Here is a 69,567-nt window from a genome sequence, read left to right as displayed (position 1 = left end):
CATTTTAATAATTTATGTGTGGAGAGCCAAGATCAAACATGTATTAATTCAAAAACGTTCAGAAATTAAATAAAAAAAACTAATTTTTTTAACTGAAAGTAAGGAGTGACATTAAAACTTAAAACGAACAGAAATTAATCCGTATATGAAATGGGCTGTCTCCTCCGCAATCCCTCGCTCTTTACGATAAAGTTTGACTTTTTTCCACAATCCTACTTTTTAAAACAATTAAAAACTTTAGCGTAAAGAGCGAGGGATTGCGGACGGGACAACCCATGGACACAAGAAAAAAAAAAAATAATAATAAATAAACACGCATCCGTGATTTGTCTTCTGGCAAAAAATGTGAAATTCCACATTTTTGTAGATAAGGGCTTTAAACTTCTATAATAGGGTTCACTGATACACTAAATCTAATGGTGTGATTTTCATTAAGATCGTATGACTTTTAGGGGGTGTTTCCCCCTATTTTCTAAAATGAGGCAAATTTTCTCAGGCTCGTAACTTTTGAAGTGTATGACTAATCTTGATGAAACTTATATGTTTAAAATCAGCATTAAAATGCGATTCTTTGATAAAACTATTGGTTTCAAAATTCCATTTTTTAGAGTTTCGGTTACTATTGAGCCGGGTCGCTCCTTACTACAGTTCGTTACCACGAACTGTTTGATATTTCAAAATTTTTGCTCGATGGCTGTTAGGCCTTACGAAGTTCACTCTTGTTTTTACGCCCCAACACAATACGAAGCGGATAATTGATGCGCATCTGTTCTGTAAGAGATGAGCGGCGATCTCATCTTTTACAGGAACTCCAAACTTATTGGACAGAAAATCAGCTAGAACCTTTGAAGGGAAGGAAAATCGAATTAAAAAGTACCATATTTGTCAGAGGCCCAAAAGTAGCCGAATAAAATTCAAAAATCTGAACGTGTGCAATAAACTGTTATTTCCAAACATTTCTGGTATATGACCCTTACCTCCCCCCCCTATCAATTGAGTCTGAGCCCTATCCCTTTTACTGCTCCTTTTCTCTATCTGTTATGAAGGAACATGGCTCAGTAATTCCCCTTAGCGGTTCAAAATACAGAAATGGATTTTAAAGGCGAATTTCACAAAAACGATGTTGGTTAGGCCCTTGGTTTTTGAAAAAAAAATTATGTGAAATAAACCTTCACATATCTCCACAACAGAATATTCAGTAAAGATGCCTAACTCATGGAAGTAGTACAAAATTTGACTCACAAAATCATTATTATGATACAAGTTATTCAAAATACTTGCATTCTTATAAGTAAAAATATCATTGTACGAAGAATGTTTATTAGATTTGTTCCGAGGGGCTCTCCATTTATTTCAAACCTGGTGTATATACCAGAGTGCCGTGCGGTCCCACCACTCATGGCATACTTCCGCCTCCCTTGAAACAATCCTCGCAACGCTTGGCACAGTTTTGCTTTGATTTATTCTGCTTATCTAATACAATTTTTCGATCCCCTTCCGAAAATGATCATTTTTACCCGTATTACATTTTTTTCTAAAACAAAGCATATATTCTTGTGCCTATAATGGAGTTACGAGACTAACAATTTTATCAAATTTTTACAAAGAAAATTTTTCACACAAAACGACATGTTTTTATATTAATGATTATTGTTCTGATGGCAAAGTTATATCGGATTCCGCTGACTAATTTTGTTCATTATACAAGAAATTTAGGAATATTTGTACTGCTTCTGGACGAGGGGGAGCGGCGGTGTAATTTTGTCAAAATCCTGGGGGGGGGGGGTTAAAGCCAATTTTCCCAAGTCAAGTGAAAATGACAGTAAAAACTGAAAAATGAGCCGTTTGGTACCATGAAAGTACTATAAAGATACTTTATAGTGCTATAAAGGTAACATTAAAGAAAACTGATCCCTTTCTGTTGATGCTTAAATTATGCATGCTTTTCCTATTTGGACAAGATTTTTGAAGGAAATAAATGTCAGCTGGGAGGGCAAACTTGGTCAGGGGGAGGGGCAAACCGAGGTCTTGAGGGGCAGCTTCCTCTCTGCCCCATAGCAAATTACGCCTGTAAGGGAGGGGGGAGTCCCAAACAGATTATTCTATACTTTTCGGTATTTCAGTATTAACTGTTCAATTAATTTTGGCAATTTAAAATTAAATTTAATGAAATATAATAAAATCCAAATTGATTTCAAAATCGTTTACAACCTAAAATTTCAGCCTTCACCCAATTCTGGAAAAAAAATTTTTAAGAAAAATCTAAGCCGTTCTTGAATGATTAATTCTACTTTTCTATTACAATTTTGAACCCGTTTCCGAGCTGACATTTTTCATCCGGTTTACTTCTTGGCCTAAAACTAAGCATTTATTCTTTGGTATGTTCCAAAATCAAAAATAAAATCGAATTCCACTTACCACAAGAGATTTTTAAGTATTTGTACTGCTTCTGCAGATGGGAATGGGTGAATCCCAAAGAAATGACTCAGTATTTTCTGTCTGTCCATGGCAGGCCTATATAAAATTAAATTTATTTTGTGAAAAGCATACTTTTTGGTAGCCATGGGGGGGGGGTTGACGAAATAAAAAAAAGGCCACCGACGGGAGTCAAATCATATGAAAAATAGGAAATTAAAGAGGTATTCGTAAAAAAACGATATTTTAAGGGAAGAGGCTCAAATCAGATATATGAGAGTGTGAATATTTTTCATAAATGAAATCGGTTCTCGATCAACCCTTTTTAAGCTAATGAGCAATTGACTTCCGTCTCAGTAAGCCTCCCTGAGCACTACCTCTGTTTGTGACCCGTAAGGTGACCACTGTGATATAAAGGGGTGATAGAAAGGTGATCTGGGTGAAGAATTGCGCAGCAAAAGCTAGCTCATTAAATTTTTTTAGATTCTGTTTTTTTTTAGTTTAAGCAGAATGTTTCTTAATCAGTCCATTTGGGTGGAGGGGTATATGCTTCAGGTGTCAACGTTGGGGGTAGGGGTCTTCATACCCTCTACAAAAAATCGTGTCGTCCTTCTTATTACTTCAATATAAATTATATCATAATTTGTGTTCTACCCCCTCTTGAAGAAAACTCCTGTATATGAGTAGTTGTTGTTTGTTTCCAAATTTGATAAATAGGATGAATTTTCATCTACCCTTATTATTTTATTTGTTTTGTTTAATTGGTTAAGATTTTGAATATCGTATACGACTTTTTTATTTAAGGCGAAGACGGTAAAATTGCATTTTCACTATAAATGTTTTTGTTTGTGTTTATATTAGTAACCAATCAACATACCCTTATAAGGTCAGCAATTTTTCCTTCGGATCGTTATTCTCATTTTCTATGGTCTATTTCATAAATTAAACTTTGATTTATTATCGAAAAAAATTTCAATTCCTTCATAATTAACATCCTTTAACAAACTTCGTCTTGTTATGCACAACATTAGCATAATTTCCGAAGTCTTAAAACCTTCAAATGAATTTGACGTGTTAATAACCATTAGTTCTGATAAAGGAATTAAGTATGAACAAGGGGTATTAGCAAGGCAAAGTAATTTGTAGGAGAGGCAAAGCTATTAAATCTCTGAATAATGGCTCCGGCTTCTAGATGTCAGCGAAGTATTCTTTGAACACTATTGGTTAATAAGTCGACACTTGGCTGCTATTTAGAATCTTACTAAATTTTAGTTTTCTACGGCATCTTGGGAGTCATGGAAATTTTGGATCGAACAAAGCGATCAAAACCATCACAAAGATGACAGGGCTGTATCCAGAATTTTGGTTTGGATAGGAGAAAGGGATTCAATTATAAAGTATTTGCGGTCTGCCGTTGCATAATAGAGAGTGTGTGTTTTCTCATTAAATTATTTTGCCATAAAAAAAAATGATAAAAGTACGTGAGGGTCAAATGGGCCTCAAAATTTGAACTTGGGAGAGGGTAGAAGTAAACTGAAAGACACTTTGCTTAGCCAGATCGCCTAAATAGCACATCTGCGATGCCTCGCAACCAGCTTAGGTGATGTTTTAGTTTCTGGTACTGTCGGAGGAAGGAGGGAAAGGGGACTTCAAGCCACTTTGTATTTTTGTTCATCTCCTATTTGTTTCATGTTCTATTATGTCATCATGGCATAGTTTGTCTATATCATTTTCTTCCTTTTTTGCTGGGAGTAGTCACTGGCGTCAATTCACGGACATTAGGGTGGAAAATATATCAATCAAAATTTATGGAGAAAATTTGCCAGCTTTATAAGTTTTTTCAACGAGAATCCCAAGAATAGGCATTTTTTACTGAAAGTAACTCTCCCTTCCCCTCAAAAATACAAAAAAAGGCATTTTTAAACCCTGGGGGCAAGTCTAGTCGGCAAATGCACTCTGTCCTCTCCCCCAACTTAGTACCACTGAGTGTAGTAACGTATGATTCCTTCGTATAATTAGGAATAAAAATTTGAATCAATATGATCGTTCAATGCCTTTAATAAATAATGAGATAGGCAGTAGTAACCTTACTTGAGAATAAACCTCAGAGATGATATAAAAATGATGACAAAACTTATTTTGGGGTATGGTACATACCACGTATTTCGTAAGGTCTTACGTTACATAGTATAAACTCTAAACGAGAATAAAAAAAAATATATATTTCCGGGCCTTCTAATGCTTTTAACGAGCTTAACCAGATAGAATTCGTTAGGCAGCCGAAAAAATGACTTGAATAATTTTGACACTAAAAGCTCAAATTTCCAACCATCCTTATGAATGAGAAAATGAATTACGACGCATAAATTAATAGTTTTATCCAAGTTTTCTAGAAATAGAAAACAAGAGATAATAAAAGGATATTTGTATGATGCATCGACCATGCTCAAGAAGTTTGATCTGTGCAAAACCGGTTTGTCTGTCTGTATTCAGAGAAAAATAGTTTAGGCATAATGAGATGAACTACTATGCAGGTATATTATTATTAAATATTAAATATATAGAGATGATATTTTGGTTAGGTTAAGTTTGGTATTTAATGTAATGTGTTCTGGGCGGCCTGCTCTCCATAATTCTTCGTTTTAGTTTCCGTAATTTTGTAAGTAAAGTATTATATTTTCATCAGATTTTAGTTTATTTTATTATGGTTTATAGTACTTGCATACTGGCGGGTCCAGGAGCCGCGGGGGCCCCCTCCAAGATTTTTATGACACCCTCTTATCCTATTTTTTTCTACTCTTTTTTTAAATAAATTTGTCAATTTGGTCAATTATTAGCACCTTTTCACATTACCCTCTGCCAAGATTTCTCTTATTGGCGCCCTTGTCACATTGGGCCTTCCCTAAGATTTTGTTCTACATCCACCCCTGTACTTGTATGATGTACTTGTGTGATATTTCGACTGTGAGTGCGGTCGAAATATCATACAAGTACTAATAAAAGACATCTCAAACACTTCGTAGTAATGAACTGTAAGTGAGGAGTGACTCGGCTCAAAAGTAACCCAAACTCAAAAAACGGAATTTTGATACCAACAGATACATCAAAAGAATTGGAGTTTTATGCTGATCTTAAATATATAAGTTTAATTAAGTTTAGTCTTACCCATGAAAGGTTACAAGCCTGAGAGAATTTGCCTGATTTTTGAAAAAAGGGGAAAACACCTAAAAGTCATAGAATCCTTATGAAAATCACACCATCAGATTCAGTGTATCAGAGAACCTTACTGCAGAGGTTTCAAGCGCCTATCTGAAAAAATGTGGAATTCTGTATTTTTTGCCAGAAGAAAGATTACGGAGGCGTGTTTATGTGATTTTTTTTTTAAATATCCCTTTGGAGACGTGGAAACCCCCCACAGCCCCTGGGAAAATGTCTTTAAATTACAAAATGTGCCTGTTGATTACGCATATTATTTGTTTTTTTTAGGGAAATTTGGATACCTTTCTTGGGGGGGGGGGTGAATTTTCTGCTTGTGCGTTTTTCCACGGGATAATTTTTAACGGAGAGGAAAGTTCTTAGGGAAAATATTACACTAGGGGAACTTGCCCGAAATTCTTCTAATGTCTTGCTTTCTCATTACCTACTCAATTTTACGCATGGAGGTGTTAAGGGAAATTGTCCAGGGTAAATTTTCACCACGATTGAATTATCTAGAGAATAAATCCTTGGGGAGGAAGCATTTTTCAGTGGATGAGTAGCCAGATTTCCTAGCATTATTTAAAAGAAAACTTAAGATAAAAATTAAATGATAGATAAAATTAAATAAGAAATTAAATTAGATAAAATTAAATAAGAAAACTCTTTGTCACATCTTGATTGATTGCCTCTTTGTCACAACTCTACTTTTTGAAGTAAAAAAAAGCTTCAGCATAAAAAGCAGGGCATTGATGAAGGGACAGCCCCTTTCATATAAGGAATAATTTCTATCTGTTTAGTTTTAATGTTTTAATGTTTAAAAATTTAATGTTTTAATTTGATGTTTTAAAGTTTTGATGTTGCTCCTTACTTTCAGTTGAAAAAAATGCTTTTTTTTATATTTAATAGCAAGGATTAATCGCTTGGATTAATGTCGTTTAAGAAGACGTCAATTTCAGAAACCGATTATCTTGTAGAGCCTAGTATACTGACATTATGACAAAGCAATTGATCATAAGTTTTATTGCAATCGAAACGCTTTAAAAATGGAGCTTCGACCAACACTGTGATTCCAGTTTCTTTCGTCAGGGGCAAAAAACTAAACATTTTTGTCTTTGTTGAATGCAGTAGCGTCACTTCACAAAGAAGTGGGGAGGGGGGCAAAGTATACTTTCAAAATATAGGATGGTGGTTATTGTTTTCAATAATTTTGTCAATCAACATGCCTAAAAGAGCATTTTTTTTTTTTAATGAAAACCTCCCAAAAAGGGTATCTTCCGAAATCTCAGGGGTCCAAAAAAGTTATCCTTCCCAATTAAGGTCTCTGGCTCAATGAAATAAAGAAAGTTGTCTGTGACAAATATATTTCCAAAATATATCTGTTCATGTACAGCCTAGGTACGCGCATAGGGAAAGGTGTTTTTTGGTCAGAGGCCCCTGAACATCTGATGTTTTTCGTTTTTTGCAAAGTTCTTACAAAAATAACTTTACAAAACCTACTAACAATTGGTTTATGGACATTGTTGCTACTTTTTTTTTAGTCGAACAGAAATTTCAAGGGGAGAGAAATTACGGACGATTCAAGTTCTCATACAGTAAAGAAAAAGTAAAAAATACATTAAATATTACCGTAATGTATGTTGCTTTTTAAGTAACATAGACTAATACTAAATTAAAAATGACATTTCGTACTTTTTTATTCTGTTTTTAACAAATTCATTACACAATAAATAATCAATTCAACTTCAGTAAATTATGGCAGAACGGCTATTTACACGCTCTTTAGATGCTTATACTTCCTCTGAAAAATAGCTTCATCCCCATTCTTCCTCTCGTCCCTATTTTAAATTAAAATTAATTACCAAAATTAATCAGTATCAATGGAGTCAAAAGTCTTAAAGTGAAAGTCAAACAGTTCGTGGTAACGAACTGTAGTAAGGAGCGACCCGGCTCAGTAGTAAACGAAATTCTAAAAAAACGTAATTTTGATACTAATAGATACATCAAAAGAATTGGAGTTTTATGCTGATTTTAAATATATAAGTTTCATCAAATTTAGTCTTACTCATCAAAGGTTACGAGCCTGAGAATATTTGCCTTGTTTTAGAAAATAGGAGGAAACAACCTCTAAAATTCATACAATCTTAACGAAAATCACACCATACTGTAAACCTACTGAACCCTACTGTAAAAGGTTCAAAATCTTATCTGCAAAAACATGGAACTTAGTGTTTTTTGCCAGGAGACCAACCACGGGTGCGTGTTTATTTGTTTGTTGTTTGTTTGTTTTTTCCAGGGGTGATCGTATCGACCAAGTGGTCCTAGACAAACAAATACAAAATAGAAACAATAGGAAAAATCTTTTCAAGACAGTGGAAATTAGTTCTTTGAATATTTCGACTCTTGCCCAAGGGCTGCGCATAGGGAAGGGCGTTTTTTGGTCAGAGGCCCCTGAACATCTGATGTTTTTCGTTTTTTGCAAACTTAAAAAAAAAAAACTTTAAAAAAACCTACTAACAATTGGTTTATGGACATTGTTGCTACTTTTTTTTTTAGTCGAACAGAAATTTCAAGGGGGGAGAGATTACGGACGATTCAAGTTCTCATACAGTAAAGAAAAAGTAAAAAATACATTAAATATTACCGTAATGTATGTTGCTTTTTAAGTAACATAGACTAATACTAAATTAAAAATGACATTTCGTACAGGGGTGATCGTATCGACCAAGTAGTCCTAGACAAAAAAAATACAAAATAGAAACAATAGGAAAAATCTTTTCAAGACAGTGGAAATTAGTTCTTTGAATATTTTGAGAATGTGGAATTTTGTGTTTTTTACCAGAAGGCAGATCACGCACGGATGCGTGTTTATTTGTTTGTTTTTTTGTTTTTTTTTCCTCAGGGGTGATCGTACCGACCCAGTGGTCCTAGAATCTTGTGAGAGGGCTCATTCTAAAGGAAATGAAAAGTTCTAGTACCCTTTTTAAGTGACGAAAAAAATTGGAGGGCACCTAGGCCCCCTCCCACGCTAATTATTTTCCCAAAGTCACCAAATCAAAATTCTGAGATAGCTATTTTATTCAACATAGTCAAGAAACATAATAACTATGTCTTTGGGGCTGACTTACTCCCCCACAGTCCCCGGGGGAGGGGATGCAAGTTACAAACTTTGACCAAGCGTTTACACACAGTAATGGTTATTTGGAAGTGGGCAGACCTTTTCAGGGGGATTTTTTGGTAGGGGGAGGGGAGGGCATACGTTGGAGCGTCATCCCTTGGAAATTTTTCATAGGAGAAGAGAAATTCCATGAAGGGGGCAGGATTTTCTAGCATTATTCTTAAAAAACAAATGAAAAAATAAATATGAAAAAGTTTTTTCCACTGAAAGTAAGGACCAGCATTAAAACTTAAAACGAACAGAGATTATTACGCATATGGGGGGGGGGCTCATCTCTTTCTAAATACCCCACTCTTTATGCTAAAGTATTTTTATTAATTTCAACTATTTATTCTACAGCTTTTGAGATTCAGGGGTGAATCTTAAAGAATTAGGACAAAATTAAAGTTTTAGTGTAAAGAGCGAGGTATTAACGAGGGGGCAAACCCCCTCACATAGATAATAAAAATATACGAATATAGAAGTTCGTTACGTAAGTTGATTTGTAAGCTATGTATATTTTTTAACTAATAAAAACGTTCGTTAAAAACTAAAAATTCTAGTTGCCTTTTTAACTAACCGAAAAATTGGAGGGCATCTAGGCGTCCTCTCCCATTCTTTTTCTCAAAATCGTCTGATCAAAACTAAGAGAAAGCCATTTAGCAAAAAAAAAATTAATACGCAAATTTCGTTTTAATTATTCATTTGCGGAGAGCCAAAATCAAACATGCATTAATTCAAAAACGTTCAGAGATTGAATAAAAAAAAAAAAAATTTACTGAAAGTAAGAAGTGACATTAAAACTTAAAACGAACAGAAATTACTCCGTGTATGAAAGGGGCTGTTCCTTCCTCAACGTCCCGCTCTTTACGCTAAAGTTATATACTGTTTTATAAAGTTAAATTGGGAGAAAGATTCAAACTTTAGCGTAAAGAGTGGGACGTCGAGGAAGGAACAGCCCCTTTCATACACGGATAATTTCTGTTCGTTTAAGTTTTAATGTCGCTCCTTACTTTCAGTTAAAAAACTTCTTTTTTTTATTTAATATTAAAAAGGAATAAATTTTACTTTGAAATAAATAACAAGGTTTTCAATTTTAACCAAGGAGCAAAATAAAAGGGAACATAAATTATTCCGATTATAAGGAGGCTACCTCTACCTCTACCCTCGCTATTTACGTTGAAGTAATAAAGTTCTTTAAAAATACTTCTCGTTCAAATTCTAAGGCACTTTATTAGTTTTTCTTAAAGAATTGTGACAAAAAGTCAAACTTTAGCATAAAGATCCAGGGTTGAGAGAGGGTAGGCCCACCTCAAATATCGAATAATGTTTATTCATTTATGTGTTAATGCTGTTCCTTAATACCACCTAAAAAAATTGTTTTTCATCTAATTTCTGGCCGTTTTTAAAATAAATCTAAGAAATCCTCTCCCCCTGTCAAAATTTCTCCTGAAAATATTCCCCCGGAAGCTTTCTCTCCTCGGAAAATTCTCCCCGTGAAAAATCCCACGTAGGAATCCCTCTCCAAAAAAACTATATTTTTTCAACAACAAATGCCATAAATTTCATAACTCACCACCGTTTTCTAAAGGACTCTTTTGGGTCATGTCATACCCAAGGGATAAATATTAGACCCTTCAATTATGCTGAATCAAGGGCTACCTCAAAATTTTGATCAGGCGTTTTAGGGGGAAAAGGAGCGTAAGGGAGTGGCTATTTCCCCTTCAATCGTTTTGACTACTTGCAAAGGACACTAGAACAATTCGAAATATCTCCTCTGGGGAAAAAAACTAACAAAAAACAAGCAAATGTTTATCCTGGATCTTCCTTCTGGCAAAAAAATGACAATTTCTGGAGCCCAATTTTTTTGCTGTATCTATTGTTATCAAAATTCTGTGCTTACTGTTTCGGTTACTATTGGGCTGAGCCACTTCCTTCTTACAGTTCATTACTACAAACTGTTTCGTATTCGCAAACATAGTCACACTCTGACACCATTCATTCATTCCATCTCTGGAATGCTGGTTAAAACACTCATAAGGCCCTATTATCACTTGAAGCCCTCTCCGGTTATCTGGGTTAATACGTCTCATAGAAATCATGGACCTTATAGTAACTATATTTTAAACAACAGTTTTTTTTTTAAATGAAAGGGAAGGGCGAGATTCGAACTCAAACGAACGAAATTATTCTGTATAGGAGGGAATGACAACCGCTAAACTCTTTCTTTGTATGCCGAAGTCTAATTAATGCTTATTTAAAAGCTTTTTAAAGTGCAAAAATGCATCGAGTTGGTGATTGCAAGTGCTTTAGTTACTGATAGTTATTTTGAAAACAATAACTGAAAATTGTATAATCGACACAAAGTACGAATCATAAGCTCTTTTTATATAGAATTTGTCTTTGAAACATCGGTAGAAAAAAGTCAACCTTTAGCGTAAAGAGTGGAATTGTTAAAGGGTCGCAGCACCCTAGGCACGTACGCAGGATTTTTTTGTCGGAGGGGGGGGGTCAAAACCTTCGAAACAGCAGATATAAATTATCACTTTTTTATTTAGTAATTAAATAAATGCAAAAAGGACGTATATCAGAAAATACAGATTAACTTTAATCTGTAGTATTGTAGCGGATGGGGGGGGGGGGGGAGAAGGCTGAAGCCTCCTCGAGTTGACCTTAATGTGGACTTTTGTCCGATGACCACGCCAATCAACGAAAAAATTGCGAATAATACACTATCATACTCTTCATCGGCTTGTCAACCATACGGCCACAAGATACATGATCCCATAAAAAGACTGTATTGGGTGCAATTTCTGAAGCTTGCATGCATGGAAACACTACACTTGCAAAACATTATTTTCGGTAAAAATTGCCAATTATGTGAAACTATTTCCGTACTTAAATGCACTAAGTGAAACTTTGTGTTAACCTATGCTGTTTTGAAACGTGTAAGTGGCTTCGTTTCTTGAAAATTTAGAAGGGCGCAAAATGTATTTTTCTACATCTAGGGGTCAAATTTGTCGTTTTTCAATGAAAATACCAAAAATAAGATTTCCAATTATTTATTTTTCAAAATCTAAGAGATGAGCGCTAAATATAGAGGATTCAGGATTTTTGACCCCCCCCCCCCCAATTCAACCAACTGAACCCCGTGTCACATATAAAGTAAACAATCCTGATTGTACTAGGCTGTTTATAAAACAGGCTTCTGTTTAGTAACTTGCTGAGCTCTAAAATGGAAAGATCAAAAACATTTAGCCAATCATCATGCAGGGGCGGAGTCAGCTCTTCAATTTTATGGCAAAATGCTTCACTTGAGGAAGATGATTTTATTACAATTCAGCCATGGCTTGAAGTTGAAATAGCACAAGAAGATCAGTGATTTCTCTGAAGTTAATAGAAATAGAGTGAAAAAGTGGATTGATTTTGTAAATATGGAACAACATTTTCAACAAAGTGTACAAGACAATTATGCAGTAATGCTAGCAAAGCAACAGGATATGCTTAAATCATTCCATGAAGACAGACTTACCTTACCGCCTTTCCACCAGGCGCTTCGCCTGCCATTTCAGGCGTTTCCTTTTGCAAACTTACCTCAGTTACAAAATCCCCTATTCCATCAACAAAAGTTACTTCATACTTCGGCTATTGTCAATTCCCCTGCCAGTATTTGGGCATTAAACTTTTATCGTACACAGCAAGCAGCACTTAGTGAGATCAAAGCCCGTATGCCGACGGCACCTTTACCAGTGTTTCCAGGTTTTGGATTTCAGAAATATTGTGATACACCGGGACTATCGACTAGTCCGCCTCCATCTCCTTCCAGAACCGGTCATGATGGAGATGGCTCAGGTAAATTAATATGAACTTTATAGTATATATTATCTTTGACCTGAAACAGAAAGGGTACTTTTATGACATGATTTAAATGGATTCAGATTTTTCGTTAAATATGGTTATATGGTATAAAAAAAAATATTGTGGCCAAATTCTTCTTCTTTCAGAACATATAATCCATGTGTTCGGATATTCACTTGTACAAAATGGGTGAAAACCAACTATTCTTTTCTAATCAAATGAAGGGGAAACTGGGGAAAATTCTGCATTTTATAGGGGAATGTAACAAACCGGCAGAATATAAAAATAATAATCTCTAGGGTAGGTTTTATTTATAGAAATAATCAGATAAGAATAACGACCAAAATGGTTATTGGGAAAATTCAATAGGTGGGGAAACTCCTGATAATATTACTAAACAGGATTGCCAATTGGTGGGTGGGGGGTGGGGCATCTTACGCCTCAAAATTTTGGAAAATATCATTTTCGGGGTATTTGTACTGAAAAATGCGGTTTTTTGTGTTCTTGTTGAAAAAGGTGGAAAAAACAATTAATTGACCTTTCATCTAGGTTCGTAAAGATAAATTTTGCCCTTCCCCATCGCCTGAATTTTTGATGTCCCTGGGACTGAACCATAGGGCCCATTTTGTGTAGTTGGAGTATGGATGTCATTTATATGCTTGATATGCCGCTTGTTGATTAGATTTTTGTTCGTATTGTCACGGCTCTTGATGGCAGTTTTGCATAGCAATGAACTATTATAGAGTCAAATAAATTTCAAAGAAGTTGGAAGTTGATAAATTAGCTGTCCTAAGAGTCATTTTAATGATATGAAGTACCTTGTTTTGTTTTACAGTATAGTCAATGTAATTTAAGGAAATAATAAAGAAATGAAATTTTCATTCTGTCTAAATCATTGCGCTGGAACTCTACGTCTCGTTGGCTGTAATTCACAGTTTTTTCTCCGACGGAAACTTTTCTAAGTTAGGGGGTAGATCTGAAAGGGGTTGGTTTAGCTAGTTCATGCACAAACACATCTATATATTATTCTAATATGCTTGACGACTCGTTCGTGGTGGGTCCTGTATGAAAAAACATTCTTTGCCAAAAGAAAGGCTTTTGTCTTGTATACCATATATGATTATAATAATTGTATTAGAAACCTAAGCCCTGCCATAAAATTGTACAGTAACAAAATACGTGTTAAATAAAAATCACTCAACAGATAAGAAAAAAAATATTGAGACCTCGTGAAATGAGATCATTGTAGGAAGTTGAATTAAATAATAAGAACAAATCTCGTTAAATTAAAGTAAAGACCATATTAAAACTTAAAATTGAATATAAAGTTATAAATATATGAGAGAGACACCCCCTCATCAAGCTCAACCCGCTGCTCTTTACGTTAGTTTATAGCGCTTCACTGGAAGCACTTATAAGTGCAATAAATTTAGTTAATGGGTAATTGCAAATGTTGTAATTGCTGATCGCATTTCGAAACATTTAGACTGAAATAAGTTTCAAAGCCACTGCGCATCGATAGGCTCCTGAATCATTGTGAGAACTATTTTTTATATTATTCAAATTGCCCCGGTGCTTGAGAAGTCCTTCTTAAAGAATTAGGAGGTCAAACTAAGAACTTCAGAGTTAATAGGGGAAGAAGGTTGAAGAGGGAATAGTCCTCCTTATTTACATAGTAATTTCTGCTCGCTTAAATTTTGTGTTGCTCTTTACATTCACTTGAAAAAGCCTATATTTTGAATTTCTGTTCGTCATTAATACCCTATTCATGGTTGTTCTAAATCTGATAAGGGCATCGTCACTAAGAACTCCCCTCTTAAAATTGAATTTAAACTTTTTAATGGATAATCCTTCAAGAAAAATAGCTCATTTAGCGCATTTGTTTTTCTACGTAAGATATAATTTTCAATATTAAATTGTCATTTCTGCAATAAGAGAGGATATTTCACCCCTCAGTGTCCATGTTTCGTGCCTAATATTCGCCTATATATATATATATATATATATATATATATATATATATATATATATATATATATATATATATATATATATATATATATATATATATATATATATATATATATATATATATATATATATATATATATATATATACATCATGCGCTATTAATGCTTTTGAGGCAGGTGAAATCATTATAGAGCCTCTCAATATTTTAAATCCATTGGCTGTCTCAAAATTTTGGCTCATTTCTGAAATTTGGCTCATTTCTAAGATTCTTTTTTGACCGAAATTGTTGTTTCATGCCGTAAAATGGCAGAATACGATACTTTTCTGTGATTGAGTCTTTTTTTGTATTGAAAAAGGGTTCTAGAACATCAAATTTCCTACAACATGAACCCTTTCCTGATATTAAAGGATCATTTTTGTTGGCACGATCATCCAACAAAGAAAAAAATAAACACACATAATCCTTCTTAGAAAATAATAATATATCGCATTTTTATACATACTGACTTAAAACATCTGTAATAGTATTGTCTAATATGCTGAATTTTATGAACTTATATCCTCCTTTGTGGGAGTTTTTCCTTTCCTTGAAAATTAATCAATTTTTCTCAGACTCATAACTTTATTGTTATACTCAAAGTTACTGAATTCTATACATTTAGAGGCATAATAAAAAAGGCAACCTTTTGATGAATAACGTACATTATCAAAATTCCTTTTCTGAAAATTCCAATTATTCATAGCATTAATCGGTATTTAATGACAGTTCAACTTGATGACAATTGCAACAAACTACTTGATAATGAAATTACCAAGGTATATTTATGATTCAATGAAGTTTGACAGATAGAAGCTGACCATCTTTAGCAATTGCTATGAGGGCGTAATTTGCTATTAAGCTAGGGGGCAACTGCCCCTTCCAGACCTCAATTTGCAACTCCCCACAGATTCCAGTTTGCCCCCCTCAGCTGAAATTTGGTTCCATTAAAATATTGTGAAAACTATATTTCAGCTTCTACAGAAACGGGTATCTTTACCTTTTGTTTTTTTTTCTATATGACTCGTTTTTCAGTTTTCAATGTCATTTTCACTTGATTTCGAAAAATTGGCTCCAACTCTGACCTCCCCCAAAGGACTATGACAAAATTACACCACTGATCTTTAACATTGCTGATTAAGCCCCTACCTCTTGTATTTTAAAGTAGAATGTATCAAGGATTTTTTTTTGGGGGGGGGGGGGTAACAAAAAAGCTTTATAAACACTTCAAAAATTTGTTTATATTCTGTTTTGTTTCGTTTTTACGAGTCGGACAAACATTTTTTTTTAGAGGGGGTTCAAACCCCATCATTCTCCTCCCCTATAATGCCTCGTGCCTGAGCTAGATATAATATTTACCTTCATCATTTGATTTATAAAAAGTATAAGAATATTCTACGTCTTGATTTTGAAATTTTTCTTCTTTGGGATGTCAGTGTCGACGCAACCAAGACTGAATAAGAAAAGCCAATTTCTTCCATTTTGTTTGATAACTACGTAGGTTTGAATTTCTTGGCTTTTTTTTAAAGAAGTATTTCTCGCTAGGAAAAATATAGGACTTAAAAGGCATACTGGAAAACTCTGTTTTGGCCGAAATAGACAAATTATAAAACTGCATTGGATTTTACCTTTGGCGCTTTATTTTGCAAATATTACCAAATATTTTGAAGCTCTTTGAGGCAATCTAAAATTTAAAAGAAAGCAGGGCAACCCCTGGCAATTTTCACCACACAAATGCCTTTTTAAAGTGCTTCAGCCACAACTGAAAATTAATCCTCATGTACCTCCTGTTTCTACTTTGGCTTTGTGAACCCATAACAAGCCTTTATCAGTACTACAAGTCTAATATGATGCAATAAACAATACATAGAGCCTTAAATTGTTAATAGGTATACCATTTCTAACAATTGCATTGGACAGTATTTTCATATTTGGCCAAAATATTGATTATTCTTCATTTTTTTGAAACTTATTTTATATTCCTTCTGTCAGTTTGATGAATTTTGTGTTCAATTTCTTGGTTTTACTTTGAATTAGGCAGCTGTACCTTTTTGATAAGTTTCCATGATTGTTTCTGTCATAACAAATTAACTAACCAATCTGATCCTCTTTTTAGGTTATTCTGAAAAATCTCCTTCCATAAAAAATCAATAATTTTGACTTTTCGGGTTTTTCCGAAATTTCCTGAAATCAAATTGAGAATCCCTAAGCCACTTCATTAAAATTTTTGATTAAATTCTCCATTTACCCCCCCCCCCCCTGAAAATTGAAATACTAACTTAAGTCTATTGTCTATAAATCATTTAAGATTGTATAGTCTTTCACTATTTTGCTTTATTAGGGTGTAACAGCGAAATAAACGCAAGGCCTATAACCAAATTTTACGGAAATAGAAAACTGTGTGGTTTAATATTAATTGAATATATCACATCTCCTCACAAATGGCGGTAGTTTTAAACAACTTACAAAAGAATAAATATAACAGGTTTAAACGACAATTATGCCAACAAAAATACAATATACTTGAACATACTAGTTGTATTGAATTTTCACATAAATATTTTTTTTTATGGTTGGACATGATTCATTCATGATTTGCAGATTCGGCTTAAAAGGTTGAAGATAAAACAAAAGTTTAGGGACATTAAAACTTGAGAAGACCACGAAAACGAATTGGAAGTAACTGAACAAAACATCAAGGTGGTTACCCACAAAAATTCTTCTTACGCAAAATATTAGTTTTCATTCGGCTGTAAGGTCTCGTAAGTGGTTGAAAACTCATGTTTTCCAAGAAAAATGTCTTAGAAATCTTAAAACTGTAGCCACAAAGCTAAGATCTTTCACCCAGAGTTTCCAGAATTCCAGCAAAGGTATGAGATTGACTACAATCTGCCCTTCTAAGGAAATAGATTATCCGAATCCTGATCGGATAATTTGGATTATAATTTTCAATTCTTTTTCAAAAATTATTCAAAAATCTCAATTCAAAAGGATACATCAGCGCTACCCATCAAACGATGGGTTTCTTCTTGTTGTTCAAGGTGGGGGTAGTAAGTTTCCTAATCGGGGCTTTCAACAATGGTGATCCAAATGACATCCTTTACTTTCCGTTATGCTCTGATTCATTTTTCAAAGGTTTTCAGGCTCTTTTAAAAAAATCCTGCAAATTTGTTTTAAAAATAGCATTTTACTATTAAGGCTAATGAATAATAATAAGCAATCCTATGCAGTATTCTTATGAACACATTTTTAACCTTTAAGGGCCCGAAATGGAAGTTGTCCAAGAAGCGATTATTGAATTTGGAAAGTATAACAGACCAAACAATCAGCATAATAAACCGAATTTTCTTATATATCTATTAATATAAAAGTTCCACTTTTAGAGTTTCGGTTACTATTGAGCCGAGTCGCTCCTTACGTGCAGTTTGTTACTACGAACTGATTGATTCAGTAAGGGTACTTACGCAGGGATTTTATTTGGGGGGATAACAGAAGTAACTTTTGTGATAATTTGAACAAGAAGAGCCCGGAATGGAAAAATCTAGGATTTTTTTTTGGGGGGGGGGACTTGGTCCCCGAGCCCCTTCTACAGGATTTGGTCTCATATAACGTCAAATTCCAGTGTATATTTTTTTCACGTGCAAGGAGTCAGTTGAGAACGAGTACTTATTCTCGAAAGGTTTTGACAGACGTCCTGCAACATCGGGACATGCAGCGAAATTGGCAATATTTGTTAGTGACTGCGCGATCAAATTCATTTGGATTTTTTCCGGGTAGAGTGTAGGTTCATATAAACTTTGGAAATTGGGTCTGAGGATATAAGTTGTGGAGGAAGAGATGTGGGATCTGTCAAAATTATCTATCATGGTAAGAGATGTTTATCATTTTCATATTTCAACAAAGAGAAGGGGTTTCTCTCAATATGTAATTTAAAGACTTCGTTCATCTTAAGCGCTATTTTTTGCGCAGAATCTCTTTTACGACCCATTTTATTGGGTAGCTTTAGTTAACAAAGCTAATCAGCAAAACGACGTGCGCAACATTTTTTTTTTTTTTTTTTTTTTTCTTTTCTTTTTTTTTAGTTAACGGAAGATTGTTTTTAGTTTCCTCAGACAATCTATACAATAGATATTTAAAATTTTTCTACGATGTGGCATGATTTATATTTCATTATATTTCTATTTTCGCCTGTTCTTTGAACTTTTATTTGATTCAGAAAGGTGTTCGTTTTGTTATTTATTTTTTATGAAATACGTCAAGGTCAATTTACAAAATATGGAGGAAGAGTGTCAAATGCATCTTTCAACTGAAGGGGAGGAAAAATGTTTTATTCTTAATTCTTCCAACATAATTACATGTAAAGAGAGGCATTTCTCAATCAGAATGCCACTTTCGGTATTTTTAAAATATAAAAAGGGGAATTTTTCCCTAATTGACATCCAGCGTGACTTTCAGAAGTTCTAGGTCCAATTTTCACATTTCTGAGGTTTGCACCGTGAACGCACTTGAAAAAGTGAGGAGCAGCTGCCTTAGCCTCAGGTGGTTTTGGTATTCAGTGAGTTTTTAGTAGGAAATCGTAGCAGAGGTATTAGTAGCATGTTGACTCTAGGAAATAATGCAAGGGTATTAATACAGAAATTACACTGGGAAATTAATTCTTTGAAAAATATACTCCTGTTTTTATTTTCATTGGAAAAAATACCCCCCCCCCCACCTTAGACTTTGAAAATGTAATGAAAAGTATATTAAATAGTGTCAGCATAGCTTTAAACTTCGGCCGGCAATGATAGCGTAAACAACTAAGGAGAATAGGTCAATTTTGCTCGTAGAATAGATTTGCTTTAAGAAAAGGTGCTGACACACCGACTAGTTAAGAATTATAAATTTGTTCTAGATCCCGTTTGACTGAATTTTACGACATTCACTAATATCGACATTTAAAAGCACACCCAGTGACTCAGTTAGCTTTTAAAAATCAGAAATTTTTCACTGAATTTTCTTCACTGCATCTTTTGGAAAATTTGTACAACTTGCCTCTTCAATTTCAAATGTTCAGTTCAACTATAGTTGATCTGAGTCGTGAACAACTCATAACTCTGAGCTCCAACATCTTGGAATCTTAAGGAGGAGCATATACACATATGTTTGCCTATGGACGGTTTTACTAGGCCTACATGCAACCATATTATGTATTAGACTAACAATTAAGTCATATCCTGTATTGAAAACTTTTCTCATAATCTCCTCAAGTGTAGACGTTGCATGATAAGTCAATTATTCATATTGAGTGAAACATTTAATCAACCTCCTCCAACTTAAATAAAGGGAAGATTCGCCTTTTAATTTGCGTCTTCTGTCGGTCGAATGATTGCACCAGGGGGTAAACACCTTCCTTGTTATCTTGTTGTCAAAATTGGGTATGGTCCATACCTGATGAAAAATGAGCCATAACCAAGGGTTGTCACAGAGTTTGCGCACATTGTTGTGTGGATAAATCACAGTTGCAAGACATTGATGAAGTGTGTTAACCATTGCTTTATTCATTTAGCTCTTTTTTTATTTTACTGACGCTAGTGGCGTTTTGTACTTGAAACTATTAATCCTCTTTTTAGCTTAATTGTGTGAACCTCTGTTGGGCACCGGCGTAGGTGTATTCTGAATGAAGGTGGGGGCGGAATGGGCTCTTAGTGATTTTTATTTAAATATGAATAGTATAAATTTTTATTGATTTGCACATGAAAGACAATTTATGTTGGCTAATTTACTTGTCTGTCGGTAATAATATTAGAATTTCTGCATTCAGGCTCGCATACAGGACTTTTCAGGGATGGGGCAATAAAAAGAAAAATAGATTTGATTTGGTTACTTTTATAAGTAGTGCACAGTAATTTTGGAAAGATTAGAATTGAAAAAAGACCACAAGGCCCTCCCTTTGCATACCTCTCTGTTTGCATTGGTCAGTCCGACCTTTTAAGTATCTAAAAGAGCTTGAAGTTTTTATTGGTCACACAATTTGCCTGTGTTCTATTTACTTAAAAAAGAATACTTTGACTCAAAACCTGTTTGTCCTTTATACTTGCTTAAAGTCTCATACAAGTGAGCCAATCAGGTTTTGTCTTACTTTTACTTTCTCAAAACCTGACAGGTGACAACATGTAAGCACAACAACGGGTAAAAAAAAAGGCGTGTTTATATGGTTCCTTTTTTCTGAAACTCACTTAAGGGATAGCACGATTTACTAAAATGATAAATAGAAAAAGCGTTAGAAAAAAAGAAATTATTTTTAATAGAAAAAAATAACAGCACATGAAAAAACACACACATAAAAAAAACAGAAAACAAAGAATAACAAATTGAAAGACCATACACAGTCTGTAATAGACCTAATTTGTCGTGCAGAAGTGTCTCCATTCTTAAAATTGTGTGGAAATTCTGCTTTCTATGAAACTTTAGAACCTTTTATCCATTACCCAAATCAGACACCAAAGCCAACGCTATACAGCTATACAGCAGTTAAGAGTTATCGCTCGCTCAGTACTCTTTAAATACTTGCCATTTTTTTTTTACTACTACTACTAACAATTCACAGCAGCACCAAGCCGCCTGGCACCATCACAACTCTGCCTCCTACACCACAATTTATTCTAAGCTTTGGTCTTTACTCCCTTCTATAAAGGTCTAATTTTCTTTAAATTCTCTATTATTCCCACCCAATTCAGGGATGGCCTGCTTTTAGTCCGATCCCAGACGGATGGCCCAGCAATAAATAATATTTAAACTGCCCATTTGAGTCAGAAAAAAAAAAACTAAAATCAGAAATTACTCATGATAATGATGGCTTGTGATTGTCTTTAAGGCTTATGTTCCTCTGTGCAAGTTTTGGTATGTTATTTTCTACCATCCTACAGTTTTAATGTTTGAACGTATGACAAAAAATTTGCTGTCGTCACTCGATAGCTGAGATTCAGCTTTATCTGTCTACTGAAATATATATTTGAAATTAATATTGCACTTTTTTTCATTTTTCTAGATATAAAAACGTCAAAAATTGGTCGAAAATCAGTAAGAAAAAGCAGTGAGTTATAGGTATGTAAAAGCGGGAATGAAGCTTAGTCTCAATAATTCTCACCCCAAAGTGTAAAAAACTGTTATTCGAGAGTAGCATATATTTAAATAATAATTTTTCAAGTAAAACAATTACGACCTAGCCTTGCTTTATGATTGCTTTCTTTAAGCTATAATTGAGAAAACCTCTTCTGTGATTATATACGGCGCTTGAAAACAAAAATACTGCTTATATCCACAGTTATTACTACACCCAAAAAAAATGTTATTAAAATTTTGAACGGCTAAAAACAAGTTTTCATTAGTGGGCTTCCGTAATACCCTGGGTAGGACAGTTGTAATTAGTGTTTTGAAAACAGCTTTCGTAGTTTTGAAAAATTTAATGGTTAAGGATCATTTACGGATGACAATTAAATATTTGTTTAAAATTATGCATAGGCGTTTTTCTTAACTATTACTACAACTTCAATGACTAATAATTCACTGCAGCCACAAGCCACCTACGGCCAACATAGCTGCGCACACGCTTCCTCCATACCAATCTATTTAAAGCCTCCTTATTTACACCCTCCCAAGAAGTTACCATTTCCCATAAGTCTTTCATTAGGACATCCTCCCGCCTTATACAGGGATGAGCTGCTTTTCGTTCGGCTCCAGATTGTATTAGTAAGGGGGACATGAATTTAGGGAGACATAATATAGCTTTAATTATTATTTTGAATGTTCTTTCTTTTTTCTTAGTATGCGATCATTGAAATTATTCGCTACCAACTATATATTTTTAAACATCAAATTTAGATTATTTTTGTAATACTGTAATTTTCGTCCATATTACCAATTTCCTCTAGAGTACCTCTCCGTTGACCAAACGAAACGAAAAATTAAAATTTTTAATGAGGACGGACAGTGATATTTTTGCATTAGATCCCACTATCCCTGGGTTCTGGGTTTGCCCCTGAATCACAAAGGCATTAGAATAAATAGTTGTGATTACTAAAAATATTTTAGCATAAAGAGCGAGGCATTGTGGAGGACATGAATCCCCTATTTACGCACTTGTTAGCGTAAAGAGTGAGGTACTGTGGAGAAGATTAACCCCGTTATTTACGGCTATCTCAGAATTTTGGTCCGGTGACTTTGGAAAAAAACGAGCGTGGGAGGGGGCCTAGGCGCCCTCCAATTTTTTGTCACAAAAAGGGCACTCGAACTTTTAATTTCTGTTTGAATAAGTCCTCGCGACATTGTAGGACCACTGGGTCGATACGATCACCCCTAGGAAAAAAAAACAAACAGACAAATACGCATCCGTGATATGTCTTCTTGCAAAAAATACAAAATTCTATATTTTTGTAGATAGGAACTTGAAACCACTATTTTTGAGTTCTCTTATACGCTGAATTTTATGGTGTGATTTTTGGTTAAGATTTCATGACTTTTAGGGGATGTTTCTTTCTATTTTCTAAAATGGGGGAACTTTTCTCAGGCTTGTAACTTCTAATGGGTAAATCTATAATTGATGAAACTTATATATTTTAAATCAGCATAAAAATTCAATTCTTTTGATGTAACTCTTGGAATTAAAATTTCGTTTTTTAGAGTTTTGTTTACTATTGAGCTGGGTCACTCCTTACTACAGTTCGTTACTACGAACTGTTGGATATGTCTATTTTAACTATTCACTTTTTATATATTTTTCCAACAGTTCGTTACCACGAGCTGTTTGAAAAATAAGTTTATACCTCCTCGCCCTCGAAGACTATCGTCTATAAATACCTGGTTACTCACAAAGATTAAGCTTAATTATTAAAAATCAGTTTATACCTTCTCGCCCTCGAATACTCTTGTATATAAATACCTGATTACTCACAAAGATTAAGCTTAATAAATTAAAAATTAGTTTATACCTCCTCGCATTCGAAGACTCTTGTCTGTAAATACCAGATTACTCACAAAAGTTTGAAAATTTGGGTCTAAAAATACACTTTTGAGGTGTCAGGTATCCCCCACCACCACCTACGCAGTGACTCGCTGGATCATCCTCCGTAATAGCTGACACAAAATTATGTATCACTCTGCGTAATTTTATCAAATAATTTGATCAAAAGTTAATCAATTTGGTTAAACAAAGCTTTAAAATAAGTGTATATATTAGCCGTTTACTTTACATGGACTACTTGACTCTGTAGGAACGAACGTACCGCCGCAATTTAAAAGTATAGCGGATCTGCATGGAAAATATGGTAGCTAGGATTATTCATCATATCCTGAAGTAAGAATTGTTTTCTAACTTCACACTGTCCAAATATTTTACCCCCACACCCAATGTGCAATCATATAGTCTAAATTATATAAATCTAATGTATTGTGTCGCCCGCCACTTGTTTTCCACTGAGCGTAAGCTAATTGTCTCTTAATACCGACAGGTAAAAATGGTTTGTTCTCGAGTTTTACACAGCGTAATTCTTGAGAGAGGTCGCTATAATAGATAGGTACCTCGATTCAATTGGCTTTCTCCCGATTTTCTAGGATCACTGGTGCGCTACAATCACTCATGGGAAAAAAAAGAATACTGCCTCTGAAACTGGAAGGCTTAACACATAGTTTTTCAATAATTTTAAATTGATTAGCTATCTCAAAAATTTTCGATCTACGGCAAATTTGAACAATTTGGGTCAAAATTGTAGTTTGGCTCCTTAATAGGACAGAAATTGCCACTTAGTTGTGACGCAATTTCTTTGGCTACTTAGAAGGGGCACTGGAACTTTTTATTTATGTTTAAATGAGCCCTCTCCCCTTCTTCTTGGACCATTGATTCAAGGCGATAATTTCTGAGGAAAGAAGCAACCAAACAAATAAACACGCATCCGGGATCTTCTATCTAAAAAAAAATTCTAATTCCACGATTTTGTAAATGGGAGTTTGTTACCTATATAATTGTGCTTAAAAAATTTGATGGTGTAGTTCTCATTAAGATCACTTTTCTTTGGGGGGGGCTGCTCTCCCCTTTTTTTGAAAATTCAGGTATGTTGTGGATTTTATTTTCTTGGTATACGAACAATTGTTTGCAAATAAAGGTTTTTGTTTAGCTTTCAATATAAACTGAACAAAATCTTCATCCAAAAGATGAACATACCTGCTATTTCTGCAATTCAAAAATGTAACTACAACATATTTTGAAAAAAAAGAACCTTTTTTGCCTTGAAACCCAAATAAGATATAGGATCAAAATTAAACCAAACAATCAAGAATATTTAGTTTAATAAGATGGAATATTAATAACATTTAACAAAAGTGTAACTTAATGCCTTTTGAATTAACAACGCAATTACGCGAAGTATCTTCTTTTCTTCGTGCTAGGATTCCGTATTATATTTCTTTCAGTTTTAGAACGAAAAGTAAATAATTGTTTAAAACGCATTGAAGCATAATATTAACTATAATCAAATATACAAGCAAAAAAGTAAAATTCTGATTAGTTTTTGGGATCATTGGTTTAATCAAACCAGGAAAGTACATTCTTTGCCAAGTTCCGAGATATTTTATTCCGCAATTATTAGGTTGTTAAATAGGCAATAGATCCACTTGTAAACTTTTTTTTTCTTCTGTGTAATTGCTGGTCTGTTTTCTAAAATGTCCCCCAATTTCGGCTTATTTAAATGGAAAGGTCTCTTTTTTCAAAGTGAGTCCGAAAGCTGCAAATTATTCGGTGATTTTTATTGGTCACGTTTGTGGAGGAGTGTTTACTTCTTACGAGGCGGGGACTTTAACCAGGATTGGGCCATAAATCTCTGAATACCGTTGGCTTGGATTTTGCTAACTTTACATAATTTCAGACACTGTATGCAAAACCAAAGTCATGTTATTCAGCTACACTGTAATTGTTGTGGAGTTGTCTTATTATATCCTTTCAAAAATGCTTTCGTGATAAGCTTCAAAACTTTTTTGCTCTCATTTGAAATCGTCAAAAGTAGATACGACAGCACGACGTATTATTTTGAGGATCATAATCTTGAACTATGATTAGAATTGGTGTCTATTATGTCTACCCACGTATTTGGTAGGAATTTTTTGAGGGGAAGGGGGACTAAATTGGCTGAGATAGGTTATTCGAATCATAATTAATGGAACTAATGGAAAAACATACAAATAATGGAGCTTTTTGGAATACCAGGCCTTAACTTCCTTTCCTGGGTGAAAATCTCATTTTTATTTAGCTATTAAATAAATTCCAAACATTTTGAAAAGTACTTCAGTCATGGACTTGGGTGACAAATTAGGTTTGACTTGCCTTCAACACAATACTGAATTGACTGCAGATGCTTAAATCCTTTATTTTGCATTAACTTTTCCCCTACCCTCCCATACTAAATTCTCCAAAAGTCCTTTAAACAATCTTTTATTCTTTTGCAGATTCAGATGGAGAAGATTCTAATGGCAAGCGTCGAAGATCTCGGACGAACTTTAGCGCTTGGCAATTGGAAGAGCTCGAAAGAGCTTTCAGTTCTAGTCACTACCCAGATGTCTTCATGCGCGAAGCTTTAGCACTTAGGTTAGATTTAAAAGAATCTCGCGTTGCGGTAAGTTTATCAGAATAAAAAAAATGCACGTATAGTAAACCACCAAATTGGGGCAATACGGACTTGCAAACAAAATTAGCTATGAGATTGAGAGATTTCATAAAATCATAAGATAGTGATTCCAAGTTATATTATAAGTGAACACCACCCGTTATTCTAAATATCTTCGTCTTAGGACTTGAAGTTATGGGGAGAATGTGAATTTTGAGTCTATTTTAAATAATCCTGCTTGAACCTTTCTTTCATTTGAACAACGAGCCATTTTTAGATTTCTTATTAATTTGAATTTTACCGAAAAACTAAGCAAAGAGAAAACGGGTTTTAATTTCGACCAAGCAGTGAACAAAAAATAAAATATAAAAACAAAACTACACTGTAACTAAAAAATAAAAGTAATCCGGATATTTCAGCCTCACGTCCGCTCTTTGCGCTAAAGTTTTTAATTGTTTTAAAAAGTAGAATTGAGGTAAAGAGTCAAACTTTAGCGTAAAGAGCGAGGGATTGCGGAGGGGACAACCCATTTCATATACGGAGTAATTTCTGTTCGTTTTAAGTTTTAATGTCGCTCCTTACTTTCAGCTAAAAAAAAATAGTTTTTTCTTATTTAATTTCTGAACGTTTTTGAATTAGTGCATGTTTGGTTTTGGCTCTCCGCACATAAATTATTAAAATGCAATTTGTATATTAATTCTTTTTTTTTTTGGCTAAATGGCTTTCTCTTAGTTTTGATCAGACGATTTTGAGAAATAAGGGGTGGAGAAGGAGGTCTAGTTGCCCTCAAATTTTTCGGTTACTTAAAAAGGCAACTAGAACATTTAATTTTTAACGATTTATTAGTAAAAAATATACGTAACTTAAGAATTAACTTACGTAACACACTTTCATAATCTTATATTTTTATTATGTATATGAGGGGGTTTGTACCCTCGTTAATACCTCGCTCTTTACACTAAATGGTAAGTTTTGTCCCAACTCTTTAAGAATGACCCCTGAATCAGAAAGGCCGTAGAATAAATAGTTGAAATTACTAAAAATACTTTAGCATAAAGAGCGAGGTATTTATCTCCTCCTAAATACGTCGCTCTTTATGCTAAAGTATTTTTAGAATCCCTCATATGCGTAATAATCTCTGTTTCTTTTTAAGTTTCAATGCTACTCCTTCCTTTCATTTGAAAAAACGTTTTCATGTTTATTTTTCATTGTTTTCTTATAGTAATGCTAGAAAATCCTGCGCCCTTTTCATTGAATTTTTCTTCCCCCATGACAGATTCCTCCAAGGATAGATCCTCCAACATAGCCCCCCCCCTCAGCCCCACCCCCAAACAAAATAAAATCCCCCTGAAAACGTCTGTACACTTCCCAATAACCATTACTATATGTAAACACTGGTCAAAGTTTGTAACTTGCAGCCCCTCCCCCAGGGATTGTGGGGGAGTAAGTCATCCCCAAAGACATAGTTATTGTGGTTTTCGACTATGCTGAACAAAATGGCTATCTCAAAATTTTGATTCGTTGACTTTGGGAAAAAATGAGCGTGGGAGGGGGCCTATATGCCCTCCAATTTTTTTGGTCACTTAAAAAGGGCACTAGAACTTTTCACTTCCGTTAGAATGAGCCCTCTTGCAACATTCTAGGACCACTTGGTCGATACGATGACCCCTGAAAAAAAACAAAAAAAAAAAACAAATAAACACGCACCTGTGATTTGTCTTCTGGCAAAAAATATAAAATTTCACATTTTGTAGATAGGAGCTTGAAACTTCTACAGTAGGGTTCTCTGATACGCTGAATCTGATGGTGTCATTTTCGTTAAGATTCTACGACTTTTAGGGGGTGTTTCCCCCTATTTTCTTAAATAATGCAAATTTTCTCGGACTCGTAACTTTTGATGGGTAAGACTAAACTTAATGAAACTTATATATTTAAAATCAGCATTAAAATGCGATTCTTTTGATGTAGCTATTGATATCAAAATTCCATTTTTAGAGTTTTGGTTACTATTGAGCCGGGTCGCTCCTTACTAAAGTTCGTTACCACGAACTGTTTGATTTGTGAATTTAAAGATAAAACACTAATCTCAATCGTATCCCTACTCAGCATTACTTTACATTTACATATCCGGTGGATCATAGGCTTGAGTCTAATTGGTATACATCTCATAGTTTACATATAGCTCTAGGAGCACTGTGCATTCCATTTAAATATACAAAATAACATATTTAACTTAAATTAAATGCTACTATTCAAATTCTGCTTACTAAAAATATGTATTTTGGAGCTAACAATGTTCCCTAACAATTTGCTAAAGATTTGGAGCTAACAATGCCCCTATCACTACGCAGTACTCCTTACTATTTAGATAAATAGGGGGTCGTGGGCTTGAATCTAACTAGTGTAGATTCCCCAATAATTTTTTACCATTGCAATTATTATATAAACTAGAAGAATGGTGATTATCATACTGGATATGAGAAGGATATTGAACGTGGGCACTACTTTTTGGAGTTGATGGTCCAGAACCAATCTATGGATCAAACATAAAATAATGTCCAAATGTGACCTTTCAGCTCAGTCCTCCCCCCTCTTTAGCATAAATCTTAGCTCTTCCATTCTCCTCCGATAAAATGGTGTATTTGGTTTGTAAGGCAGGCCAGTGCTTTCATTTCTCTTCTTCAAAAATCGGCAAATATCAGTTAAAGTTGGTATATTTTCAATAAACTTGGGGAAATTTGTGGTAACAACAATTTGTGGTAACGAACTGTAAGTGAAGAGTGACCCGGCTCAATAGTAACAAAAACTCTAAAAAAGGAATTTTGATACCAATAGATATATCAAAAGAATCGTCACAATATGCTGATTTTAAACATTTAAATGTCATTAAGATTAATATTGCTGATTAAAGGCTACGAACATGAGAAAATTTGCCTGATTTTCGAAAAAAGGGGAACAACCCCCTAAAAGTATTAGAATTTCAATAGAACTTTACACCATCAGATTCGGCGTACCAGTAAACCCTACTGTTGTGGTTTGAAGCTCCTATATGCAAAAATGTGGAATTTTATAATTTTGGCCAGAAGAAAGTTCGCGGATGTATGTTTATTTGTTGTTGTTTTTTCTCCCCAGGGGTGATCCTATTGATCCAATGGTCCTAGAATATCGTGAGAGGGTTCTTTCAAACGGAAATTAAAAGTTCTAGTACCCTTTTTAAGCGACCAAAAACATTGGAGGACAACCTGGCCCCTCCCCCGCCTCTTTTTTCTTAAAGTCGTCTGATCAAAATTTTGAGACAGCCATTATACTCCTCATAGTTGAAAGGCAAAATAACTTTACATTTGGATATAAAATAACCCCCACAGCCCCAGAGGAAAGGTCTTCAAGTAATAAAATCTGCCCATTTTTACACATAGTATTTGTTATTGTGAAGTATGTATATATTTTCGGGCGGGAGGGGGCAAATTTTTGGCTGGTGGTTTTCAAGGAGGAATTTCTTATGGGAAAGGAATTATCTAGGGGGTGAACTTGTCAGGGGAAATTATACGCTTGGAGAATTTACCGAAATTCCTATGCAAAATTCTTTTCAAATGCCTTGCTTTCTCTTTCCCGTCTCAACTTTAAGCGTGGAGACGTTAATGGTAATTGTTCAGGGTAAATTTTTGCCGGGATGGAATTGTATAGAGAATGTTTCCGTAGGGAGGGAGATTTCTCCGTGGAGGGGACCAGATTTCCTGGCATTACTTAAAAACGATCAAAAATTTAATTAAAAAAAAGTTTTTTCAACTGAAAGTAAGAAGCAACATCAAAACTTAAAACGAAAAGAAATTATTACGTGTATGAAGGGGATTGCCCCCTCCTCAGAACCTCGCTCTTTGCGTCAAAGTTTGAGTTTTGTCCCAATTCCTTTAGAACCACTCCTGAAACACAACGGTCGTTTAATTAGAACAATAGGAAGCTTTTTTAAGTTAAAAAGTTAAAAATCTTTTTTTTTTTAATTCCATAAGTAGAAGAAATCGATCGACGTTTTATAAAGGTCAGTCTCCTACAATATAAGAACCAAATAAATCGTCGCATTCATCGGATTTAATATGTGGGATATCCTATTTTTGACACAATCACAACCCTGTTGAAATACAGCTTTTAATGTTGCTCTTTACTTTCATTTAAAAAGCTACTTTGCTTATTTTTTAATACAATATGGTTCGTGGTCTGCAATTTGAGCCGCATTGGCCTGATCAACATCTTGGAAATCTAAAATTTCAATTGACGTGAAGCTTTCTGGACTTCATTACCGAAATTGCTTAGAATCGGAAACTATCAGGGCATTGATATTTATCACTAGATTGTGAGTTTGCTTTTGATCACGTGATTTTCCAAAAAGCTGTCATATCTCAAGGTGAATGTAGGTGTGTTCCCGAAGGTAACCCTATTTTTAGAATTTAGAAAATTAAATACAAGACTATACCCCGGAGGGTTACCGCGCTTGGCATTCTCCGCCCTCTGTATAAGAAAAACATATATATAATATGCTGTCCAAGCATATGATAAAAAATAGCTTTAAAAAGTTCTCGAAGATGAGCCGATGCCCAGACTTCCCCCAATTCCATCCGATGCCCTTCAGTGACGGGGTCCCTGAAGGGACCCGGTCACTGAATCAACACACTAAGTACTGACTTGCTTAAATTCAAAAACCCCAATTGAATGCATTATCATCTTGGGCAATCCTTTTGTTCCAAATGCTTGCAAGTCCATTCAATAAAACAGCGATTCATAAACCTTCTGAATTGTTGTCAAAGCGCTCTCATATTCTTCCCAAAGTGTAAACACAGTTCTATCAGTATCGTTATATCCGTTTTGATGGTTCTTTTTATCACCCTCTGATTTCCCCCTGTTCATCTTGTATTCATGCGAGTATTCATTTCAATTATTTTTCACAAACTGTGTGGTTAGGGGGAAGATCAAATCCAATCCTTGTGGTCGACAGTTGGCCGGATTGTGATGGCCTCTAGGGTGCCATCTTTTTACTAAACGTTGCTGAATCGACAGTACTGAAATAGAAAAAGCATAAACGTCGAACGGGATTACAATTATTGCATATCTCTAGTGGATAATTTGGAACGGAAGGGATTGTATTTTCTATTAGATGACTTGTCTAAAATGAGTAATTTTCTTGGGGTCCAAAAACAATTACCATTTTCACAGTAACTTAAACGTGAGATATCCAATTGCATTTCTTATCATAAAAAACAAACTTTTCAGAAAAATAAAAGAATTGTAATTAGTCTGAAACACTTATCATATAGTTTGGGGAGGAAAAGGGTTTCGTTGAGCAAGCCCCAACCAAATAACATTTTCACACTTTTTATAAGAATAGAGGCAGTTACAAAGGAATTTTTTTTATTAGGGAGGGGGGTTGGATTCAAACTTTCCAAAACATGAAAAATTATGAATTGTCTGAATATCATACGTCTCTAAAAAAAAAAGAGTCTGTCACAAGTAGGATTTTAAAACACTTTGGATAAGATACAATTAGGAATTAAGATTCATTTTAGGGGTTTCATTCACCTAGCTCAACAGCCTCCCGAATTAACAAAATTGCATTATTCAACTATTTATTTTTTACCCAGCAAAGTTTTGTCGTACAAGTAAAGAGCGATGTTAAAAGGCCATTCAATCAAACAGTTCGTGGTAACGAACTGTAGTAAGGAGTGACCCGGCTCAACAGTAACTGAAACTCTAAAAAATGAAATTTTGATAGCAATAGTTACATCAAAAGAATTGCATTTTTATGCTGATCTTAAATATATAAGTTTCATCAAGTTTAGTATTACCCATCAAAAGCTAGGAGCTGGAGAAAAAAATGGCCTTATTTTAAAAAATAGGTAAAATACCCCCTAAAAGTCCAAGAATCTTGACGAAAATCACACTATCAGATTCAGTGTAACAGAGAACCCTACTGTAGAAGTTTCAAGCTCCTATACAAAAATGTGGATTTTGTATTTTTTGCCAGAAATATTATATTTGTATATATAAATATTATATATTGGAATTCGTATTTTTTGCATAGAAATGTATTTTTTGCATCACGGATACGTGTTTATTTGTTTTTTCCCCAGGGGTGATCGTGGTCCTAAAATGTTGCGATAGGGCTCATTCTAATGGAAATTAAAAGTTGTAGTGCCCTTTTTAAGTGACCAAAAATAATTGGAGGGCATATAGGCCCCCTCCCACGCTCATTTTTTCCCAAAGTCATCGGATCAAAATTTTGAGATAGCCATTTTGTTCAGCATAGCCAAAAAACTTAATAATTATGTCTTTTGGGGCTAGTTAATCCCCCACAGTCCCCGGGAGAGGGATTGCAAGTTACAAACTTTGACCATTGTTTACATATAGTAAAAGTTATTGGGAAGCGTAGAAACGTTTTCAGGGAGAATTTTTCGCGTTGAGGGGAGGTAAGGCTGCTTGGGGGAGGGGATATGTTGGAGGATCTTTCCTTGGAGGAATTTATCACGAGGGAAGAGAATATCCATGAAGGGCCCCTAGGATTTTCGAGCATTATTTAAAAAAAAGAGAAAATAAACGAAAAAAAGTTTTTTCAGCTGGAAGTAAGGAGCAGCATTGAAACCTAAAACGAGCAGGAATTATTACGTTTACAAGGGGCTTCGTCTCCTCCAAAATACCTCGCTCTTTACTCAAAAGTATTTTTAGTAATTTCAACTATTTATTCTACGGCCTTTGTGATTTAGGGGTCATTCGTAAAAAATTGGGACAAAATTCAAGCTTTAGTGTAAAGAGCGAGTTATTGACGAGGGGACGAACCCTTTCATATACGTAATAAAAATATACAAATATAGAAGTTCGTTACATAAGTTAATTCGTAACTTACGATATTTATTACTAGTAAAAAGTTCGTAAACAAATTAAAAAGCTCTAGCTGCTTTTTTAAGTAGCCAAAAATTAGAGGGCAACTAGGCCTCCTCCTCCACCTTTTTTTCTCAAAATCATCCTGTCAAAAGTATGAGAAAGCCATTAAGCCCAAAAAAAATGAATATGCAAATTATTCATTTGTAGTGAGCCAAAATCCAACGTGCATTAATTCAAAAAAGTTCAGAAATTAAATAAACAAAAAACGAGTTTTTTAACTGCAAGTAAGGAGCGACATTAAAACTAACAGAAATTAACCAGTATATGAAAGGGGTTGCCCCCTCCTCAACGCCTCGCTCTTTATGCTAAAGTTTTTTATTGTTTCAAAAAGTATAGTTGTGAGAAAGAGTCAAACTTTAGCGTAAAGTGTGAGGCTTTGAGGAGGGGGCAACCCCTTTCACATACGGAATAATTTCTGTTCGTTTTAAGTTTTAGTGTCGCTCCTTACTTGCAGTTAAAAAACTTGGATTTTTGTATATTTAATATATTAAAGAGTCGCCCTGTTTCATCCATTATAAAGTTTTTTTGTTTGTGTGAGCAAACTATTTGCAATTGATTAGGCGGTTGTACCATAATTGGCAGAGCTTGGATAAGAGATCCTAAAAAAAAGTTAGAAAACAAAATGAAACTGAGAACTAAAAACAAAAACCAGTTAACTTCCCCGCTTTGTTCTGGAGATAGAGACAATCAATTAAAGTCGAACGTATAAACATATTATTGGTAAGTATGAATTTTTTTTACGAAACTAGAATTTTAATTAAATTTGATTAAATTAGAATTAAATTAGAATTTTTTGTTGAAGTTCAGAAAAGGGCAGTTCCTAAAAGCTTTTTAGCGTACCTGTTTGGAGAAAAAAAAACAATGCTAAAGAATAATTATTTGAGTAATGTGGCCGCTTTGGGAGTTCTCTGAAGCGTCATACAGCTTTGATTGAAAAAGTCTTCGACAAAAAGGAGAACAAAACTTTATGTCTTTTCAGTCAAATTTCACAGTCAAACTAGAAATCCTCGACATCTATTGATGACAGCTAGCTCTCTGGGAATATTCACTCATTGACCTTTGACTTTGAGACGGTCAGCCGACGCTATGACTTACAAATTGATTTTTAAGGTATCCTCTCGCCTTAAAACATGTAGAGATTACTTATGTTGTGGGATCCGAGCTTAAAAAAAAGCGTAATTTATCCTAAGGCTCAGGAGAGCTTTTTGTTTTCTATGATAATAGATGTTGTATTGATGGATGTAATCTGAACAGTCGGGGAAGTACTTCGATTCGAAACTTCAAAAACCTTATATAAGAGGGGGGGGGTAATTGTTTTATATTCTAAAGGGTTCAGATATAGCTATTAAAAACAGTTTCCATATTGTTTACTCGGAATGGAACGCACAGTGTTAAGAAGCCTTCAAAATAATGTTTATTCGACTTCTACACAATTTTCTATATTTCGTCAACAATTCGTCCATTTTGTATGTTTGTTACCCCCCCCCCCTCCCCACCAAAAAAAAGAAATCCTGTCTATTGAATAATCTAATTAGAGTGATAAAATATTAGCTTTGGCTCTCTACCAAAACTTGCTAAGTCAATGCTGTTCGTCACTAAAGATATCGTTTTAATTTCATGATTTTAATTATTGAGTTTTTTTGCCATAGCTTAAACGTTGGTTTTAAAATTTAAAAAAAACTGGTTTATGTTTAAAATAAGTTTATCGACATGCACTGAAAAGAATCTCCCTAAGGCTCCGTCCTAAAAAGCTGCTAGGTGTGGAGCTTGGTATATAATATAATTTGAATTTCACGATTTATGTGCAACATCTGGGAAGCGGGAATGCCTGCTATGGACTTGGAAACCAATTTCTTGGAAATATGTAGAGCATAGAGACTTGAAAAAAAAAGAACTTTGGGGCAAACCATCCATCATAATAAACAGTAGTTAAGAAAAGTCTTTCTCAATAGAAATAAAACTCGTTAAGACGAATTTTGATGGGAAATACAAAATTTAAAAAATCCGATTTTGGTGATAAATCCTTATTAAATTCAGCAATTTTAAAGGTACCCACAAGAAATTATTAGGTTAACAAAATTTGTTTAGTTTCAAAATAAGGGGAAAACATTCCTAAAAAGGGGGCAATTTTGACGAAATTTTGAACACCATCAAATTCAGTATATTGGAGGACCAAATAGCAAAGGTTTCAAGCCTTTTTCTGCAAAAGTACGGGAATTCAAATTTTTCAAGGGAACAGAGGTGTATTTGCTTTAGTAGAAACAGATGCGTCTTTGCTATATTTTTTTCAGTAGCAGTGATCAACTCTAACCGGTGCGGTGGTCGTAGAACATTGTAAGATGGAATTCAAACGCAAATTGAAAGTTCTAGTGCCCTTCTTAAGTAGGAAAGAGAGTACATAAGCAAAGTTGCAATTATAGCATACGTCTACCTAGCCAATATTCATTATCTTTCGATTTATTCATAAATTAGGTATTGATTTTAGTACTTGGTGAAAAATCTCCCCTAAAATTAATATCAATTAATATCAAATTAATATCATTAATTATCATTAATATCAAATTAATATCAAATAATAGCTAAAATTAATATCAACTGTTGTACATAATCAAATCAGGAATTCCACCAACAAATGAGAAAATATTGAGTTTTAACCAGAGGCGCCATTTGGGGGGGGGGGTCAGGGGTGGGCAAATGCCCACCCCAGATTTTCCAGGGGGGCCGAAGCTTCCACCACAAAGGGCCCTTTGCCGGCCATAATAATCTATTATGTCCAACATAATCCATTCTGTCTAATTGATTTGAAATTACTTCACGTCTATTAACCAAAGAGCGTAATTACTTGACGACCCTTTGGGTAATTACGCTATTTGCTATTAATTATTGTAAGCTTTGAAAGTAGGTAAGATACAAAATAAAATTCTCTTAATTTTATCGAAAATAAAATTCTGTCAAATGCCCATTTCCTAGATGATTACGCGACACGAAGTGAGTCGGGGGGCCCAAGATGGAGTTTATGCCCACCCCAAGATTTGGTCCAAATGGTGCCTCTGGTTTTAACCGTTGAAGGATATGTCTCAAAGCAAAAGAAGAGCCTCAGTTTTTTTATTAAGACTGTAATTCAAGAAACAACTTTTTCTTCTTCATCTGTTTCTTTTTCGTTCTTAGACTGATAGATTAGATTCAAAAGAGACGTGAAATACTTACTTTCTGGATTTCTTACTCTTCTAGAGATGAACTCTAGCTGACTCTGACGGACTTATTTTTGCCCATTATGGCCTATAAACCACACCAAGAATAAACTTTACGTCAATTGTGCGCGTGCAACTATGCTGCAAAATTGTATGAATTACTTTAACTGAAATATTTTTTAATAGAATGGTGTATATTCATAAACTAAAAGTCTATACAAGCTCAGAAATCTTTTAAGTATATATTTTGACCAACCAGGAAATTAGGGAAGAACGTACAATAATCATATTGCAATTTACTTGGAGAGCTCAAAGACAAAATATACGTTTATTCCTGCTAAATATGAAACAGCTTATTGATTTTTCTATTATCAGATCATCTCAAAATTGAGTACTTTCCACATTGTTAGCCCCCTTGAATCCTTTGGTTTCGCCCCTCTTTCTAATAAAAGGAGAAAACCAATAAATACACTTCTATTTGGTTAATTTTTTAATTTTTCTTTACTTTTATTTAACATAACAAACAAAAATATAAACCATTACAAATATAAATCACTACTCTAAAGAAAAAAATGCTAATGTGTAGCTGTTACCCGCATAAATATTCCAAGAAACATTTTGTATTATTGTATCAATTAAAAAATAACCACCTTCTACCACAAATCTCTAGGGCAACAAACATCATCAAAATACAACTGCAGCCACCCAACCCCCATCCCTACCACTAACTCCTCCATCTAGCCTTACAACCCAATCACACCCCCCTCCAAGAAAAAACAACTAAATAATTCCGCAAGCGAAACTTTCTTATTCTTTTTTTAAACTCTGGGACCGCCCTAACACTCACAGAAAGCGAATTCCATACAAAAGGGCCAAAACCCTTCAAAGCAAAACCAGATCTCTCACTACTTTTAATTTTAGCGATATTTTATTTTTCCTTCCTCCTTAGTTATTGGGTAGGCACTGTCGCCAATGATAAACCAAAGTGGATACCCCAAAAAAGCGAAAGCGAAGATTATCCTGTAATCCTGTATTAAAAAGTGTGCTTTACCTCCACTTGTTTACTATTGTGACATATATTCGTAAAGCCTTATTCCTTAAACGTATGTCAGAAAGAAAATCCAAATAACCCAGCATTTCTTACCTGCTGTTGTATTTACCGGTCATTGCTAAATTTAATTCTGAGCTGACAAAAAGACCGCAAAGCTTGAATGGTTCGTTTGTGTAAAATTTTGAACCAGCAAAAAGAACAAAAATATTTACATATTCACAAGGAACATAGTTTAGGTAATAATAACCCAATAAAAATAATAATTGAAATAAAATAATAAACAAAATATTAGAAAAACATTAAGTAAAATAATAACTTAAATAATACAAATAAAAGTATTTAAATAAAATAAAAAGTAATCTAAAATATTTCGAATTTGCTTAAAATTTAAAATAATTTAATTTAAACTTTAAAATAATTCAAAAATTAAAGTTTAACTAAGAAACCCAAATAATAATTAAAAGGAATATTTAACAAATACGCACAATATTTTTAAAATGTAAACTAACTGTTTCTCTAGTGATAACATAGTAGCATAGTAACCTTATCATTGCATCTTAGCCTTGTGATCTTATTACTACTATAATTCTTATTTAGTTCCTGATTTTTATACTAGGTAGGTAGGTATGCGTTTATTTCATCAAATAAAAATTACTAAAATTGCACTTACAATCAATAATACGAACATTCTAGATTCACTTTAGTGACACCCTTTAGGGTGTATACCAAAAATTAAACATTAAAGACGATAGCTACACATCAAATATAAAGGTACTAAAAAAAGATATAAATTTCAGGTGTGGTTCCAAAATAGAAGAGCGAAATGGAGAAAGAAAGAGCACACGAAAAAAGGCCCAGGACGACCTGCTCACAATGCGCATCCTCAGACTTGCTCTGGAGATCCTATTCCCCCTGACGAGTTAGAACGAAAAGAGAAAGACAGGAGAGAACGAAAGCTTCTGAAAGGACTTGAAAAACAGCAGAAAAAATTAGCCGCTAAGGGTATTCATGTAGATATTGCAACGTTGCGTAGTGAATATGAATTAAGAACACGTGACGGCAATGGTGTTGAATTTGACGATAGAGCTCTAAGTAGTGCGAGTGATTTTGCTGATAACTTAAGTTTTGACAAAATTTCCTCTGGTGCAAGATCAGAAGAGGCCAAAACTGAGAATGAAACAAAAAATGAGAAAAAGTCAACCTCATTTTCTATAGAAAGTCTACTCTCCGCCAACGCTAGATAATATAATATTCTGTTCTTTTTTTTAAAAGAGGTTTCCGAAATAGAGCTCTTTGTTACTTCATGGAGGGTATTTATTTTTCTCAAACAGTGTACTCAAGCCGCCAAACAGTGTACTATTACAAAATAGTGCAAAAAATTGACCATATAATAGGCTCTAGTGTGAATAATATGCTCTGTATATTGAGGGAAAGAAGGTGATTGAAACCGTTAAATGAAATCTTGCCCTTTTCTTCTATTACCCCTTTATTTTTGACGTTGATGTGATAAAGTTATTTTTTCCTACATTTGTAAATAAGAAAGTATAATTTGGGGAATGAAGCTTTTTTAGACAGTTAATAAAGTAATAAAGTTTAAAAAATGTACGACCAAGGCCAAATGTTTAATGTCTGTCGTTAGCTAAAGATGAAAAACGAGAGAAATAAATGAAACGAGGTTAACAATTTTTGAAGTCTGGCTGCTGAGTTCTTCGCTGAAGCATTCAATTCTGTAAAAAATAATTTTCATTTTTAGTGTTATATCTATCATGAAAATCATTTGCTGACGATACTCTTCGATCATATGACCCAAACATCCAATTTCTGAATGTGTTTAGCCTTATACACTGTTTACGAAATCGCTGCTCCCAGAGTTCGTCTTTATCATATTTCTAAGATGAAAATGCAACCTGCTTTTTCGCATTATCTTTGCTACGAACATATTTTTTGAAAATTTGAAGTTTACTGAATTAAGATTATCCACAAAACTTATTTCTACTATAAATCTTATAACATTTTTTATAACGTTTTTATATAACGTTTAACAACGTTTACTTAATTGTTGCTCTATATCAGAAACCTTGATATCATTGATTATATCGTTCAAGCTCTTGGAGTATCTATTTCTAAAAATAGATCAGTTTTAACCACAGACGTAGAGTGCAAGGAGGTTAAGGGGACATGGCTCGTCCCAGCAGAGCTCGGGAAGGGCCTTACCCTTATGAAACTTGGGCTCTGAAATGTATGTGTGCAGTTTTTTGTCTTTTTGTTTTTCTAATATGCGTAGAATTGTTGAAAAAGATACTTTTTCTAGAGGCGTCGGTATTTATTTGATTTTTATATATATTAATGTGCTTACTGAAAAACAGCTCTCTGGGATTAAGTAAGCGTAAATAAGGAGGCAGTTATTTCGTTAGATGTTGTGAATTCGAAGAAACTGAGTTGATTAAACTTGCTTGCTTTTTTATTGAGAAAAAAAAAACAATAACAGAAGATCAGAGGACAACAGAACGGTAACAACAAATTGAAAGAGAAACCAAACTGCAAATACGTAGTGTTAACTACCAAAGAATCTCCTTGAGGCGACTATAACTTTCAAACTGTTTTATATATAGAGCTGGATTAATTTAAAAATTTGGCTTTAATACGAGCGAAAACCCAAAAACTCTCTCAAAACTGTCAATAAAATTATAATATTCACGGATAGTTGATCAGATTTCTCCTTCTAGAGTTGGAATTATATTATTAGAATCTTCACCGATAATCTTTAGTTATACTAGTAGATAATATGATTCACTCATTTATACAAGATTTTTTCGGTAGAGGGGGGGGGGGCACTTAAAACTCTCCAATTAAGGTGAATCACAGAACAAATAGAGGTAAACATGGGAAATCTTGAAAATAGTGCCATTTCTGGGGCCCAGAGTGGAATCCCACTTACATTGCTATGAGGCACGTATATAGGCATTTTTTACGGAAAAAGGCAAAATATGGGGGAGAAACAAAGCCCAAAAAATAAGCTAAAATCTTAGGCTCCTTCAGAATAAGAGTTCTACTCTTTTACGGCAGCCCATCTGCTCAAGAGCAAAAGAAGAGAGTGGAAATTCCCTACATCACCCTACATTTATGGAAAGTGAAAAACTTCTATCATTTAAAAAAACTGCACAAGCGAAAGAAGCTTTTTAAAAGGTTTTCTCCTGAAACTCTTGTAAAACTTAATCCCTGTTTTTTCTTTAGTAGCCTTCCATATGAACTTCAATGGCTTTCATATAAACGCCGTTGGTTGGAACTTAAGAACCAAGAGCCATGATTTTAAAACAAAAATCAATTAAGAAAGTAAAACAGTTCAAAATAGGGATGATACCTTTTTATTGACAGTGAAATATAAAATTATTTAACTGGATATTTCGAACACATATACAGTGTTCATCATCAGCAGTAAGAGTTTTACTGCTGATGATGAACACTGTATATGTGTTCGAAATATCCAGTTAAATAATTTTATATTTCACTGTCAATAAAAAGGTATCATCCCTATTTTGAACTGTTTTACTTTCGTCATGGAAAGGCAGTGTGGTCTTCGAAGTTATCAAAATCAATTAAGTTTAATCATTGCTTATGTTGTCCTATTTATTTATTTATTTACCTTTGAATGCTAAGAGTCGAGCAAAAAATTTTAAAATTTAAAAAAATTTGAGGACAACCATATAAATTTTATTTTGCAAGCGAGTGTCCAGGCCTACGGCCCCACACCTCCCCCCTATTCGCCCCTTCCCCCTATTAGATCAAGATATTTCATAGATGACCTCCCGACTCCTGTTGAGGTATGATTATATTAATAAGGGAGGCAGCTATCAATGCCATTGTATTATGGCTACGTCTGAACTATAGTTGATGATAGTTAATTTCTTCAAATCATTGGAAGGTTTCAAAACATTGTATTTTAGAAGTCAGCCATTTCACCAAGGGGAGTTGCAGACCCCCCCCCTCCCTTCCATAGAAGAAAACATATACATTACATAGTTTTGATCCTGTAATGACCACTTTTTTATTATTTAGACCATCCTCTCCCCCAATATTGGTTGGACCCTTCAGAAACATAATTCTGGGTATGTCATTATTGTTAATCGATGCGAAGCGGCGAAGTGCCCAGGGACAATTATGCAATTAAGTACTTGTTCATCTTGCTAATTCATTCTTCCTAGTCAAACTTTTATATTTTGTTCCAATGTATTTTATTGTATACAACCTTCAAATGTATTAATAAAGTTTGTGATCTAATTTACAAATTTTAATAAATCGGTTTAACTGTTTAGGTTTTATCACGCACGTACACAAGACATGAAACATCAGAATTTTTGCGATTCTGCCTAAGTTTTAATAAAATCGGCCTGTTTTTGGTTCTTTATTTTATTTGATTCTCTCCAACTCCCCATTTCAGAAATTAATTTATGTACATACATTTGTTTCAGTTCACTGATGAGAAGTTAGCTCTAGAATTTGATGAGTTTTCATAAATGCGTAGCTGTTCTGTTGAGCTTGGCTCGTAAGCAGTAGCGTAATTCCATCAAAATCCAGTGAGGAGGGGGGGGGGGCAAAGTTGGGTCTAAGTTTTTCTAAATCAAGGGAAAATGAAAGTGTAAATTGTAAAATGAGTCTTAGAGTAATAAAAAGGTGAAGATATGCCAAAGAAAACTGACCTGTTTCTGTAGATGCCTGAATTATGCAGGCTTATCTTAATTTTGACAAAATTTTTGGAGAAACTCAATTTCAGGCACACTACAATTTCAAACCGAGTTACAGGAGTGACAGTTGCCCCTCCCCCGCCCCATGGTAAATTACGCCTCTGCTCGTAAGACTATCGTGAGCGGTAGATCGGTACTTTTTCTGTCTTTTATTTATCATTATCTTTTCTTTTTTCTTTCTTACGAAAAGACAAAAAAATAAAACGAACAGGTTTTTCTGTCTGTTATTTTTCTTTATTTATCAATGATGGACACCATGGTGAAATCTACTGGAGTTTTTTTTTTTATTTTATTAGTGATTTATAGGATCCTTTATGAATATGCCTTATTTTACTTAAATAAGAAAAGGTATCAAAACATTTCTTTTGAAAATACTTATATAAATAATAAAAATGACCTTTCCAATTGTTAAAACCCAGTCAAAATCGTTAAGCCAAATACTTGTCGAAAAGCTCTGTATCTAAACAAGAATCTAAAGCATTACAATCATAACCGAATAAAATGCATTGCTAAGTACCGGCATACTAGCTACCAAAAATAGCTCTGGATTCCTTAAAGCTGAAGCATGAATGCGAAAGCAAACCATTAGAGCTGGTCTAGGGAGCAGAGTGAAGAAAATCCCAAAGATATTTGAAAATGAAATAGGGGTAGCTGGTGGACATGCACTACAGAGCCAATGTAGGAGAAATTGCAATAAATAACTAATTTCTGACACTAACTTCGTGCATTCTCATGAAGCTGGCACGTACGCAGGGGGGGGGGGGCTTCGGGCCCGGAAACCCCTCCCCCCCCTCCCCGAAATGTTGTTTAATGTTTAATTTCCCCGTGGTTTCTTGGGATTTCTGGCAAAAGTAGGACATTTTTTTAAGAATCTAGATACATGTGTGAAGCCTTTTCTGGGGGATTTTACAGCATGCAATTATCCGGTCAAGTCACTCCCCAATTATTAACCCGTTTTCTGTTTAAATTTTCACCCTCTTTGAAGTAATTAGCAATTGTTCTGTTTTTTTTTTGTTTTTTTTTTTTTTGTAAAGACAGTTTGCTTTCCACAGCAAAGTAGAATTATCCTTTATATTAGGGCGTTTATCCCCCCTTTTCAGGATAAAGTACAGTTTTTAATGAATCAATTCTGGAAACTATTATTTTTCATTAAAATCTACTTTTTTGCAATAGAAGAACTACCCCCCACAGCACCCATATTGAACTGTTAACCCTAAAAATTTCCCTTTCAGTGGGATTTAATAGATTAATCAATTGTTCTAAATCGCTATGAACATAACCTGAGCCTAAAACGTACTTTTGAGGCTTCAGTCTTCTTCCCCCCATTCGCTACAATACTATAGATTAAAGTTAATCTGTATTTCCGATATACGTGCTTTTCGCATCACTGAATAAAAAAAGTGCTTCTTTATATCTGCTGTTTCGAAGGTTTTGCCCCCCCCCCCTCCCGAAAAAAAATTCCTGTGTACGTGCCTGTCATGAAGGGTACACTCTTTTCTGAATGTGATTGTAGATGGCACAGATATTGACGGGTCACTTGGTACTAAATGAGAAGTGTCGGATCACGTGGTCCTGACACCCATAGTGACAATAGGAAATACTGACAGTAAAAGTGCAGTAAAACACCAAAATTTAGCTAAAATATTAAAATTATTTTCCAAGTTTCTTTATTTTCTGAACCTATTTAAAGATACATGATCTAAACCAATTTAACACATAAAGAGGAAGAGTGTTACGCTTGACACCAGGTCCATTCCAGATGACTTACTAATGTCTGCTTCGCTGAAATACTCATTGATGAGAATAAAAAGTTGTGCGAAAAGATATCGGCAACATTTTCTCTTTATTGACGCTGGAAAGCTTCATTCCAACAATTTTCTTTGTTGCTATGGTATTTATATTTTTTGAATATGGAACAGAATTATTTTACAGACATGTCATGGTGAATCTATAATACGCATGCTAGAAAGGACACGCAAATTCATTTTGGGTGACATGTATCAATACAGACAAAATATACATTTACGTCACCTATCGACCAAATTTTAGCATTTCTTATAACTTGCAATTTTTATGGCTTCAGTCTCCTATCTATTCCGGATAAACTCTCCTCACAAATTATTCTTCAGTGCATCCAGACAGTCCTCGATAAATACCTACGGGATGAACAGTGCGGTTTTCGGCCGTCCCGTTCTGGCACTGATCTTATCTACACACTAAGGGTAATGATTGAGGAGCGCAATGAATGCCGAGATAAAGTGTACCTGATTTTCGTGGACTTCGAGAAAGCCTTCGACTCCATTGACCGAGACTCACTATCGAAATCCCTGCAATAGTATGTAATTCCTGATAAAATAGTGGCCCTGGTTGTTGCATGATATGAAAACACAGAATACTGTGTTCGGACCCGAAAAAGAATTACTAGATATCCGTATCATGTCCAGCGTAAGACAAGGCTGTATTCTTTCTCCTATCCTCTTTGTCCTCGTTTTCGACTACATACTCTTTGATTGTACAGGGTTTGGCATCCAAACTGGAGAAGGTAAGCGGTTAGCCTATCTGGATTTTTCTGACGATATTGTCTTGATATAAAATAACAAGACCAAACTCCACAATACTATCCGTGAAAATGCTGGCTGGCTTGGCCTCAAGATCAAAACAAAGAAGACGAAGAGCATGGCAACAAGTAATTCCCCCTGAACATAAAATGCGGAGCATCAATGGTAAAGCAGGGCGTAGAGTTCAGGTACCTCACCAACACGGTCGAAAATTCAGGGGCAAGTTAGCAGGAAGTGCAGTTGAGTATAAAGCAAGCCAGTAGAGCTTTTAACTGACTAAAACTAGTATTGCAATCGAAAAAGTAAATTACGAAATTAAAAATGATTCTATTTATTAGCAATGTCCTTTTTCCAATCCTCTACAGTTTGAGGGCTGGAGTTTAAGTCATCAACAAGAGAGACGGAGTCTTGCCTTCGAAAACACTTGCCTCCTGAGGGTTCTGATCATTCGGCAACAAAGGTGGCGATACCTTGGGCATGTGATCCCTATGAAGGACTTTAGGATCCCAAGACAGATTTTGGAATGGTAATCTCAGGAAAACCACAGGAGAGGTCGACCAAAAATACTTTGCGTCGCAGGTATATACGGGACTTTTTCAACATTCACACGACGATACAACCCCAATAGGAAGGTTTTTTGCCGGTGGCACACATGTGGGATGACTGGCGGCTTTTCGTGGATGTCCAGGGCCTCTGACGGTACAGGAGGATCTAAGATGAGGCAATTTTTATAAATTATTTTTTGCATCTTGTATAAAATACCACTTGCAGTGTCAAAATATCATCTGGACTCATGAGTTTATCTACTTTGAAAATTTAAAAACAAGGGATTAGGTTGGTCAAAAAGAATACTGTGACTGTGAGCAGGAAATTGTAAACACGCAGCAAATATTTGGTTAACGAAAGTCTGTCATATTAGATAACTGTCATATTAGATATAAGATAGTCATATTAGATAAGATATCAACGTGTTGCCCTGCCGCCTCCTTCATTATTGGCTCAAAGAATATTTGTCTCAGTCTTCGAATTCCTTTACACCTAGAGGAAGAATCGTGCCCAGAGAAGTGTACACAGGGAGGACTAGGTGATTGTCACTGCTGTTGGTTACGATAGTAGCAAACACCATAAAGACATACCAAACGCAAACCTTTTTTTATAGTGTTTGATACACACAACCTGACACTTAAAGCGAAATAGAAATATCTAGTGACAGTGTGGTTCGGGCAAGGGATTTTCATGGGAGGATCTTTCCATGGAGGAATTTAACATGAGGGAAGAGAATTTGCATGAAAGGGCGGCGAGATTTTCTAGCATTATTTAAAAATAACAATGAGAAAATAAATTTTAAAAAATTCAGCTGGAAGTAAGGAGCAGCATTAAAACCTAAAAAGACCAGAAATTATTACGTGAATAAGGGGGGTTCATCTCCTCCACAATAGCTCGCTCTTTACGCTAAAGTATTTTTAGTAATTTCAACTATTTATTTTACGACTTTTGTGATTCAGGGGCCATTCTTAAAGAATTGGGACGAAATTCAAGCTTTAGTGAAAAGAGTGAGGTATTGACGAAGGGACGAACTCCCTCATATACGTAACAAAAGTATAAAAATATAAAAGTTTGTTACTTAAGTTAATTCGTAAGTTACGTAAATTTACTACTAATAAAAATGTTCGTTAAAAAAATAAAAAGTTCTAGTTGCCTTTTTAAGTAAACAAAAATTGGAGGGCAACAAAGCCTCCTCCCCCACCCATTTTATCAAAATCGTCCGATCAACACTATAAGAAAGCCATTTAGCCGAAAAAATAATATACAAATCTGGCACGTACGCAGGAGGGGGGTGCCTTCGTGCCCGGGTCCCCCCTCAAAATTTTGTGAAATATTTAATTTCCCCATGGTTTATTAGGATTTCTGTCAAAAGTAGGCCATTTATTAAGAATCTAGATACGTGTGTGAAGTCTTTTTTTGGGATTTTACAGCATGCAATTATCCGGTCAAGTCACTGCCCAATTATTAACCCATTTTCTGTCTAAATTTTTACCCTCTTTGAAGTAATTAGCGATTGTACGGTTATTTTTTTGTAAAGAGAGTCTGCTTTCCACAGCAAAATAGAATTATCCTTGATATTAGGCTGTTTATCATCCCTTTTCAGGATAAAGTACAGCTTTGAATGGATCAATTTTGGAAACTATCATTTTTCATTAAAATCGACTTTTTCGCAATAGAAGAACTACCCCCCAAAGCACCCATATTGCACTGTTAACCCTAAAATTTCCCCTTCAGTGGGATATATAAGATTAATCACTACTTCTAAATCGCTATGAACATAAACTGAGCTTAAAACGTACTTTTGAGGCTTCAGTCTTCTTCCCCCCATCCGCTAAAATACTACAGATTAAAGTTAATCTGTATTTTCCGATATAGGTGCTTTTTGCATTTATTTAGTTATTTAGTTATTATTATTTAGTTTTTATTTATTTAGTTAGTTACATTTATTTAGTCCTGGCCGAGTTGGTTGGTGCGCTGGATTCGGGATCCTTTGTCTGAGAGGACGCGGGTTCGAATCCCAGTGTACCCAATTCTTCAGTTTGGGACGGGGGTAGTGGCGTGACTCTGTAAGCTTAGCCAGAGTCGACCCAGCTCTAAATGGGTACCTGGAGATATCTGGGGAAGGTAAACAGGAAGGGTGTGTGAAAGCACAGGATGGCTGGCCCCCAACCCCCCATTGCACTTCCTGGCTGAAGGGCCAAGAAACGGAGATCAGCACTGCCGGTAGGGACTGTAAAGTCTAATGCCGTATCCTTTACCTTTTACCTTTACCTTTAAATAAAAAAGTGCTACTTAATATCTACTGTTTCAAAGGTTTCCCCCTCCCCCACCCCCGAAAATATTACTGTATACGTGCCTGATACAAATTTTGTTGTAATTATTCATATGCGGTGAGCCAAAATTAAAATATGCATTAATTCAAAAACGTTCGGAAATTAAATAAAAAAAAAACAAGTTTCTTAACTGCAAGTAAGGAGCGACATTAAAACTTCAGACGAACAGAAATTATTCCGTATATGAAAGGAGTTGTCCCCTCCTCAAGGCCTTGCTCTTTACGCTAAATTTTTTTATTGTTTTAAAAGTAAAGTTGTGAGAAAGAGTCAAATTTTAGCGTAAAGAGCGAGGCGTTGAGAAGACGACAACTCCTTTCATATACGGAATAATTTCTGTTCGTTTTAAGTTTTAATGTCACTCCTTACTTCAGTTAAAAAACTTGTTTTATTTTATTTAATCGATCTAAGGGTCAACACACTTAAGTCGGAGTTTGTTGAATTTTGTCCCTCAGCAAGCAAGCAGCAAACCATTCGCCCTACATATGTGACGGTTGAAAAAATGAATAATTTCCCAGAAAATACCATGAAATACCTAGGAATAACGTACGGCCATGACGTCAAAAGTTCCCGTTTCCTAATAATCGAGAAATTTACCAAGAATATTCGTTAAAATTACGGAAAGCTTGTCTCTCTGAAATTTAGCTTAAACAGGAATATTTTTGCAAAGCTTTACTCAGCGGTTGCCCTCCCTCACCTACTTTATGTATCTCCGCTATGGGACTGGTTCACACAAACTGACAGACTAAAACTCCGATCTGTATGCTGCAAATACCTCAAGTTCTTGATTCGATACCCGCTCTACGAGAGAAAAACATTTGTTCTAAGATCTCAAAATATGGTGGACTCAATTGTCATTCTGCTGTCTACTGAAACAAGTGCAGAAAAAAAGGCGTTGGAAAAATTGTTCGAGTTTTTGTCTCTACAACTGATCTACGAATGTGAATGAAGAAGTTACTAATTAATCTTGTTTTTTGATGCTATCCCCGCTTTTCTCTTTTTTGTTTGTATGAGCGGTAAGAAATAAAATCATTATTATTATTAGTATTGCTGTAAGTGCAGAACCATAGCATTATATCACAGAACTAGAACTGTAGGCAATAACTACCGTTAGCCCTTTTAATGTGGAGTAAGTATATCAGGGGTTGATTTTGTTGTCATCTGTCATTTTAGGTAACATAACATGATTGAAGGTAACAACATATAATTAATATTAAATAAATTTTGAGTATAAACATCTATTCTCATAATTATTTAATGTTGGAAGAAACCAAGAAGCAGATTAGATCAGCGGCCTTCGCTTTACTTGGGAGTGCACCATGTATAAGCCTGAAACTAAAAGGATTAGCAGATAGATTTCAGCAACAGAAAGTGTACATTCTCTTAGCTTTGTGCCATTTCATTTTCTTAGTTTTTATTATTACTTCCTTCCTCATTCTAAATACCCATACTTTTTTATTATATGCTTATTAAACCGGATGACTACTCTAGCTTTGGTGGAGTTTACTTGTATATATTTGGTGACTTGTATATATTTGAATCTGCTAAGAAGACATTCAAAATTCTGGTCTATGAGATTATTGATGAAAAAGAACGTTCCTCGAAGTTCTCAGTGTGAAATGGTATCAGAGTTAAATTCAGGCTTTTGAAAATTTAAGACGCCAAACTCAAAAATGCTTGACATTTTATGTGGTCTCTAAACACAACAATCCATGCAACCATAATTTCTTCACAAACGGATACGTAGTTAGATGCAACATTTCTCTCTCATTTTTTGTGGTTTTCTGGCCTGTGATTTAAAGAAAAGAGCTTTTTGTTGTATTTCCTTATAAAAAGTATTTTTGAATCGTTGATCGTGAGATACCGATATTTACTTTATTAATAAGCACAATTATAACTATTTACACTACTGCACTGATGGATAAAAATATGTTTTTGTTGGCGTGCAGTATTAAAACCTTCACTATTATACTAAGTAGTTTAAACTTAACTATCAAAAACAATAGAAATGCAAAACTTTTTATCCTCTGTTACATTTCGCAAAAGAAAGATTTTCCGGTTCGAGCTTATTTTACACTTCCTCCAGAGTCCAGTCAAGTCCGCTGATTTTGCGACCATTGTTTTTTCTAGGATATTTAAATAAACATATCAGCTGAAAATGAAAGAAAATCCGAGCTTAAGATATTATAAACCTGGAAGCGGTGTTGCTTAGGGGAGGATGGGGGCTGATGGGCACATACTCCTAGATATCCCCTTCCTAGATTTTTTGAAGTAGAAATTTGAAAATTACCAATGGGTCTGTAATTTATAGAAAATAGATTTTTTATTGTATTTTCTTATGGAGAACTATTTTGAAATCATTGATCGTTCGAGCTTAATTATCAAAAACAGTAGATATACGAAACTTTTTTGTTCCTTGTTATATTTCTTTAGAGAAAGATTTTCTGGTTCTAGCTTACTGTACACTTCCTCCAGAATCAAGAGCTAGATCCTGAGTGCGCCACTGATTTTGTAACTATTGCTTTTTCCTAGAAAATTTAAAGAAAATATGAGCTGAAAAAAAAAAATGTATTCTTAACATTTTATGAAAACTTGGTAGTGGCGTCACTTGTGACAGGGAAGAGGGGCATATACTTCTAGATATTCCCCTCTAAGAAATTGAAAATGCATTTTTTGGGTATCTTTAATGGAAAAAGTCTTTTTTGGTATTGTCAATGGAAAAAAAACGACAAGTTCATTTCCAACTAGATTTTTGAAAATTGTATGTTACCCCTCCCCCTTAATTTTATGAATTGATGCCACTAAATGGACATATGCTTTATAGAGACAAAATTGACAATTTTAGAGTCAAGTGAGACAACGAAAATTGATTTGGCAAGGTAGTTGCTGCAACTCAAAAGACAGTAAGTTACATATTACAAATTTTTGATGCAGAAGGAAAAAGCTGAAATATACTTTTTTGGTATTTCGATCGTTATTCACGAACAGTTATTCACGAGCAAGTTATATATTCCAGCTATTTTTCAGTTTTAAAAAGGGAGTATTTAGATCAAACAGAACATGCAAACTACTTTGAGACCCAAAGGAGAATAAGTAAAGCGGTTTACACCCATCCATCAAGTGTATTTAGCTAAATAGAACCCTGCTGCAGAATAACAGATATTAGAACCCTCTTGCAGTGAAACAGATGGCTCTACGAAACAGGTTAATCCTGCATTTTTTCCGAAAAGGGAGATAACACCTATGGGTTTATTTGTTGTTGTGTATTTTATTTTCAGGAGATGATCCTTTCGAATATCCTTGTCCTAGATATCTCTTCCTGGAAAATCGATTATAAGGAGTGGCAGATAAAGCCTTTTCAGTTACGGCAGCTAAAGTTAGATACGGAAACTCACGCTAGCAGAGATTGACTGGCGAAAAAAGCTAGGGAGTTGTGCTTTATCCTCATCGTGCTTACCCTCATCGACAAACGTATATAAGAGCAAGTTTATTTTAGGAAGTGATTAAAAGAAAAAACACAGCCAAAAAATTTGTGACAGAAAAAAAATTCATGAGCGTTGGTTCTCTTTCTACAAGTCTATATATATAAAAATAAGTTGTCTGTGTGTATGTCGAGTGACGTCATGTTTGTGTGTCGACTGACGTCATGATTGTCGACTGACGTCATGATTGTCGACTGACGTCATTATAAAGATTGAGCCGTATGCGTCATGAAGTTGTTTGTCGACTGACGTCATGTTTGTCAACTGATGAAATGACATACCGGGACACCGGGACACAAATGACGACCGGGACACAGGGAATATAAATGACGACCGGGAAACTCAAAGAGAAATTACAGACTGGGACATCCGGACACAAATCACGACCGGGACACAGGGAATATAAATGACGACTGGGACACAGGGACACAACTACAACGGGGACGCCAGGGGCACAGGCGGGATATATAAATGACGACCGGGACACAGGGATTGTTCGAATAGAAATTACAGACCGGGACACCGGGACACAAATGACGACCGGGACACTGGGACACAGGGAATATAAATGACGACCGGGACACTCAAAGAGAAATTACAAACTGGGACACCGGGACACAGGGACACATCATTAGAATAATAAGGTATAGATCTGAATACGGATTGTTTTTCCCATGGACAATTATATGTTGCATGTTCAAGAGTCAGTAAACCTGACAATCTATTTACATGCAACATATATATATATATATATATATATATATATATATATATATACTACTACTACTACTACTAATAACTCACTGCAGCACCAAGCCGCCTGAGGCCAACACAGCTACGCACGCTCCTCCTCCAACCTAATCTATTTAAAGCCTCCCTCTTTACACCCTCCCAGGAAGTTCCCATTTCCTTTAAATCCTTATTTATGACATCCTCCCAACCCAGACAAGGACGACCTGCTTTCCGTGTAGCCCCAGACGGTTGGCCAAAAAGGACAATCTTCGGTAATCTGTCATCCTTCATCCGTAGAACGTGGCCCAGCCATCTCAACCTTTCTTTCATTATAGCCCCAGAAAGCGGGATTGAACCACACTTTTCGTACAACCTACTGTTTGAAATACGGTCAGTCAGCCGGGTACCCAGAACAATCCGTAGGCAATTTCTCTGGAAAACATCTAGTAAATTTTCATCTGCTTTTCGGAGTGTCCATGCTTCAGAGCCATATTTGACCACTGTCATCACTGTAGCTTCCAATATTCTAATCTTGGTTTGTAGGCTTATCTTTCTATTCTTCCAAACTTTTTTTAACTGTGAAAAAACACCCTGAGCTTTAGCTATTCTACTTTTAACATCTTCACTGCTCCCACCATCTTTACTAATAATACTACCAAGGTAACTGAAGCTCCCAACCTGATCAATCTTTTCGTTACCTAAGGTCACCTGTTCATCTTCACTTATTCCTAACCTTAGTGACTTAGTCTTCTTAACATTAATTTTCAAGCCTATTTTAGCACCCTGAACTCGTAAAACCTCTAAAAATTCATTCATTTTGCTCACACTTTCATCTAATATGCTTAAATCATCAGCATAATCTAAGTCCAGGAGAGTTCTTCCTCCCCATTTGATTCCATGGTCTCCAATTGCCTTTCCTGTGCTCCTTAAGACGAAGTCCATCAAAATGATCCATATAAAGGGGGATAGAACACAACCCTGCTTAACTCCTGATTTAATACAAAACCAGTTGCTAACCTCATTTCCTACCTTAACCGCAGCAGTATTATTCTCGTACATAGCGCAAATCACTTTAATGTATTTTTCTGGTATACCATATAACGATAAGACCTTTGTTAACGCTGTTCTATCAACAGAATCGAAAGCTTGCTCATAATCGATAAAACTAAGGACCAAAGGTGTTTGACAACGAAGGGACTTCTCAATTATTAACCTAAGAGTGAAAACATGGTCGACACATCCTCTACCTTTTCTAAAACCGCATTGTTCTTCCCTTAAAACTTTGTCTACAGCATGTCTCAGTCTAAAAAGTATCATATTACTCAGTAATTTGCTACCTACAGAGACCAGACTAATGCCTCGATAATTCCGACATTCACTCTTGTCACCTTTCTTATACAGTGGTTTAATTAAGGTTTTCCTAAAATCATTGGGTACTTCCCCTTTTTCAAAAATCATGTTCATAATCTTCAGTAAGATTGTGAGATGCTTCAAACAGGCTAAATTGGCTACTTAGGTCTACTTTTGCAGTATTAGCAGAGTTTTTAACTAGTTTTCTTATTCATTTAAATTGTCAAAGGTGTTTTCTATAGGGTGTTGGCTTGTGAGATGTTTCAAACAGGCTAAATTCGATACTTAGGTCTACTTTTGCAGTATTAGCAGAGTTTTTAACTAGTTTTCTTATTCATTTAAATTGTCAAAGGTGTTTTCTATAGGGTGTTGGCTTGTGAGATGTTTCAAACAGGCTAAATATATATGTATATCCATCTCTATTCACAGGTGGGACACAGGGACACAACTACAATGGCTCGTAACTAATATGGCGCGTAACGACTTACGCGCGCGGGAGGGGGGCTTGGGGGGGGGGCGCGAAGCGCCCCACCAACTAGGTGTTGGGGTGGCGTGAAGCGCCACCTCAACAGCTAGTAAGAGATAAATATAATACCCAACATTATAAGCATAATAATTTGTGCTTTGACATGTGGAAGAAACGACAGTATTGAACATAAGTAACGAACAAGGCTTTTGAGCAATTCTGTGCAACTTAACAAACAGAAAGAGCAGTTGAGATGGTTCTTACCTGTTGACAAGCCATTATCTCATGCTTGGCTTTAAAGTAAACCAATTTAACACCAAATATGACTAAGTATATTAACACAATAGAAGAAACGGGAACAAGTTGTTCAGTTGCGTAGCGAGTTTAGCTCACACCCAGAGAACATGGTCTTTCAGCTCCCTCCCATAAACTAATTAGTATTATGTGTAAAACATACTTGCAAATTAATAAAGAAACGAAGTGAAAGAAATCCAGTCATAGGTTGAAGCTAACCTATGAATTTGAGACCAAAAAAAGAGTTGACAATCAAGACTAGAATTTGAAATATATATGATCACCTAGAATTAGTTTAAAGATAACTAAATTTATTTCAAGTATTTATAAAGAAATATTTTTTTAAGCCCAGGGTTTCAAAACAATAAATGAGTTTTTTTTTTATCTGTAAGGAAATATATATATATATATATATATATATATATATATATATATATATATATATATATATATATACATATATATATATATATATATATATATATATATATATATATATATATATATATATATATATATATATATATATATATATATATATATATATATATATAATAATAATAACTATAATTTATCGATAAAATTATTTACTATGTATAAATTCTCCTTGCTTTTGATAAAGCAAATGTGTCAATAATATCATCAAAGCTGAGCATTCTAGATCTTTCGCTTTCTACACTTGGTGCTGGTCATGCTAGGTCACTAGGGCAATCTTGTAACATCGTTGATTGTAGATATGTCAAAATTAATTTTCAATTTGCTGAATGAACGCCCACAGTTAGCAATCGGTGCTTAGAATGAAGTACCACTCTCAAGTTTGGAAAAACATCTTCTTCACGCGAGATTTATAAAAGTAAGAAATCCTAATGGAGTTTTAGGTCTGATTTCTTTCCAGTTGTGGGGTAGCATGTTGCAGTCACATATTTCAATTAAAAGCTCTATTCCATTGAAATCTGTAATATAAAAGCATATTTTAGATATTATATTATATGGATTTCAATTAGGGAGGGGGCTATAAGAATATGTTGACCTGAACGCAAGCTAAGCTTGCTATACCAATGCTCAAACCACGCTTTGAAGGACATCAAATTACATGCCCACTTTGCTAACCACTCGGCTATTTACGTCCTAAACAAAGAAACGTTTGTGATAAAAATGTACAGCCCACATAAGGTATTTTTCTTCATTTTAGCTCTTATGTGTGAGAATTAAACTATTGCGAATACTTCTAAGCGTAAATTTAAACCACCAAAAGCATCAATGCATGCTTTTCTAGAACTAAAACCCAAAAGCGCTGGCAGTTCCCATAGGAGTAGCCAAGAACCTTACTAGTGGTAAGCGCAACCACCAAGCTAGGGAATTGATTTAACGTCTTCTGTCAGAAATCGTTTTGTTAATTTATAGTTAGTTCGTTTTTAGTTCAAGAACGTATTTAGTGGAGTGGTTAGAGGATTTAACCTCCCCCCCCAAAAAAAAAATGTTTGTCCGAATCATATGAACGTAATAACAATGCATAAAAACACATTTCTGATGTTTTTATACCCCCCCTCCCCCTTGCGAGCAAATATCCTGAATACAGCCCATACTTATTAGTCAGAACTTTACCTTTCTGGAAAAGAGATAATTCCCACTACGGCCCTCTCGCCCAGATGGAAAGATTACCACCAGTGATGGCACCAACTCATGAAATGTAGCGAGTTGGGGGTCAAAGTTGTTTTCGGTTCCTTTTTTAAAAAGAAACAAAAAGAGTGTTTTGTAATCAGGCTTAATTGGTTACCATATAGTTTATTTCAAAGGGACCTAACTTACAGTAAATGACAATACGCATATCCTTTGAAGAAGATCGTAATAACCAGAAGGTTTAGGGGTTATCCAATAACTAAGTGCTGTCCTGGGTAGCCATTTCCTCAAAGAAAACCAAAATGACGTCTTTGGATGCCATATTAATCATTTCGTCTATAGTATGTTCACTCTGAAATTGTTTTACTGAAAAGGAAATAGAGACAAATTTCGACAATGCCTTCTTAATTATGGCCAATAGACATTAATGTCAAAAGGGAATTTTTATAGCTAGAATTTAATATTGTAAAGTATTTACTTGGCCACATGAATCATTTCTCTTCAAAGGAATTGGTTGTCCTTTAATTGAGCTGGCGATTTTAATTTATTCTAATTACTGATTTCTTACTTGACTTGAATTAATGAAAACATTTCGAATGAACACTAACACGTGCATTTTGATATTTATTACAAAGCGCATGTGCGAACAAAAAAAGACATCAAATAGGAATTTGTTAATTGAAAATAGCCTTTGGAGCTGATGAAAAAAAGCCGGGTCATTTTAATTTGACGTTGCTGTTAACCCTGACGCCTCAGGGCTGGTGCAACTATTCATTTGTGAAGGTGTAATTGACAATCAAAAACCTGCGATTAGATTGTCTTGAATCTGATAGAGTAATAAGAGAGTAAAGTTACCGCTACTAAGGCTTTTACGATTAGTGACGACTTAATCGAATTTTGAGGGGATGTACATTCAATAATAAAAGATTCCTGAAACAAGACTCTTCAATTACCATCTTTATTAATACTACGATTCATGCTTGCTACAAGTTTTGTTTTGACGTGGATGCCTATTGTTGTTATAAAAACCTGTTAAGTGATAGGAACATTTTGGGGAGATGAGGGTGTGTATTAATTTCTATTAGGTTATCGTCTAATGGGGTGTTAAAATCTTATTAAATGATGGAAAGTTTGGAATAGCAAGTAAGCGGTGTGTAATTTATATAATGATGCTAGTTTTTTCCGGTCTATGGCGACTAAAAGCGTTCATTAAATGCTTCGAATGAAATCTTTTAAGGCATTCTTTAGATTAATTCTGTTCTTGGCTGGACGCCACAGACAAATAATTTTTTTTTTGTTAATGATATAGCCACTGGTGTGAAAATTCCATTCGAAGACACACAAAATACTATTTAAGGGGGGGGGGGCTATTAAAGTAAAACTCTAAGTAAGTTAGATTTGGAATGATTCCCACTTTTGACCTCATTTAAAAATACTTTTTTCACTATGTTCATTTCCTCCACCAAAAATTCTCTCCTCCTTCCATTGATTTTGAAAATACCTTGTTTTGGAATTTCTTGCAAAAAGAAATGTTAGCTTGGCCTCCCCCTACTGTTCCACGAATTGGCACCCTTGCTATCCACTTTTTTGCGTGTATAAATTTGTAATTTTGTTTCTAAGGTGAGGTTGTAGGTAAAATCTTCTTGTAAATTCAGGATATGTTGTACTTACCATTACAAAACAACAGATTCTAAGTCAGTGGGGATATATTTCTGTCGTAAAACCAAAATAGACTGTTTGTGATTTAGGTAAAAAGTGAAAACTAAAAAAAATTCATAAGAGCGATATTCAGTTATTCATTTAGTCATGTAATTATTTCGTCACAAATCAATTTTTGTATTTCTTTTAATTATTTTATCGATTGGCAACATCAAAGGATTCAGTCCTAACTTCAAACTTTTTAAGGAGACTCTAAAAAAATTGGCGTGAGCTTTTCACACTCCTTGCAAAAATAACTCATTCTATTGTGCAAACAATATTACTGAAATTATTTGAAAAGCCGTGTAAATATCGTATTTATATCGCATTGTCATTTTAGTGCTGCATAAATCAAATAACTCGATTCTACAAATTAATTTACAAAATCCAAATGTTCCTAGTTGAGTCCTCAATACAAAACTAATGGTATCCGTATCCTTCCATTTTATTTCGAACGGTGCAGTCTATGAGTGGTAGAGGCACGATAATAATCATTTTTTCCGAGTAAGGGTGGGGCAATAATGTCAATCTTGTGGAGAGCATAGCAGCAAACAAACAATTTTTATGTAATAATTTAAGAAAGAAATTCAGAAATTTAAGAAAATTAAGGATTTCACGGAGGCATCCCTTGCCTTGTTGAGAATTAAGCGTTCTTGCTCAAAAGCTGGGAATAAGAACTTTGGGGGAGGGATATTCCCTTTGCGAGGAGGGGGGCTAAGAACAATTTTCAGAAAATGCGCATAACTAGTGACACCCACCCTAAGGTGGTGAAAGTAAGCCAGGCATAGTGAAAACTGTGCCAGCGTGGCGTGGCAGAAATTGTGCCAAATATGATGAAAAAGTTCCAAGCGTGGAAGAACCTGTGTCAAGCTTGGCGGAACTTTGTCGCACACGTATAATTTTAAGATATGTATCAGGTGAAAGAAAATAGGTGCCCTCATATTTCTCCTCAATGCTGTGTGCAAATGTATAATCTAAGTCTATTTAGAATTGTGTTGCGAGAACAACACTTTGGTTTTGTCCCGTTTTTCTTTGTTTTTGTTTTTTTTTTCCTATGTCGCCCATCTCAGCTTATTCCTGGAAACTGGTAAGGGTCTATCCTGTGCGGTTTTTACGGAAAGTTTGGGCCTAAGGCCGGATTGATGAATATGATATTACATTATGGAAAGCTCCGCGGAACTCTTGCCTGGGGCAAAAAGGATGATTTTTGCTTGTCATCGAACCAGAGCCTATGGTGTGCGAAGTGAAGTGGAGTTATATAGCCTACTCCAGAGAGGAGTATCTGAAGTTGTGCAGCCAAGCTTTCGTTTCATCAAACCATGTTTCTGCTTTCGAGCGGAAAGCTCCGTTCTAGCGGGCAAGCAGGCATGCACTGCTTTCAACTTGAAGATAGACTAAAATCTAAAAGTGTTAAATATATGCGGCAGTTACCCGGCCCCACAGCCAATATATCTTCTTTGAGTGATAAATAGAAAAATTAACCGAAGCAACAATGTGGCATTTTCCCGCAGATCCGAAAGTGCTGCCATCTATTGTCGTCCGTGATTTAAGCTGAGTTTATCATTCGGTTTTTCGGACTTAGGATTGCGGTAGAGAAGTGGTATCAGATGTGCCTAATAAACTTTAAAATTTCTCTCATTGCTAAAGAAATTGGAGCTTATCCTTTGCTCCTTTCTAAGTGGTGACGTTAGAAAGTTGGCATACGGAAAAAAAAAATCAACTTCTGAACTAAAATAGATAGAATTTTTTTTTGACGGCAATCGATAGCTCGTGATGAATTGATCAAAGTATCCATGCATTTACGTTAGATGACGTTAGGAAGCAATTATAGACCAAACAAAGTATACATGCAAATTAATTTTTCTTAATATCAAAGGCGTGAAGTATCCTGTCACTTGCTTCGGATAGGTAAGGACTTGGAAATGGGATGAAAACCTTGGATTAGATGGCTCTTGAATATGCTCGACAAAAACAGAGTCACTGGTATTGCTCTGCTATAATGCTCACAAAGAATATAGGCAAGATTAGGACCAAAGATTATAGTAACTTATAAGAGTGGAAACTAGTACTAGTGTTGACAAGAAACTACCGACGGCACCTAGCAGTTGGCAGCACTTGACATTTGTCCAAGCTCAGCAATCCTTTGTTGTCAAGAACTGAAATCAGACGCTTATTATTATCATATGTTTACCAAATACACTAATGAATTTTTTTTTATTATTCTAGTGGAAAAATGAAGTTGAGAAATTGTCACCAAAGGCTAGATGGCACTGGATTTTTTTTCGACAACTAGTGCCAGTTCCGACTTTTATACATATAGGGTCTTCTGCCTACTTCAAAATCCACCACAACTAACCCTTAAAGGTCTAACTTAATATTGTAAGCCATTACTGTGATATTGCTTTGTCACTATTTTGACAATCTCCGTAATCATAGTTCGTTTTGATTTCGTTCAACATCTGCCCACTCATTCTTTTAAAACTTCACCTTAATTTCCTTAGCTTGTAGTAGAATTAGTAGCAGTATACACACATTACCTTTTTTTTTTGCAACATCTTCTTCAACACACGATGTTTCAACTTAATACAAAGATCATTTCTTAAGATACCTTCTTTTGACAATCTAAATACATTGAATTGTGTTGCGAAAGCAACGCTTTGGTTTTGTCCCGTTTTTTTCGTTTTTGTTGTTTTTTTTTTCCTATGCCGCCGATCTCAGCTTATTCCTGGAAACTGGTAAGGGTCTAACCTTTGCCGTTTTTACGGAATGTGTGGACCTCAGGCAGGATTGATGAATATTACATTACATTTTGGAAAGCTCTGCGGAACTCTTGCCTGGGGCCAAAAAAATGGTTTTTGCTTGTCTACAAGCCAGAGCCTATTGTGTGCGAAGTGAAGTGGAGAGGAGTGCCTGAAGTTGTGCAGCCAAGCTTTCGTTTCATCAAACCATGTTTCTGCTTTCGAGTGGAAAGCTCCGTTCTAGCAGGCAAGCATGCAGGCACCACTTTCAAATTGAAGATGGACTAAAATCCATAAGTGTTAAATATATGCGGCAATTACTCGGCCCCACAGCCTATATATCTTCTTTGAATGATAAATCGAAAAATTTACAGAAGCAAAAATGTGGCATTTTCCCACTGGTCTGAAAGTGCTGCCATCTATTGTTTCTATCCATTTCTGTTCGTGATTTCAGCTAAGTTTATCATTCGGTTTTTCGGACTTGGGATTGCGTAGAGAAATGGTATCAGATGTGCCTAATGAACTTTAAAAGTTATCTCATTGCTAAAGAAATTGGAGCTTATCCTTTGCTCCTTTCTAAGTGGTGACGTTAGAAAGTTGGCCTACGGCAAAAAAAAATCAACTTGTGAACTAAGACAGATAGGATTTTTTTGACGGAGATTGATAGCTCTTGATGAGCTGATCAAAGTATATGACATCCATTTTTTGGTACAAAAATTCCTTCATGAGGTATACCAGTTCGAAAGTTTCAAGGGGTTGGCAACTTCAGTAGTAAGGTACACACTGAAACGAAATCTAGGCCGACTCAAATTGTGAGACATTTAGAGGACTTGCATTCAACAGTCGTCTGTTAGGTAATATTCATATACGGTAATGAGGGGTTAACAACTGTTGCTAGTTACTGTATCTATTATTTGTTTCCGGTTTATTTGATGGTAAAAGCAATTTGGTTCCAGTGGTAAGACATGTAGGGGACTTGTAAGTAATAATCGACTGTCGGGCTACATCTCTTTCTTATGTTTTTCTTTTGTCGCAGTTCATTAAATGGCAAGTTGTCCCTTTTTATTAATAAATCTCAAGAAAGAAAAATTTAAATTTGTTGATGAAAAATACCCAATGTTTTAATTTCGAAAAAAATAATTACGACCTAGATTCTTTGAAGTTATTTGAGCTGGCTAATCCTAAATTTCAAAGCTATTTTGAATTAATTGAACTTTATTAATTCTTTCTTATCCATCAATATTGATGGATCTGTTATAGAAAAAAAACCTACCGTCAGAGAAATTAGGTAAATGCTTGTTCTCAAACTACATGAAAAGGGCAGCCTACATTATTTACGTGCAGAATATAGATGTCACAATTGAAGCAACGAGATTTGTGATGGCATTTGACGATATTCAGTCAAATGGAAACCACTAAACAAAATTTAGGGTAAAGCTGAAAAATAAAAACTCACCAAAAGATTGTCAATAGATAAAAACTCCATAGTTTAAGGGAGATCATTCTTCTACATTTAATGGCTCAAGTGGGCACTTCAACAGTTGTCGGCTATCAAAATTGTGCCTAATTCTATGTAGATTTGTTGAGGAAAACCTTGATATTATTTACTGTTTCTTCCAAAAATAACTACAATTCTATTTTAATTTTTACGTACTTTATTTGTGCACATGTGCCTAAAAATACAAGACGCGAAAAACTAAGATTATATTTGCCAAGAAATGTGTCAATTGATCCCTCAAACAACCTTCTCACATAGCCGTCACTCGTCATTGGTTGACTTGTTATTTTTGGAGCAATATAATACTTTTCTGTTAAGGGCTAATAGATAACTAATTACCTTGGAAGCTATACCCAACAAAATAGTCAATTTAAACGACCCGTATTGTTAGCGCAAGAATAGAGTTGAAATTTATTGTTAAGAACAATAAGTCGTTAGGATTAGGAATAAGTGAGACAGGGGCGTAATTTCGTCAAAATTCTGGGGGGGGGGGGAAAGTTAGACTCAATTTTCCAAAATCAAGAGAAAATGACTAAAAACTAAAAAAAAATAAGCCATTCCAAAATCCAGTAAAAGTGACTGTAAAAACTAAAAAACAATCCATTTGGTACCATAAACATACTATAAAAGTTCTGTAAAGAAAATTTAGGGAACTATACTATAAAGGTTCATACTAAAAACTCCGATATGTTTCTGGTGATGCTTGAACTTTGTAGGTTTATTTCAGCTTTGACAAGATTTTGGAAGAATCTAAATTTCACCTCAGAAGGAGGGGGGCTAACTGGGTCATGATAATAAAACGGATAGAGAAATAACATTGAGGGTAGTCAGAGAACGCTATAATACAACTAAAATTGCTGTTGTGTTACATATATCTGAAAAACAACAACAGTTATACACAAAACAAATTTGTTATTTGACCATATGACCAGTAATAGAATTGAAATTAGAGTAAATGGGTATAAATATCCAAAAGAAGATTTGAATTGTGATTTCAGTAATGCTAATGAAGATTATTCCAACGTTTATCAACGATTTTCGTATTTACGATGTAAACATAAAAATGTTGATGGTAGAACAATTGTAAGTTACAATGATTTTAAAACAGTATATTTTTTATTTTGTTTTGATGTTTCAAAGCATGAATCGAATTTTTTGCAAAGGGGATCGACTGCGAATATAGAAATAAAATTTGCATTAGATCAAGCACCTGCTAATCCATATAAAATTTACTACGTTACATTTTCAGAAAGAAAAGCAATCATTGAGGTTATTGATAGTAAATTATATGTTAATATATAAATTTTTTCTATTTGGAAATTAGTTTAATATAATTGCCAATTAATAAACGGAGAAACTTTCCATCGGAATAAAAATGAAAAATAAATATAATCGTACTATTAGGAAAGAAGATTTAAACATTGGAATGAAATACATTGTTACAGGGATGAATGTGTTAAAACTAAATATGGAAAGTAACTTGTTATCATTATTGATTTGAAAGGTGAAATGGTTGACCTACTGGCACCTAAGCGTTTTGATTCTAAAGCTGCTGATCATGAAAAGAAATTAAAAAAATTAGATAGGGGTATAATTTTAAAGGTTATTGAAAGAAAAAATAAAGATAAAATAAATTATTTAGATATTGATATCGAACTATCAACTAAATATTAAATTATTACATTTAATAGGTTGTATAGGGAAAATAAATATATCATTAAACTCTTATTTCATAAAATCGGTTTTGATCTTAAAGTTTAGAATGGAAAATTGTAAAAATGTCGTAAATCTTCATTTAAAATGGTGTGAATTCAATTAAAAATAGGGTAAATTGGTGGGGTAATCTAGGTGGGGTCTAGATCCCGTATTTACATTGTGAAAAGTATAAAATGAAACTGAATTTGATTTCTAAGGACTTATTTTCATGCTAAATGTAGGGATGAAAAATATTCAAAATTTGCAATAATTGATATCAAATTAATTTAAAATGGACTAAAAATGATGTAAATTGAATGGATGAGTTAGGCGGTCCAGAAACCCAATTTTCTATACTACTATTGATTCTACTTTTGTAAGAGATTTTTTTTCGCTAAGAAATTTCGTTTTGGTTCTATTTTGTTGAAAAGTACAGAAAACTCATGCACAGAATATTTTTTAGAAATAAATACTTATGATTTTTGAAGCAATTTGTATAATTTGTGAAAGCAATAATTTGAACAGAAAACTCAGCAAATGATTCATCTATATGTTTTCTTTTCTTTTGAAAAGAATATATACAAGAGAAGGAAATATTGATGAAAGTTTATTGAATTGATCAATCCAACTGCAGAGTAGAACTCCAGCCTTTAGAAATTAAAAAAAGGTGGTGGCCTCACTCCTCCTTATGGTCATCTTTGTTTGTTTTAAACTTGATTCTATTAATGTTTTTTGATTTTAGTTTTTTTTAGGTTTATTTTATTTATTCATAACAATAACAGTCTTTACGTTTGAATGGGTTATTAATTTTAATTTATGTTCCTTTTATGAATGGTTCATTCATTCATAGAAATTCCTGGATATTTTAAGTTTGACTTATTATAAAAATCTGTTGCTGTTAGTTTTAAGTATTAATACAGCTATTTGCCTTTTGAAAATCAATTCTTTTTGGAAAAGCTATCACAAGTAAATAGCATAAGTATTTTTGATGCAAACAGATTACTTGTTTCTATTTTGTATAGTTTTTTTTTTTTGTGTGAAAACATGTACAAAGAAAAAAATGAGGATTAAAAACGAGTTTATCTATTCTGAGTTCTTTTAATTTAGCAAAAGAACAGAAACGGGATTAGCAAAACAGAAAAAAAAATTGAAGCAACATACTGTCCTCTTTTATCGGTTAGTTAGCACCATCAAGCAACTGACACGTCGTATCAACGCCCAATACGCATGCAATAGTTCTGGAAGGTGTTCACCCTATATATATTTATGTTTAACCCCTGTGTGGCATCTAAATCAAACACTGTCATTTTCGCTATTCTTCTTAAGCTTTCTCATCAATTTCGCCTTGAAAACTTTACTATACATAATCTAAAACTCGCAAATTAAAAAAAAAAACACGTGTGGCATGGAAACACCTGGCGAGGAATACTACTAGTACTAGGGCTTTTGCAAACAACTCATTGCAGCCGCAAGCTATGTTTGACCACAAAGCCATAGGCACTTTTCTTCTACGCTAATCTGCTTTAAGCTTTGTTCTTCATCCCTCAAACGAATTTCCAATTTCCTCCAAACCATACCTTATACTGACTTCTATCCTTTTTTAAGGCAGTCTACATTTCCTTTTGGCCCCACATGAACGAAGCGAAAGCCAAATTTTTAACCATCTATCATTCCTTAGCCATGAGTAGTGGCATGGCCATCTTATCCCGTATTTCATAATAACCCTAGAAAGTGGAATCAAACTTTAATTTATAAATTGCCAATTATCTCATGCATATCATACTACTACTGCTAGGGCTTTTGCAAACAACTCATTGCAGTCACAAGCTATCTTTGACCACAAAGCCATAGGAACTTTTCTTCTACGCTAATCTGCTTTAAGATTTATTCTTCATCCCTCAAACGAAGTTCCAATTTTCTCCAAACCATTTCTTATATTCGCTTCTGTCCTTTTTTAAGGCAGTCTTCTTTTTCTTTTGGCCCCACGTAAATGAAACGAAAGCCAAATTTTTAAACCTCTATCATCCCTTAGCCGTAACTAGTTAGCCATCTTATCGTATCTTTCCTTATAACTCTAGAAATTAGAATCAAACTGTAATTTATAAATTGCCGATTATTTCATGCACATTCAGTAAAACGACAACCTGGAGTTCTTCTGCTTAAATTAAAATTATGCTCAACCATTGTCATTACAGTGGCATTCAATAGTCTAATCATAGGTCGAAGACATATCTTCCCATTCTTCCAAACTATTTCTCAACTGCAAAGAAAAACACCCTGTGCCTTGGCCAATCTTCTATATACGTTGTAACTGCATGCAAATTTTGACTAGTAATACCGCTCAATAAGGTGAAGCTATTCACTTGGTCTATTTCCCTGTTACCTAATCTCGCCTCTTCCTTTTCACTTCACGGGGGTAATTTGCTATGAGACAGGGGGCGATTTCCATTGCTACCTTAGTCCCCTATGACCCAGTTAGCCCCCCTCCCTCTGAGGTGAAATTTAGATTCTTCCAAAATCTTGTCAAAGCTGAAATAAACCTACAAAGTTCAAGGATCACCAGAAACAGATCGGAGTTTTTAGTATGAGCCTTTATAGTATAGTTCCTTTAATTTTCTTAACAGAACTTTTATAGTATGTTTGTGGTACCAAATGGATTGTTTTTTAGTTTTTACAGTCACTTTTACTGGATTTTGGAATGGCTTATTTTTTTTAGTTTTTAGTCATTTTCTCTTGACTTTGGAAAATTGAGTCTAACTTCCCCCTCCCAGAATTTTGACGAAATTACACCCCTGTCTCACTTATTCCTAATCCTAACGACTTATTGTTCTTAACAATAAATTTCAACTCTATTCTTGCGCTAACAATACGGGTCGTTTAAATTGACTATTTCGTTGGGTATGGCTGCCAAGGTAATTAGTTATCTATTAGCCCTTAACAGAAAAGTATTATATTGCACCAAAAATAACAAGTCAAACAATGACGAGTGACGACTATGAGAGAAGGTTGTGTGAGGGATCAATTAACACATTTTTTGGCAAATATAATCTTAGTGTTTCGCGTCTTGTATTTTTAGGCAAATGTGCACAAATAAAGTACGTAAAAATTAAAATAGAATTGTAGTTATTTTTGGAAGAAACAGTAAATAATATCAAGGTTTTCCTCAACAAATCTACATAGAATTAGGCACAATTTGATAGCCGACAACTGTTGAAGTGCCCACTTGAGCCATTAAATATAGAAGAATGATCTCCCTTAAACTATAGAGTTTTTATCTATTGACAATCTTTTGGTGAGTATTTATTTTTCAGCTTTCCCCTAAATTTTGTTTAGTGGTTTCCATTTTACTGAATATTGTCAAATGCCATCACAAATTTCGTTGCTTCAATTGTGACATCTATATTCTGCACGTAAATAATGTAGGCTGCGCTTTTCATGTAGTTTGAGAACAAGCATTTACCTAGTTTCTCTGACGGTAGGTTTTTTTTTCTATAACAGATCCATCAATATTGATGGATAAGAAAGAATTAATAAAGTTCAATTAAATAAAAATAGCTTTGAAATTTAGGATTAGCTAGCTCAAATAACTTCAAAGTATTTAGGTTGTAATTATTTTTTCCGAAATTAAAACGTTGGCTATTTTTCATCAACAAATTTAAATTTTTCTTTTTCTTTTTCAATTTACTTACAAGTCCCCTACATGTCTTACCACTGGAACCAAATTTGTTTAACCATCAAATACACCGGAAACAAATAATAGGTACACCAAGTATCAAAAGTGGTAAACCACTCATTGCCGAAGATGATTATGAGCTAACAGCCGTTTCTCGCCCAAAGTGAACTAATTCTTACTTATAAGTCCCTCTCACGTAATAGCCATCTAGTTCACCGGAAACAAATAAATCGGTACACCAACTGGCATAGTTGCAAACCCCTCATCGATGAAGTTGATTGTGGCCTAACAGTAGATTATTACTTACAAGTCTCCTACATGTCTTACCACTGGAACCAAATTGCTTCTACCATCAAATAAACCGGAAACAAATAATAGATACAGTAACTAGCAACAGTTACTAACCCCTCATTACCGTATATGAATATTACCTAACAGACGACTGTTGAATGCAAGTCCTCTAAATGTCTCACAATTTGTGTCGGCCTAGATTTCGTTTCAGTGTGTACCTTACTACTAAAGTTGCCAACCCCTTGAAACTTTCGAACTGGTATACCTCATGAAGGAATTTTTGTACCAAAAAATGGATGTCATATACTTTGATCAGCTCATCAAGAGCTATCAATCTCCGTCAAAAAAATCCTATCTGTCATAGTTCACAAGTTGATTTTTTTGCCGTAAGCCAACTTTCTAACGTCACCACTTAGAAAGGAGCAAAGGATAAGCTCCAATTTCTTTAGCAATGAGAGAACTTTTAAAGTTTATTAGGCACATCTGATACCATTTCTCTATGCAATCCCAAGTCCGAAAAACCGAATGACAAACTCAGCTGAAATCACGAACAGAAATGGATAGAAACAATAGATGGCAGCACTTTCACACCGGTGGGAAAATGCCACATTTTTGCTTCTCTAAATTTTTCGATTTATCACTCAAAGAAGATATATAGGCTGTGGGGCCGGGTAACTGCCGCATATATTTAACACTTATGGATTTTAGTCCATCTTCAATTTGAAAGTGGTGCCTGCATGCTTGCCTGCTAGAACGGAGCTTTCCACTCGAAAGCAGAAACATGGTTTGATGAAACGAAAGCTTGGCTGCACAACTTCAGACACTCCTCTCCACTTCACTTCGCACACAATAGGCTCTGGCTTGTAGACCAGCAAAAACCATTCTTTTTTGCCCCAAGCAAGAGTTCTGCAGAGCTTTCCAAAATGTAATGTAATATTCATCAATCCTGCCTGAGGTCCACACTTTCCGTAAAAACGGCAAAGGTTAGACCCTTACCAGTTTCCAGGAATAAGCTGAGATCTGCGGCATAAGAAAAAAAAACAAAAACGAAAAAAAAAACGGGACAAAACCAAAGCGTTGCTCTCGCAACACAATTCAATGTATTTAGATTGTCAAAAGAAGGTATCTTAAGAAATGATAAGATATAATAATAAGATAAGATAATATTTATTTCAACCAAGCGACTATCACAAGCCCAAAAGGGCCGAATTCGCACTTCAGCGTCAGTACCACATCATAAATTGCAATCAATAAAAAGTCAAACGATAAAAACTCGTAAAGTTAAAACAGGGAAAACAAATTTAAACAAAAATGTAGCTAGCAAGAATTACAAAGTTTGCAATTGCAAAATAAACACTCTATAAGATAAGAGTGGAGTGAGAAAAAAAGGGGGGGGTGGGGTATTAATTTAAAATTTCAACTATGTGAGGGATTAATGTTCTTAGATAAGGTAAGATATTTAATTTCAAAAAATAACTATCACAAGCCCCAAGGGACGCATTCCGGAATTCGTATTCCAGAGTCATAAAACCATAAAAATAAAAACACATCATAAAAATAGCACAACAACTAAAAAACTGGTTAAACAATGTCAAAAACAACTAAATCAGAAAGGCAAAGCCATTCATTTGTCAAAAAAAGAAAAATTAAACGGCAATATGTCAGAAAGTTGAAAAGGTAAGTCATAAAACAAAACTAAAAGGGTGAGATAAAATTAGTGTTGAAAAGGATTAAAAGAGAACATATAAACAATCGGTGGGAACAAACGAATCAAACGAACAACGACCTAAAGCACCTCACATGAAAGAGAAAAAAACGGGGGGAGGCGAAACTAGTTGGCTATTTTATTTATTTTTTCTGTGATGAAGGGGACAAAGGTTTTTTTTATATCTGGAGGTAACGCAACGAATGGGGGACAAAACTGGGATGGGCTCAGAAACAGCTCGAGGCTGTCGTAATCTGGATGGTGAGTGACGTTTGGGGAAAATAATTGCCGTCCGAGGGTTCGTTATTGCATTTTTTGAAGAACGGAGGCACAACGACGACCTCCTTCGCTCAAGGGTTTCCAAACTAGCTTTTTTTAGGAGCAGAGAGTAAGGCACCTTGCCTTCTTTGAAAATTATTCGCAAGGCTCTTTCTGATTGACTCATTTTTGTCTGATTCTTCACGGGAGATGCCAGGGTGCCAAACTGGACAAGCATATTCAAGATGCGGACGGACAAACGACGTGTACAACCTTAAGGAGTGAGAAGGGGGGACGCTATATTTATTTAGGAGCTTAAGGAGGGCGATAGACGCATTAGCTTTATGGATGATATCTTTAACGTGGATATCCCACTTTAAATTTGACGAAATTGTGACTCCAAGTAATTTAACCGAGGATGCATAAATTTCAGGAGGGATAGGATTAAGAAAACA

The 69,567-nt window shown here is 34.8% G+C and overlaps 1 protein-coding gene across 1 annotated transcript; it reads left to right on the top strand.

The window, feature by feature from the left end:
- Positions 1 to 12,117: 12,117 nt before the first annotated feature.
- LOC136027047 (homeobox protein unc-4-like) lies at positions 12,118 to 40,840 on the top strand. The gene is made up of 3 exons (XM_065703970.1): positions 12,118 to 12,619; positions 26,110 to 26,276; positions 38,234 to 40,840. The coding sequence occupies exons 1-3, from the start codon at positions 12,202 to 12,204 to the stop codon at positions 38,678 to 38,680; spliced, it is 1,032 nt and encodes a 343-aa protein (XP_065560042.1). The 5' UTR covers positions 12,118 to 12,201; the 3' UTR covers positions 38,681 to 40,840.
- The last annotated feature ends 28,727 nt before the right edge of the window (positions 40,841 to 69,567 follow it).

Source organism: Artemia franciscana, chromosome 5 (assembly GCF_032884065.1).
Source record: "Artemia franciscana chromosome 5, ASM3288406v1, whole genome shotgun sequence".
Classification (NCBI taxonomy): Eukaryota; Metazoa; Arthropoda; class Branchiopoda; order Anostraca; family Artemiidae; genus Artemia; species Artemia franciscana.
This window is presented reverse-complemented; position numbering and strand designations above follow the sequence as displayed.

Coding starts and splice junctions, on each gene's coding strand:
- LOC136027047 (XM_065703970.1), top strand. CDS start 12,202: ATGGAACAACATTTTCAACAAAGTGTACAAGACAATTATGCAGTAATG. Junction 12,620..26,109: donor TCATGATGGAGATGGCTCAG/GTAAATTAATAT, acceptor ATTCTTTTGCAG/ATTCAGATGGAGAAGATTCT. Junction 26,277..38,233: donor TAAAAGAATCTCGCGTTGCG/GTAAGTTTATCA, acceptor TATAAATTTCAG/GTGTGGTTCCAAAATAGAAG.